Source organism: Prinia subflava, chromosome 5, assembly GCF_021018805.1.
Source record: "Prinia subflava isolate CZ2003 ecotype Zambia chromosome 5, Cam_Psub_1.2, whole genome shotgun sequence".
Taxonomy (NCBI): domain Eukaryota; kingdom Metazoa; phylum Chordata; class Aves; order Passeriformes; family Cisticolidae; genus Prinia; species Prinia subflava.
In genome coordinates, this window is record NC_086251.1 from 54,993,938 (window position 1) to 55,065,341 (window position 71,404).

The 71,404-nt window shown below is 44.6% G+C and overlaps 1 protein-coding gene across 5 annotated transcripts; it reads left to right on the forward strand.

Moving 5' to 3' along the window:
* The first annotated feature begins 7,153 nt into the window (after positions 1–7,153).
* On the forward strand, positions 7,154–47,377 carry INF2 (inverted formin 2). 5 transcript variants are annotated; one of them, XM_063399468.1, is made up of 23 exons: positions 7,154–7,238; positions 25,186–25,594; positions 26,942–27,057; positions 27,590–27,749; positions 28,763–28,796; positions 29,810–29,951; positions 30,054–30,195; positions 30,687–31,520; positions 32,646–32,791; positions 32,878–32,939; positions 33,547–33,649; positions 33,733–33,818; positions 34,338–34,438; positions 35,724–35,794; positions 35,902–36,009; positions 36,896–36,966; positions 37,609–37,729; positions 38,314–38,478; positions 39,155–39,257; positions 40,399–40,557; positions 41,546–42,232; positions 43,699–43,758; positions 46,795–47,377. In XM_063399468.1, exons 2-22 carry the CDS (start codon positions 25,201–25,203, stop codon positions 43,755–43,757), a joined length of 3,864 nt encoding a protein of 1,287 aa, XP_063255538.1. In that variant the 5' UTR covers positions 7,154–7,238; positions 25,186–25,200; the 3' UTR covers position 43,758; positions 46,795–47,377. The 5 variants fall into 5 exon arrangements, with proteins under 5 accessions (XP_063255538.1, XP_063255539.1, XP_063255540.1 ...); XM_063399469.1 differs by having other exon boundaries at positions 43,702–43,758; XM_063399470.1 differs by lacking the exon at positions 43,699–43,758.
* Positions 47,378–71,404: the final 24,027 nt, after the last annotated feature.

Here is a 71,404-nt window from a genome sequence, read left to right on the forward strand (position 1 = left end):
ATACGAGGAACAGAAGTGGAGAGTTAGTCAAAACATAATTTGCCATAGCGTGGGCCTCAAGTTACCTGTAAGATCCAAGTTCTTCTTGGCCTGCTTCTTTGTTGGTCATGAATTCAGCCAAGAAAAGGTCCTTTAAAAACCCAGAAGTTACAGGGATTAGAGAAAAAAGTGATGAACCAGTTTGGCACCAATAAAATGGTGGCAAAACCTTTTGTGTCTTTGTTACTGGGCTTTAAACTGCGACCCTGTGGCCTTGGTGGCAAGATGGACATCCCTCAGCCAAGAGAAGGCAGGGATACAAAATAAGCATTTCCTTGAAGCCAGAGTGGTGAGGGGAACAGGCTGACTTTATCCTCACAGTGGATCAAACCATGGCCCTATTTATTTACGGCCAGGCATGATGTATGCATGTACAATCACATCAGATATCCCAAGCCATTGTTGAGTAGAGATTACGGGGTCAGCCTTTGTTCTGCTGCATGCACCAGCCTTGAAAAAGAGTCTTTGTGGAGGAAAATGGCCTGCTGTTCATATCAGTTTCCCTCCCCAAAACGAATTCTGCATTTCTACCAAAGACATACACTAGGCCTAAGTCTTGCTGTCACAAAGGGGCTTTGTCTCAGTGCCTTTGCTTAGAACACAGATTTTATTTATCAAAACTGCGCATGAAACTTGGTGCCATGTTGATACTTAACATGCAGAACATGCTTCTTCTCTGGAAGCAAGGGCAGTGAAAATAGTGATCTTGGAGGAGAAGCAACCATGCCTTGTCCTGCCATGGTAATTCCATCCATCCACCATCTCAGTCTGAGCCACAGTTACCTTAGCACCAAGCTGTCTCTGGAAACAAAACCCCATGTCTTGCTCAAAACCAGAACAAAGACCTTCTGGGGAAGATATGACAGCTTTTTGCTGAGCTATCATATATTTTTAATCAGTCTATTTCTCAGTAACTCAGCCAAAACTTTCACAGGCATTGATCCAAAGAGTGGGCAGTGAACTGTGCTCTGCAGGTGGTAGAGGACCACCTCCACCTATGAGGAGCAGGCTGGAAGAAAGCCCAAAATATGAGACAAGCTGTACTGGGCCACACCACAGCTTCCGTCCAACTAGACCCACATTTATTCTCTGTAAGTGGCCAAACCAGATGCTTCATAGTTGCTAGTCCTGTCTAACAATAATATCAAGCTAATAATAAATAATTATGCTATAATTAGTTATAGCATATAGTCATATCCACCCATAACGCCTCCTCCGTCACCAACATTTTGCACCTTAGGAACTTCCAGAGCCACAAATATTATCTCCATAGCCCTCAGTCCATTTTTCTTCCATGAATTGGTCTCCACTGATTTTTACTGCTGATAACATCCCGCAGCAGGGAGTTTCACAACTTATGTCACCTGTTGTGAGGAATCATCTCTTGTTATTTGCCTTGAACTCATCTTCTGGTAATTGGCAGAGGTTGTTTTTTTTTCTGAAGTTCTAAATCTTTACTAGATAAAACATAAAATAGCTGGATTCTGTTTTGCTGAATCAAATCACAGGGCCCAAGTGCTTGCAAAAACCCTTCCCCAGAAATGTGGCGTTATTTTTGCCACATCTGCACATCCAATATTGTGGGAAGAGTTAAGAGGTAGGAGTTGTGCCATTAATTAAGTGAATTTTTTATAACCACTTACACCCATCTTAAACTGGTTGGTCCTTCTTTCTGTGGCAGTGGATTGGTTCATCCAAAAGCTGATGGAGGGAGTTTCCATTACAAGAGACAGGCAAATCTACAGAGAAACTCCTGCCTCAAAGTGCATAAAACACTCCAGGCATTCAGGATGCAAAAGGAGAAGGGAAGCCAACAGTGAACCACAAACAAGGCTGAGCCTGACACGAGTATTAGAGGAACAAGGAGAGAGCCAAAGGAGGGGTGACCTATCTGAATGCACCCCCATGTTGTGAGAGCAGCTGGCCTTGATAACTACCCAAAATGGGAGGGCAAACTATATATCACAGCCTTTCTTCATTCCTTCAAGATATAAATAAATGTTTAAGTAAAAGGAAAGGAGAATTTACGATCAAACGCCTTTGTGGTCACTCAAATTGGCACCAGCTATTGCAAGCAAATCCCTCTTCAATCACTTTTCATAAAGAAATGAAGCTCCCTTTTAACTCAGCCTAGAATTTTTGCCTTTCATCTCCTGACAGAGATAACAACACTTTTCTGACCATTAAAAACCTTTTTCTCTTCCCCAGTGTAAATGGGTTTATTTCTCATTAATACCCATTTGTTCTTCTGCCAGCACAGTTCACACACTTGAATAGCCAGGGGGTATTTTGCTCCTATGTTGCACCTTTCCTGAGATATTAAGAGCTGATCACATGCCCTCTCAACCCTCACTTTGTTATGCTTTATCAGCCAAAAGTCTTTTAATCTCATGCTGTAAAACCCTACTAGCATCCCCTTCCCAGCATCTGTCCCACTTCGAATTCACCATTCTGGGAATTATCGAGAATTATACAGAGGATTTCAAAGGATGCTCCTAGGTGTGTTATTAGCAATGGGAACCTGAAATCCATCAACTTGGGCATAAAAGTAGAAGGCTTTTCTGACAGAATTGGAAACCTTTCCAAGCTCTGGAAGACTTAGAAATCTTTACATCACCTGGATAAGCCACAGGGGTGGGGAACCACAAATCTCCTGTCTGCCCAGTCTGGCTGACAGATGTGTATCCCACCAGTGAAGGGGATACCTGGATAAATACTGTCTCCTGAGTTTGCAACCAGTTCCCTCATCCACAGCAAGTGACAGCAAGTGTGGGTATGCTGTGTACCTGGAAGAATACCAGGAAGAGCAAGGAGGAAGAGATTTATGAGAAAACCAGAGCACTGAATCAGTACAAAATTACATCCCGTTAGTCTGTGCTTTGAGTGTGCCTGGATAATCAGTGCCAAAACCACAGTGCTTTAAAAATCCATTACATGGGAAATACAGCCATTAATCCTAAATTGCTATGAAGGGAAGAAGACTTCAGTCTCTGCTGTTCTGAAAGCCCTTAATCTCTATGAAGTCATGTTTGAGATGCAGTTGCTGGGGAAGTAAACATGATGGCACACGAAGGAAAAAACGCTGTCAAGTGGGGAGGAGGCAAGAGAAGCAGATGAGCCCTGATGAAACAAAGGACTCACTCTCCAAGTGTAGCCTCTAACAAAACAAAACATGAGGCAGAGTGACTGAAAACATCTTAGAAAAATTGACTGTGCTTAGCTGCGTTATATAGTAGGACATCTGTGCGTCTTTATCTAAATTACACAATCCGAGGCATTTCACCCATTCAGTGTCTCTAGGCTTCTTAAATGAGAGGGGAGCTTTATCTTCCTCCCATTACAACTGCAAATGTGTGTCTAAATCCCCGTGTATGTATGCACCATTATTGACTTACAAATACCACATTGCTTCTCAGTGTTCTTACTCAGTCTCCTGTGGTTGGGGAACACTAAAACACAAAGATTATTTTGTGCTTGTTACTATAGATAAAATCTTTTTCTTTAAGGTTCTCAACTCTCTTAGGGCCTCTCCCTCAGGAAAATTCAACTCTTTGACAACTGCTTTGGGACTCAAACCAAAAAGCACTTTTCTTCTGTGCTGTGACCTTCACTGTAGGCACTGCAAAGCTTAAGTGAAGAAACAAAAGATCAGGAATCCTTCTGTGCAGTACATGCTCTTAACCTTCACCACGACTGGAAATGAGTCCCGTTTTAATCTGAACAGAGAGAAACACAAAACCAACTCTCGTCATCAGACCTTGGGACAACAATTCCTGCAGCTGTGCAGAAATGACATTCTCAGCATGGCAGGTCTCGGTGTAAAACTCTGCTACTTAGAAGGAAAAGGAATGTCTGCACAAACACTCACATCTCTACATTCCTGAGCTCTACTGTAGCCCTGCCTTCATGTCAAAAACACCAAATAAATACTTCAGCTCTCCTGAAGAGCAGGACACAAGCACAGGTAAAATTTCAGCAACCTGGCACAGGTCTGTGGACAGCAAGAAAAAAAAGAGAGATCAGAAGAAAAAAACTTTGATTCATATTTTTGGCATTTAGACTAGATGGTCATTCCAACTGAATTTTTTCTATTCTCTTCTATCCTATTCTATTTAGTATTAGTGTAGGAAGTGAGAACACAAAGTAATACAAGCCAAGAATGATTTAGAAGTAGCTTGCTCCACTGAAAAAGTTGCTTTTTGGGAAGAGCCGGGGCAGGGCAATCCAGCCAGGGCAACAATTTCCCTCAGCTTCAAAGCCCCATCTTCCAGCTGCTGTGGTATTTCCTTCCAGCCCTTTCACTGTGGAACCGAGCAGCCAAGCATGGGCATGCTGTTGAGTAAAATTGAATTTGCTAGCAGGTCTTTTTCCCAAACCAAAGAAAAAAAAAAAAAAAAAATGGCCAGCTGGAGGTTAGAAGAGCAAATAGCAGCTTGTGGTGTAACCATGAAGGACCAAAGAAGAATTTGGTCCATGTGGTGGAGTTCTGTGTACATATTTCTGACATAATTGGCAGTGATTACACCAAATAGAAATGACAATTCAGACCATCCAACAACAAATTCAGTGATCACAGCCCCTCTAGGCAGGCAGACAGAGAGGCCAGGGAGAGTTCAGGCTGAATTTTGTGGGTGCAAGGTTCCAAAGCACAGAGCACACTGCAGATACAAGTCTGGGGATGCAAACCAGCTCCTGCACGCCCCCAGCCACACCACGTGTGCACCCAGCTCTGGACATACGTGCACAGCGTGGCTTTATCCCCACAAAGGAGCACTTGTGTGTTCACTGTTCACCCCCGCAGTCATATCTGATCAGTCAAAAGGGATTTTTGGTGAAAATGTGGAGCATTTACACAGAGTTTCATTTCTGCTTTTTGCCTTGTCTTTTCTGAGCTTTGCCCCTCATTCCTACATGATGAAGAGAGCCCTTACAGCACAGCAGTTACAATTTCTCCTCCACAAGCAATTTTTACAGCCATGTGTATTGTCCTTCCACGTCCAAGCAGGACTGACAAGTATCAAGCATTAGAGTCAGAATGAATAAAGCAGTGAAACACAGAGGAAGAAGAACTCCCTTGCTCTTCTCCCTGTCTCTCATCTGCCCCAAGTGCAAGGTGAGCTGCAGGTCTCCTGTGTGTGACCCAGCTCCCCCATGGTCACTCCCTGCTACCCCATGCTCCTACAGACACAGCTGATAAATGGATTAAGGGATCTATTGCCCAAATGCCCCAGCACTCACAGTCACTGTGTGAAACAGAGGCCACAAACCTGATGCTGAAAGTGCCTGAAATGAGCATATGACTGAGGCAGGAGGAGGGGGAGCCACATGGGCCACATCAAGGTGTCCTACCTGTCTGACTTCCATATGGCAAACCCTGGCAGGGCTGCTCCAGAATACAAAGGCAGCAGACAAAGACAAAGAAGTAGAAAAAGCCTCTCAAGCAGGAAGGATTTAGGTTCCCTGTTCTTCTTCATACACCAAAGCAGAAAAAAACTTGCAGAGAATGGAAAAAGGCTAAAGCAAGAACAGCAGCAGCAGCCAAAGACAATTACTATTTCCTAAAAAACAAATAGTTCTTTCAAAAACAGTTTTATACCCTTCAGAGAAAGATTGGAGGGGACATATCCATTTTTCCCACTGTGTAGATTTGTAAAGCTAAGTATGTACCACCTGAGTATTGCATAAGATACCAATTAGAAACATTTGTTTTGGGCAAAAGAAGAAACGATGAGCCACTCTGGTTAACTGCCATCTCCTAGAGAGGCAGTCTTTTTCCATTTGTCTTCTCTTCCACTAAAAACAGAGGACTGTTTTACGAGCAAACAGTGAAAGCTCACGTCTCATTTTCCAATTTGAAGTCTCAGAAGTGCTCAGCCCTGTGTTCTCACCCTGTAACTACCCTCCAGTTGCTTGTAATCACACTCAGTGGTCTCAGCTCGGCTCTCAGTGGCTTGCAGCAGCCCTTTGCAAAACACTTTATCAGTTATTTCCCCCTTCCATGATTTTCCCTGACAGGTTTTCTCTGGATGGCAAAGCTGAGTGGTTCTGCCTGAAATCAGAACTGACTCATGCCCCTAATGCCTATAGGAGACAGCACTTCTGACCCACGAAAGGAAACACTTTTCCACCAAATTCTCTCCACTTGGCTGTTACTATTTAGCTCATATCCACTGTTTTGTTGCCCATCTCTAGAGCTGATGTGTTTTACTAATGGAAAAGGCATCCTTCCCTTCTGCTGGGTTGGGTTCCACTGTGCCCATCGAGCTGAAGTACCACGAGATGTTAAACTTGTACTGACTTTAGTTTTAGGCTGAATCTGACTAGATATTTACATGGCGATACACCCAAAATCTGTGCAAAATGCTCAAATATTAGCTTTACTAGCCCAGAGCAAAGTACAGCATTGGAACAGGCTGCCCCGGGAGCGGCTGAGTCACCACCCCGTGTCGATGTGGCGCTTGGGGATGTGGTTTAGTGGTGGGCTTGGCAATGATGGCTTAACACTTGGACTGGATGGTCTTAAAGGTATTTTCCAACCTAAAGGATGCCATGATTCTGTGTCAAAAGTGAAGCCCTTACAGTGCAGAGACCAGGCTGCCGTGTCCTTAGAGGAGGGCGCGGGATCCCTTGGGTCTCTGACCGCCTGGGCAGCCTGTCCCCAGCTTTCGTGATTCCCCCCTCAGCGGATCCAAACCCCGGGGCTGGACCGAGAGGGTCCCGCAGGGCAGGGGCCGGGGCCAGCTGTCAGCGCACACCGGGGCAGCTCAGGGGCTGCGCTCGCCCCCAGGATGCCCACGGGGCACAGGAGGAAGGGGCGCACTGGGGAGCCCTCCGGGGTGCTCAGGACCCCTCTGCAAGGATGCTGGCTCCGCGGAGAGCCCTTCCTCCGGGGATGATCTGCCAGGGCGAGCCCAGGACACAGCAGCCAAGGGGGTACACCGGGCAGAACGCCGCTTTGGGGCTGCGGGGAGGAACCCCCGCCCGGGAGGGGACAAACTTCCCCGGCGGGGCCGGTCCGGACCCCCCGCCCCGCCCGCGCCCCGCCCCGGAACCGGGCGCGGCTCCCGCGGGCGGGCAGAGCCCGGCGGCCGCGGGCAGAGCCCGGCGGAGGGTCCCCGGCAGCGAGGGTCCCGGCAGCGAGGGTCCCGGCAGCGAGGGTCCCCGGCAGCGAGGGTCCTCGCAGCAGGAAAGCCGCCTCGGTAAGGCCGAGCTCCGCCGGGGGCGATGGCGGGAGCGGGATCCCCTCGGTCGGGAGAAGTTGGGCTGAACCTCCGTGCCGGGGCTGCAGCCCCGCTGGGCATCCCCGCGGCCGGCCGTGCCCCGGGTGCCGCGGGGGAACGAGCTGGCCGGGCCGGGGCTCGGCTGGAAGCTGCAGGAGGGATGGCCGAGCGTGGGGGGATGATGGAGGCGCGGCAGCAGCAGGGAGGTGTAGGTGGGACCCGCTCTGGGCTGCAGATGTGGCAGCATCGCTGGGACGGTGCGCGGGAGAGGAGGGGGCCGGCCCGGGCTGCGGATGCAGCAGCCGGGGTGTAGGGGCGGGATGGAGCCCGGCGTGCAGGTGGCACAGCGGAGCGCACAGGTGGGAGCTGGTCCGCACACACGCCGTGCAGGGCTGCCTGTGGTTTCTGTGGGTTGGATGCGGCTGCGATGGCCCCGTGTACACGGGACGCGCTCCAGGCTGCACGGGGGCTGCAGCGTGGGGCAGGTCTCAGGTGCGATGTGCAGGCGGGATGGGGTCCTGGCAGAGCATCCCCCGGCATGGAGTGGATGCATGGTGTGCCCGCGTCTGGGCTGGGGCGCTTTCAGGCTTTTATTTTGACAGATGCGGTTATCCAGTGGTTTTCAGACAAGGTCTCCCAAGTCCTGCCCAGTTTTCCCACATAGTTCTCTCCTGCCTCATCCTCCCTTTTGCTCAATAAGTCTGCAGTGATTAAATGGCTTCTTGCAACATCAGTGTACAGAGCTGAATTCCAGAGCTCGTGGGTGGGGAAGGAGTGTTCAGACACACTGATTTTAGAAGAAATACCCCAAGACGGTGCTCGTGGTCGTCCCTCCCTGTACCAGATCAACACTGTGAACTGTATGTTCTTTTTTTGGATTCTTAAGATTGAAGAATTTCTCTGGGTAAACACAGCGCAAAACACTCAGGCTCCCGGGTAGACTGCGAGGAAACTTCTGGCTTAAGTTAGTTGAAAAGGAAAGTTGGAGTCAGCAGAGTTACAGTAAGGTTGCCATCGTCCTACTGAACTTGCTCAGAATTTGGGCTGTCTGGCCACTAATCTCATTTCTCGTCCATCGACTTAAGCTTATTTTTCCACTAAACAGAGGCTGCCAAAACTGGAGGGCAAGGGGGAGGGGATCGCAGGAATCTGTGAGGATATGAGATTTTTTTTTTTTGTCCTAAGTTAATAATCCTATTCTAGGCTGTCGTCCAAAAATATTGCTGAAAAAAATGCAAGCAGTGTGCAAGACCAATTGTTTAAAAGATAATCTAAATGTAGGACAGGAAGAGACCTGGCAGGTCAGCAAATCTAAACACAGAATGAAATTATTCCTTACTGCACACAACAAATGTAATTCATTTGTTGCCAGTTTTCTGGGAAGGGGAATTTTCACAACTTCATTGAACTCATATTGTAATTCTTTCTTTAATATACAGCTTTCTCTTTTTTATATTTGCACTATGACTGCTGAGTTCTCCCTGTCTGGTGCTTTTCTCTTATCAGCGTAGAAATAGGAGTTGCATGCTTTTCTCTTCACTGTGCAATGCCAAACAAGCTACAGCTTGCTGTCTGCTTTCATGAAGCAGGCTCCAGCTTCTGCTGATCCCTGGCAGTTGTGAGCTGGGCTTCTTAATCTCCATCTTCCCTGTGGATGAGCAGAGCTGCAAGGCTCAGAGGTCTGTCCTGTGCCTCTCATGCTTTGACACCTCACCTAGAAATAAATCCATCACCAGGTAGGTGCTGCAATTAACCTCCTCCTCAGGTCCTTCCTGTCCTGTGATGGGGTGTGGGAAGCTGGGATTTTCCTCTCCAGATGTCCATCTGACTTTTGTTTTCTGCTGTCAGCTCTCATCATATTCCAGTCATTTTATTAATCCCATTTTTATTGCATATCCCCATGTTCTGTGCTGGTTCAGTATTCCCTCAGCTTTCTCCCAGTTGCTCTGTCATGAAGGGAGAAGTTAAGTAGGATGGAGTCTCCCTCACTTGCAGTAGTGACCTGTGCTAGACTCAGACTGACCCCTTCCATTTCATTGTCTGTCTGATCTTTCTGGGTCTGTACCCTGTTCATTACGAATTTTTATCTTCTGTTAGCAAACTTCTGATTTCACTGGACTGCATAGCAAGTGGCTTCAAATGTGTTGTAAGCTGAACTTTATCCCTGTCTTGTGTGCCAGGTATGCTGGACAGTTTTCCCAGAGTAGCTGAGCAGAAAATTTTTCTTACCAAAGCAAGCTAAGTTGCATTTTGTCCCTCTTTCCACCTAATTTACTTCCATGGCATGGAGTATTAGGTGTGGGGTTTTTCTGCAGTGATTAATCTGTTGATGAGGGATGTTTAATCCCACCACTGTACTGTGGCCAGCTATGAGCAGAAGATGGGTGGAATTCAGCAGTGGGTAGCAACAGAATGCTGCAGATTGGGCAGTGAACAACATTCATGGAGCTGAAACAGCTGTAGGAACTTCAGGCAAACTCAGTGCTCATATCTGAGCTCAGGTTTAGCTCCCACTTTAATATCCTTGCTCTTAATATTTGCAGTAAGGTCTATCAATAATGATTCAGAGAAAATACCACCGAATCAACAAAGTCAGGTCATGGGGTCACACAGTGACACCGAACAAATCCAGCTCTGCTCAGTCCAAAATACTGCAATTGGTAGGTGCAGATAAACATAAGGAGTTATCCCTGCTCCATTCATTAACACTGTATGTTGCTTTTTATATAACTAGGTGAAAAATACCTAAATATTTGGCAGAAGGTAGACACAGCCCTGCAGCGTGATACCCCTCCTGTTCAGTGCATGACTACCTGCTTCTGACCTAATATATTATAATAATCCCTTTGGCATTATCCACCAAGCTCAAGTTTATTCCAGTGTTTTTCAGCATTGCCTGCAGCAGTTTATCATCAGTGCTCATGAGCCTGGTCTTGCAGAGGCTGCCTTCATCTCCCAATGGCCAGAAAAAGCACTGAGGGCACCAAGTGCTGCAACAGAGCGGGCAAACAATCTGTATTTTCATTTTATTGAGATTTCTCCAGTCCTGTGCTGTCAACCAAAATGATAAGAACAAATTCAGGGAAGGAAACAAGTCGCATCAAATTTTGAGCCTTGACTGTCTCCTTCTAATGAAGGGCAGCTTCATTATCACAGATCTGGTGTGGGGTTGTCACCCTATTCCAGTGGTTCCAGTTCTGCAGGCATGCTTTAAGGACTGGAGTGAAGCACAAATTGGGAATGCTTAAAAAAAAGCATTTGAGTGACTTTTCAGTACCTCTCAGATTCCCTGGCAAGGGCAAGTATCCTCTGGCTCCTTTTTCTTAGGAAAAAATAAGTAATGAGCAACAGCCAAGCTTTATGATTGCTACCAAATAATGTCACTGGTAGATGAGCTGATTTTATGAGACTCAATAAGGAAGAAAGTAGGGTGTGGGGTTCAAACATGAGCCCCTGAGTCATAGCCTGGCATCTACAGGAGTGCCCAAAATTAAAAGTAAGTGATTGTGTGATGTGGCAGATGAACATTTGTTGCTGCTTTGTCACCTAGCCTTTCACATTTGCAGGAAGCATCAGGAGAGCATCTAACAGCATGGTGGGTTTCTGTTTGATGTAATGAACACGTATTGTTCACGGATTCAGCTGTTTCTACAATTTTAATACCTGAGCTGACATTTCAAAGTGCTGGGAATGCTGGAACCACAGATCAATGAGAATCTTAAGCAAGCAATAGTGTTTGCAAAAAGCTCTGTAGCATTTGATGGTGTATTTCAAGGTCTCTGAAAAACCAGCTGAGCTTATAAAGGACACCAGACAAAGCCAGAAAGGACTGAGAGACAGTGAAGTCCTCATTCCAGCATTGGAGTCACTCCAAAATGTTTAACGACCCCAGAAGGAAGGGCTCACTTCAGAAGGGACATTGCTGCAGCCCTACACCCACTATCACAAGCACAGACAAACGAGGAGCTGCCCAGTGCTGCAGCTGGTGATGCCTGGTGTTGAACTTGGCATGGCTGTAGTCATTATCACCAGATGCTGCCACTTGGCACTGACTTCCCCCTTGCCATTTCCACCAGGACCATTATTCAGCTGAGGTATGCACAGTGTTAATTCTGTGGGATGTTTGAGGGCAGAGGAGGGATTGGCTCTCTGCATTGCTGCTCCATTAGAGTCTGAGCAGGTGTCCTCGGTCACTCCTTGGTGCTGAGAGGACTTCCCCACAAGCTACACAAGGGGAGTTTCAGCTGATGGTTTGCATTGCTGCTCACAGAGAACCTACAGGCTCTCTGACACTGATTTCACCCCAAACCTGACTTGCAAAGCCTGCTGTTGCCTCTGCTGCTCCCGAGCTGATGGCTGATGCTGACATAGGGCATCACTAGTGGCAGCTGGCCACCTCGGAACTGTGTGGGTCTCCACTTTTCCAGATGGGAAAGCTGAGTCACATTTTAACAAGCAAGGACATCAGAGGAATTTGGAGATCACTTCAGAAAAGTGTGGGAAAGGAGGCAGCCTGCAACCATAAAGCCTGTATATTTAGTTGTTGTTTAAAATGCAAAATGTTGGTGATTTTGCCATTGCAGAGGTCAAACGAGCTCTGCTCCCATCTGCTGTGCACGGGGAGCCATGGCCCCCTCTCCCACCCCTTCCCTCCCAGAGGGAGGGACATTCCAGCCCCACTGCTGTCCCAGGGACTGCAAAGCAAGGGAAGGGAGGCACAGCCTCTCCCCAGCACACCCTGGCCGGCAGAGGGGATGAAGGGAGGGAAGCAGCAGTAGCCCCCAGGGCAGCAGCAGCAGCAGAGAGCCCCTTTCCTCTCTCCAGATCAGTGAATGAGGTTGCCACACTCTTGACTTATTTATTTATTCATGTTGGTGAGCAGCTCTGCTTTTGTCAGTGCAGCCAAGGCATAACTGTGTTACGCTCCGCTCCGTGGGTTAAATTGCATTATTTTTAATGAGACAGCTATCTCCACACTGCTTCTGTTCTGGTTCCCCCTTTCTGGGAGCTGCCTGCTCTTCGCCTGTCCTGCTTTTCTGTTAAGTCATTGCTGAGCATTGGCTGGAAGCAGTGAGCTAAGCATTAGCTTTATTTTCTGACAGAGGCCCCAGTTGGAAACAGAAGTTCCCATAGCACACGGCAGCAGCTTTTTGTGAGCAGTGCTTTTCTTCCCACAGCTGAGAAGTCAAACTGTGACAAATCAGCTCATTCCACCGTCTGGCCCAGTTCAAGGGACTTCACCTAAATAAAAGGATGGCCCCTGCTGCCAAAGGATTTACTCCCAGGAGTGGGTGCAGCCCTCACGGGCTGGATGTGCCACCCAGGGGGCTGCAGGAGGAGAGCCGAAGCCACACACCCCTCCCTGCACCATTCCCTGTGCCCTGGCTCATCTCTTCCATCAGCACTGCAGTGCTGAGCCCGTTCCCTCTGTCCCAGGGGTCCCTTGGGGGCACAGGATGGCTCTGGGGGTTCTGGGGTGCAGCTCTGGGGGTTCCCCCTCGCTGCCCACATCTGAACACCCTGGGCTGCTGCCTCCCCGCATCAGCTGTGTGAGTAAGCCTCCCTCCTGCCCCAGAAACAGCCACAATCTCCTCTGTGTGTTTCTAGCTCAGAAAAGGCTGATTCATTCTGTGAAGCAGATTAATTACTTCTGCTATTTAGAAAAGAAAAAAAAAAAAGAGAGAAATCCTTTAGAATTGGTCGGCTTAGCTTGCGACTGCGTGCACAATGCAGTGAAGCAAATCTGCTCTGAGCCAGAGCAAAAAAGTTCACAGGGAGTAAGAAACTGGGGTTTGCAATATTTACCTCTCATGTCAGCAGTGGGCTCTGCAATTTAGGAAGTATTTGTGAATGCGTCTTCTTCTTGACTTACATGACAAACGGTGCAAATGTGAGCCTGCCATGAAGGTGAACTGGGGAACAAATGTTTTTATTCCCTGATACATTTTATAACTTATTTCCTTTCTGGTTTGCCTTGTGCCGGTGTGGCAGCCAGCTCCCTGAGTAGCTCTCATGTGAAACCTGGCTGAGCTGCTCCATTTCTCCCTTGGAAGGCTGCTTTCCAGCCTGCCTGGCTGTGCTCACTTGTTTATGCACTGATGGGCTGTAGTTCCACATTTCAGAACAAGCTGTCCAATATTCATGAGTTATTTTATATTTACCCAGTCCTGAGGCTTCTTTTATAAGCCTGGGGATAAATTTTGGGTTTTGTTGTTTCCATTACTGGAAATGGACTGAACCTCCACAAACATTACCAAGCCTTAAATAAGGCCTCTATTTATCTGGAAAGGGAGGGAAAGGACTAACACAAAGCTAAATTGATTTACAAGCCTGTAATTCCCAAACCCCTGTTCTGATAACACTTGTAAGAAAGCAAGCCATATGTGTAAAGATGACTCACTTATAAAATTACCTCCTAATATTCATTGTATATTAACTTATCAGACAAATATAGTGATTTTTCTCTTGAAGATTAATGACAGCCACATGTTCAGCTGGCATAAAGCACTGCAACTCTTTGGACTACACAAACCTGAGGATATGATTGAACAACTGAATTCTTTGCAAAGAACAAAACAGTATCTAAAGTGATAAGGAAAAACTGAAAAAGGTCAATATGATAATCATAAGATATCCTGCATGTGTAGTGAGGTCATTTTGACCAAACACGTGCCCTTTCCCATAATCCCCAGTTGGATGGGCTGTACTAAAATCTCTTCACATTAACACAAAGACTGAGTTAGAACTGGAAAGTTGCTGTCTAGGAGGACAATTTTAGGTCCTCTCAAAACAGTTGGAATGAGTACTGTAGCAAAATGAAAGGTCAAGCCCCTTAATGTTTTAGGATTACTGCGTTATAAAATAGGCTCTTCAAACTTTTTTACGCAGCAGTAGAGAAAATACTCTGAAGGCATCTTTGGAGTAGATTAATGTTGAAATCATGCTAAGCCAGCCTTCTTCAAGCATTTATTTTAAACAGCTCAAATGCTTAACTTCTTGAATTAGCAGCTGAGCAGGTTCTCTGATTACCCCTGGTAATGTTCATATTCGCACAAGCACGAAGTACCTGGCAGTATCTGGGGCTGTTCTCCTTAATGTGTGCAATACCTGCTTCGCCCATGCCATTAGGAATCCTGGCTATGGTCAGCCTTATCTGAACAAAAACACTCAGGGTGTTTGCCTTTGGGCTGTTCACCAGATTAGATACCAACCCCTGTGATTCAGCAGCGGCTGAATGGAAGAGCTGATCTGGAGAGCAGCTGGAAAAAGACTTCCCCTTCTGTACCATTCTGGTGTCTTGGTAGCTTTGTTCAGAGGGGATGGCTGTAAATATGGGTCTGGGTAGCTCTTTGGCTTAGTGATGCCCTCAACCCTTTCCCCTGTGGACCTCCAGCATCAAACTGGTTTCTAGGGAAGAGCTACTGCCTCCCTGAAGATCTTCACCCTTGTGCAGGTGAGGAGGGTTTGTGCTTGTGCTGGGAGGATACAGCTAAACCCTGGACAGGACCTGCCTGCCCCTCTCCATCTGGGGCAGGGCTCAGGGGGTTTCTTTCTGTAATTACATTTTCTTGCTTCTGCAGCACCAGCATGTGTACTAGGGAGCAGAGTTCAGCTGCCAAGGCACCCTTCATCCTGGCAATGCCTAAGCAGTTCCCCTGCAGCTTTAGCATGGGCGCAATATATGTGTGCAGGATAAATAAACAATAAATATTGGGCTTCTTACCTATGCTTAGGAGCACATACTTTAGAAACCTGAATGTGGGTCTGTGCTCTGGGCAGAACTGCTGGTGCAGTCTGGGGGTTTGGCAGAGAATTTTGTCAACACCTTTCCAAATTAAGCTCCAGGTTCCTCACAGTTCATGGTTTAATCTCCTCAGGTGGAGGCACCCTCCCCAAAACAGGGTGTTTCCTTCTTGCAGAAGCAAAAGAACTGCAGAGCAAATGTTATGGATGTTTTAAGCAGATCAACCCCATTAGATACAAAGTTCCTGGAAATATGCTACTGGCAGCATCAGAGTGCTTTATTTTTGTTATCTGAAGTATTCATCAGATAAAGACTACTTCAGAAAGCTTTTTTTTTTCTCCTTTTAACATCCTCTAAAGTGAATGCATTCAGCTGCAAAGCAATCGGAGAGCTGGTGTGTGACAAGAGAGCTGGAGGGATGTCAGTCTTCAAGGAGAGTAGAGAAATTCAGTAAGAGCCAGCAGCAGTCAGCTCTGCAGCTCCTGTCTTGCTCCTGTGGTTTCCTGAGGATGCTCAGATGTCTCTGCTCCCCCCAAGGGAGCAAAGTGGCTGCTGTCACTGTTCTCTCCCAATTCCTGGGAAGGTCATCATGAGTTCACCCCTTTTACATCCCAGTAGCTCTTCTGGCATCTCCAGTTGCCCCCAGTGCATAAGGTCGTGATGCAAAGGCCACATGCCTTGTGGGCATGGGGAGGATTTGACTGTCCCCCTAAATTTTACTTTGCTCTCCCCCTACATTTGTACATCTTCACCCATACCTAATTCCCCTTCAGTTTGTTTGACACTGGTCCTTCTGCTTCCTTAACTCAGACCTCAGTTCTCAGATGAACAGAGAAATTGAATTATCCAAGTTTATTTCCCTAATTTTTCCCCTGTAGACATGTACTCGTTATCACTCTAGCACCCCATAGGTGCTAGAGTACCCAACAAAACCCATCAGGGAGATTCAGAGGCGAATATCACACCTGAAATTCTTGAATACTCTCTGTGCTGATGTTTAGTGATTTAGAAGGGAGTGATACCAGGCATTTTAGCCAGGATCACCTAGAAAGAGCCATTGCAGCAACCTCTGGCTGGCACAAGTCTCCCTGCCAGCCTGAAATGAGCTGGGTGTCCCCTTTCCAAAACCCTTGACTTCCTTGAAAAGACACCAGCATGGGAATAAATTTGTCACAGAAATGTAGAGCAGTGAGAAGACACTGATTGCTGTAATTAGGAATAATCTAATTCCTAAAGGCAAATGGGTTGTATTTATGTTTGTTTAATTGGATTCCTGAATTTTGTAGACTGGCCATGTGGGCAGTGAAGCCATTGCACTGTGATTCAGAGGCAGCAGAGTGGTACTCAAAAAGTAGAGGGTCTCAACTATACTTTGCCTAACATGGAACTAAATTCTTAGTTCTTGATGTAGTCAATTTGATTTTGGAGTAGTTACTATTCAGAGGACCACCAAATCAAGTGCTAGAAAATTGGAGTAAATTTGGGCTGATTTGCTGGGGAAAACTATTTAGCCCTCTCTCGGAGCAGCTTGAAAGTTTGTATCCATGAGGACATGAACTGCAGAGGAACGGTGCAGCCTGAGAGCTGGTTTTCCTGCTTTTCAGCCGAATTTCTGTGCTTCTGCTTTTTTGCTTTTGGGGTTTTTGGGGGATTTTTTGTGGGGTTTTGATGGGTGGGTTTTTTTTTCATGTCGGAAATGATGGAACCCTTTTAGAAGGAGAAGCATTTCTGGAATTTCTCAGATCCAGGCTTCAGATGAGACTTGATGGATCTGATTGATAACCTTTTACATTGCTTCCATGGTTTTCAAGAACAGAATTTTACACCATTACAATCCTTTCTTTGCAGGTGTTGTTTTTTTTTTTTTCTCTTAAATTTTATTTTTTCCCTAAAACCTCCTGTGGGCCTGGTCCTGCTCCCAAGAACCAGATTAGTGACTAATCTTTTGAGGACTTGGGGATTACACTTCAGGAGTGCATGCAATGTAAAGGGACATTCATTTGCTGTTGTAAAACCCATGCTGAATTAACAATAGTCTTGGACTGTATGGACACACCCCCGGAGTGTTTCCTATGGCAGGATGGGGAATTATGCAGAGTCATTTCCCTGGACTTTGCATTGTTAGGGTGAAACTGTTTTAATTAGAAAGCACGTGGGCAATTTGGCCTCTTAAAGGCCAGCTGAATTTGGACCAAAGGGCAGACAGATCAGTGTATTTCTAATACTGGTGGAGTCGTGCTCATGTACACAAGGGTTGAGTTTCCCACCTCAGGCAGGAAGACTTTTGATGTGGGTTCCAACTTTTGATCTGGGGGGTTCAGTTCGGGGTAGAACCTCACAGAATAAGAAATAAACATTTGAAGCCTAACTGCTGCCCCTGAGCCAGGCAGGAGGCCTATGCTTAAATGGGCCATGTTGAAATATTCACAATTTAATAATGACTGGGTTTCAGTTAACACCTCCCAAGAGGCTGAGTGGATGCATTTTGCAGCTGTGGCTCACAAACTAGTTTTCACATGAAATGTCAACCAAAAAAGCACAGAGATGTGGTCTGTTTAAAAGAGCTTTTGATGTCTTCACAGCTTGCTCAGCCCATAAAAGCTGGGCTGGACTGAAGCTCAGCAGGACCTTAGTGGTGCCCAGTGAGAGCAGAATTCTTGTCAATGAGCCTCTGCCCAGGGGACACTGCCTGAGCTCCCAGCCTTTGCTATGTGGCTTCTCTCTCAGGACAGGCAGCCTTGGGTTACAAATCCTCAATATTTTAAGCTGTCCTTGTTCTTCCAGCATTGCAAAGACCCCTGAGATCTTGCACTGTTTAAAGCTCTGGTGCCACAAAGCTGGAAAACCCAGCACAGTTTATGCAAGATGCAAGGGGCTGTCCCCACCCACACCCGTGCTCTCCATCCCACCACCCTGACCACCCTGCATCCTCCTTTTCCCTTCTCATTGTTTTCCCTTTCCTTTGCCAGATCATTACCCTGCTTTGGTCGTTTCCCTGCTTTGAGTCACCCCATGCCAGGAGTGCTTTTTCATACTGACAGACAGACAGACAGACATGGAGTGGGGGCAAGGCTCCCAGCCACCAGCACAGGGTGAATGATGACAAATGGCATGCAAATACCTTCCCTGGAGGCTACAGAAAAGTCACTTCCTTGCACCTTTCTGAAGAGTGGTATTTGCATACTATCAGACACTGACATCCTGTTGGACTTTCTTAGAGTTGGAGAGACACTCGTTTGGGGATTTACAGTGCTGGCTGAAGGTTGCTTGGTGGAGAGAAGGAGAAGAGGAGCTGGCTGGGAAAGGGAGGGCTCACACAACTGGTTGAGAAGCATCCTTCCATGTGGGAGAGACAAGGGAATAATTTGGCTTCAGCTCTGAGGTAGGAATTCTTCCCTCTGACAGTTTTCTCTGTCCTCTTGGCATCCTGGGGAGGATTTAAAAAACATCATCAACAACAAAAAAAGGCAATAAAAGGGTTTTGGCTCTCTTATCTGCTTGTGTGACAGCTTCCCACAGAGCAGAAGCCAGGACTTTTAGAAAGTTACCACTGCACTGTCCATGTTGCTGGGTAACAGTTTCTGCTCCTCAAATGACTTTAAATGATAATATTAAATTGCATCCCAAAATGCTGAATGGTGCTGGAATTGCTGGCAGATGGAGCTGCTGCCTCTCCCGTAGTGTGTGGGCACTGGAGCAGGGGAGCCTGCAGACCCATTTTACTCCCAGTCAGAGTTTCCATGGGGTCTGGCCCTCAGTCCCATTCCCTTCTGGCTGGTATCAGGGTGGCCCTCTGGCTCCTATGGGCCTGCTGGCAGCAGCAATGGGGAAGGATTGAAGGATTGGGGTGAAGCTCTGGTGGCCCCATTTGGGGCAGCACAGCTGGGGGCTGGCACCCTCTGCATGGGTTCACACCCACCACAGAAAGCTTCTGATACTGGTTTGTCTGGAACTGGTGAGGAAGTTTCCCCCCCAGTGGCAGTGGCCATTACAGAAACAAAATCTGACAGCTGCACCAGTGGTTTAAACCTGGCTCACCACATTAGGTGATTTTGGAGTGTCTTCACACTTATAGGAACAAAGAGTTGTTTCAAACCTATTTGAAGCTAAGCTCGTGGAACCTCTCATATAAATAAGAGTTTAGAGGCCACTGAAGATCCTGACATAAACATCCTTGAGCATCTCACTTGAGCTTGATTTGTTTGTGGTCCTGTAGCAGCCCAATGAGAATTTTGTTAATTTACTGAGGAAAAAGGCACTGGTGAGTGATTGATTTTTTTGATTTTTTTTTTTTTTTTTTACTGGCTGGTGTAACTCCACTGCTGCCAATACATATTGAATGGACACATTTTCCCATTTTGTGAGACATCATACAATACTGTAGCTTGTATTTGCCCAGGAGAGAAAAGCTGTGCTGGCACACAGCATCCTGATACTGGTGAATGGGGCTGAATCAGAACATGTTTTTCCTTTATTTGTGAAAGAATAAGCTATACTGGCAAATACATACAAATTTATACCAATGTGGCCACTCTTAGTCTGTGCACTGAAGTCCTTTTCTGAGAATTTGCTCTCAGGAGAAGCCACTGGCAGCCCTGTGCCAGGCCAGTCAGAGTGTGGATGGCACAGTTCCTGCCCACCAGCTGCAGCAGCCTGTGTGTCCATGGTCCCTCCTGTCCTAAAGACAAAATATTCCCCAGTTTGCAGCACTGCTGAGGCCACAGCCGACCTGGGCTGCGTTGTGAGAGCTCCTATAGGCTGTGCCAAAGCAAAGCACAGTGTGCCAGAGACCTCATGAACTTCTTCAGTACTGAAGAGCAGGAGTCGGCACTCATTCCAAAACCTTTTCATTTTTTGATCATAAATCACACATTCTGGCCTCTGATACAGGTGATCTACAGAATATGTAGGTCTAAAAGCTGCTGAGGCTACTGGCCATGGGAGCAGAAGGATGGAGCAGCACTTGGTTTGCATGCTGGGGCAAGGTTTGTGGTGCAAACTGTGCCTTTGCTTTTCTTGCCTGAATTTCCCACCATGCCCTTATCCTCTGCTGCCCTGGGAGACTGGGAATGCTGCTGATTCCTACAGACACTGATGGGCTTGCACCAAGGGGTCAGGGTGGTGTCTAAAATAGAGATTTGTGGTTTCCCCCAGCTCCTCTTGGTTCATGGGAGGATGGTTTGTTGGCCTTTGTGTAGGAGAGCTCTTCTGACACTGCACAGGAAAACAACAGCGCAAATGAAAGCAAAAGGAGAGGTGAAGGAAACACATCACGCTTCCAGAAGTGATTTTGGAAAGCACAAAGCCAGGATGTTGTTTCTTTTTGGGACTGAGTAGTCTGACATGTTGCAAAATACAAAGGCTTGGCACGTTCCCAGCAGCAGAGGGAAAACTGGAACTACCCAGAAGCGAAACCTGTCATTAGCAGCCAGCCAGGCAGAACAGGCTCCTGAGTGCCAGGAGCAGGCATGGAAGGGAGGGGGGACTGAGCAGCATAAAGGAGCTTTTCTCACCCTGGCTGCCTTGTGGAGGGGAGCAGAGGGCTGTGAGGGCAGCATGTGGGATGGGGATGCTCCCACAAATCTTCAAAGGGCAGCAAGGAGCTGCTGCTCCCCCTCACACACACCAGCCCCAAAGTCCCGTCCTTCTGCATAGGCAGTGGGGCTGCTCCCCAAAAAATCAGAATAGTTTTGACCTGCAGTCTTTCTCCCTTCCATTTTCACTCAATTATACTTTGCTGCTCTGAGAAATCTCTTTCTACATGTCCTCCCCAGTCCTTGCTGTGATCCGTGTCATCCTGGAGGCATGTAATAATTTAGACTGAAAGCTGTGCTGTGCAGCTCTGTTCTCCACAGCTTCACAGGATGCAGGAAGTATTGATGTGCCCTGATTTATCTCCCACAGATGTCATCTCCCTAGGAGTGGACTTGAAGGACAGAGAGGCACAGAAAACTGAATCTGGGAAAGACCTGATTTAGAAAGAAAGCAGGAGGAAATTTTACAGGCCGGGTTGGATGGATGCAGGGAACATTAAAACTTTGCAAACGCAGTGATCCAAGGAGTTTGCACCATGAGTTGTGATGTTGTGTTGCCACGTGCAAGAACACAAACCCTCAGGATGCCTTTGTGTTTCCAAAGGAATCTCCTAAAATTAAGAGTATTTTCACATTGATGCTGCTTCAGACCATACAGCAACTTCCAGGATCTGAAGGGACCCTACAGGGAAGGCAGAGAGAGACTCCACATCAGGAACTGTAGTGACAGGACAAGGAGTAATGGGTACAGACTGAAGGAGGGGGAATTTTTTTACTCTGAGGGTAGCTAGACACTGTCACAAGTTGCCCAGGGAGGTTTTGGATGCCACAGCCCTGGTATCCAGGCCAGGCTGGATGGGGCTTTGAGCAACCTGGTGTGGTGGGAATGTCCCTGCCCATGGTAGCAGGGAGAGGACTAGATGATCTTTAGGGTCTTTTCTAACCCCATAATGTCCTGTGATTCCCCATCAGGGCTATCCAGCCTCTCAGGGTGAGAAGATGAGGAGACGATTGCATTTAAGACATGTAGATGTGGCACTTGGGGACATGGTTTAGTGGTGGGCTTGGCAGTGCTGGGTTAATGGTTGGACTCAACAATCTTAAAGGTCTTTAATCCAACCTAAACTATTCTATGATTCTTTGTGGTGGCTGTGAGTGTCCCCACAGCAGCAAGCACAGACACACTGTCAGGTTGTGCCCAAGGGAGCAGCACCCAGCCCCAGTGCTGAGCAGGCATCTGGGGAGGCAGAGCGTGGGTGCTGCAGGCATGGTCAGACACAGGGTCTGGGGACACTGCTTCCACCATCACAGCCCCCTCTCTGCCCTGGCAAACAAAGAGCAAAGCTCCCCGGGGCCTTCTGCTGGCAAGAGGTGAGGTGTATTCAGCTGTCCTGTCTGGTTTTGTCAGGGCACTTTCCTCCCCTCAGCCAGCATAGTCTAAATATCCTCTGTGAGCCAGCCAGATAGATGTGTTCCATTTCAGTCCTTGTCTGTCTCACTCTGCTGAGATCGTTTACCTGCTTACAAGCTCCTGTGGTCAGAGATAAAAGGCAAAACCAGCAGCCCTTTAAGGATGTATGCGAATGTCTTTGCAACACTTTGCTTCATGGAAAATATGGGAAGATGTTGCATTCACAATATATCACTCATGTCTGTGTTTGTAAACAGATTTATCACACCATCTGCAGAGTCGTATTGCCATCTCCTCCATATTCATTTCCTTTCCATTTATATAGTACAGCTCCTGTTTATTTTATTCCCTTTTTACAATTAGCTGCCTTTATCCTTACCTACAAAAAGGGTGCACTCTCTGTGGGGAAGAGTATTTAATCAATCCAGGTTGTTAATTTTAGTGCATAAAAACAGAAGCCAGGACTGTTTGGAGAGGTGCTGCCTGGTTCTGTTTCTCATCTCTTCACATCTGTGCAAAGCAGGTGGGAGGGAAGGATAATTCAGAACAAATCTGCTGGTAAACAGGATGCTCTCTCAGTATTTCCTGTCTCCTGTTGCACTGGTGAAGCTTAATTTTAGGAATCAGCTAAGCCTGAGGTCAATAATGCTGTTGTAGTTTCTCTGACTTGCTGTAGCTGGTAGGATATAATGCAAATACAATATAAGGAGGCATTCATACATCTGGGAGCAAAAAGTCAGCCTGTTTTGTTATCTGGCTGGATAAGAAGTGTTTAGTCATGTTCAAATTAAAAAAGTGATTTGCTGAGCATAAAAAGGAGTCACACAAGAGAAGGGGAGCTTGCAGTTGGCAGCCACTTCTGCAGCCCCAGGGGCTGACCAACACCCAGGTCCTCAGTACTGCCCTGCACTGGAGAGGGGTGGTTGGGCTCCATGCACAATGTGCAGGAGAATCTGAGTGCAGGTGGATCTCTCCAGCCCCATGACTGTGGATTTGCAGTCACCATGACTGGTGAGAGGTGTAGGATGCTGCCCCACCCCCAGGACTGTGAACCTGGGGCAGGAAATTTTTGCTTCTCTCCCTCCAGTGAGGAAGGATTTCTCTTCACCTTTGCATTAAGGCTAACCCAAATTCCTGGGCTTGAATACAGGGGAAGAACTGGGGTTGACTAATTCCAAAAAGAATTTTACCAAGAGTGAGTAAGGGCTCTGGGCTGCAGGGAGTGATGACAAATCTTGGAAACTCTAGCCTGTGCTTTGGCAGGGAGGTTTGTTTGGGGATTGGTTGGGTTGGTCTTTATGTGGTTTTTTTATCACTTTTCAGCTGTACAGTGTGTTCTCAGATGGTATACTTGCCACTTCATGTTTTTGGATCGTGACCATCATCTTTTCAGCTAAGAGAACAGGGAGCAACTGGGTGCTTGGCCAGCTTCTTTCCCACTGAAGCAAAAGAAAACTCTGCTAAAGGGTTTCTCCAGAGCTCTCTAAATGGATTTTCTGTCACCATATCCTGTTAACTCTTCCACCCTTCTGACCTCTCAGTGCAGCCTTTGATGCTGTGAGCTGCCAGAAAGTCCCACCATCACATTTTCTCAGGGAAACTTTTCAAGTGTCCTACCCCATCACACTCTGCATCTTTCCAAGAGGCGTGTATAAGCCTATAATATCGTGCCTATCACTAATCAGTGAGCAAATCTTTTGGCTGTATATTTGCCAAGGGGAGATTGCCAGAATGACTCTTTGGGTAAAACAGAAGCCGTGCAGCTCTGCTGCAGGGAAGGAGCCAGGACCTTTCTCAATGGCACAGTCCCCAGGAAAAATCACAAGGGAGGCTTTAAAATGAGATTTTTTTTCCAACAAGTGTAAAGAGTCCATCCTTTATCTTGGCTTTCTGGGAAAAAAACCTTCCAGAGATTACTGAGTTTAGATTTTTCAAGCATTTTCTCAAGTCACTGCTGGGCTAAAAAGCCTTGTGCTGGAGCTGGGAAGGGAAAATAAGAGTCTCCCATAATCCCTTCCATCCCTTAAGTGCTGAGTTTTGGGGCCAACTGGCCCCAGGTTATTCTGAGCTCTTTGCAGGCTCAGCAGCCCAGGGGTGCAGAGGTACTGGTGGTGTGGCAGGACGAGGAGGTGGCATCAATTTTTGTGGCCCAAACTGTCATCTATGGGAGCAATTCAGCTTTAAAACAGAATCACAGTCACAGAATATTCTGAGTTTGAAGGAACTGCCAAGGATCATCAAATCCAGTTCTTAAGAGCCCATATAGGGATCAGATCCACAACCTTGGCATTATTAGCACCGTCCTCTGACCAACTGAGCTAATCTCAGTGGCCAAAACAATTGCATGCAGCTTTGAAAAGGACCTGCATTGTATGACTTGATCCCTGTAAGTCTGAAAAATAATAATCCTGCCTAAACCCATAAGATCTGGCACTAAGAGTTACACTTGGCTTTGCAGTTTCTCTGTGCTGAAGCAGTTCCTGGCCTTCCTTGCAGCTGATGGCCTGGCTGGACAGGCCACGTCCTGCAGGGAGACGGGCCATTGCTCCAAAACCTCCAAAAAGGTGCTCTGCTGTTTTCCTAGCAAGCCTGCTGCTGCTGTACCTGCACTCACAGCCTGTCAGGCTCTCACATTATCAGACATAAACACCATGTGTACAAACATATTTGCTATTACAGCAGACAGGAAGGGATTAAGTGAGTGCTATAAAATTAACCTCAACATCAGTCAAAAGAAACAAAAACGGAAAAGGAACAGGGTAATCAGATGCTCTTATGAGCAGGATATGCTCAAAATTATTTCTCCATCCCATTACAAATGCTTAGAAACTGCACAGCCTCTCCAGCACAGTGAGATTTTGAAGTGGTTTAATGGGCATTAGGAGTTCAGTGCTGATAATGCTGTTTCCAACCTTATCCTTTTGCTGCATGAAAACAGGTAGTGGCAATTGACTGGTGTAAATTGGCTACTTTTAAAGCCCTATTTGCTGGCTTGGATGTGCTGAAAGTCTCTCCACAGAGTCTTCAGAGCCTGAATGTAATGTGTGTGCTTAAGGTGGGGATATACTGAGTTTCTTCAACAGAGGACTGGTTGCAGTGTGTGCCCTATGTGCTGGAGAGCTGGGACCTGCTGTAGTTGGGCTTTACATCCTAATTCCTGGAGAAAAAGCAGGGCTGCTGGATAGTTTTTGGTCAGTCCAGACAAACTTCTCACTTCGTCTTTTCTTTTTCTGTCAGAACAAACTGTTCACGATGTCAATCAAAAAGGAAAGTGCCCACAAGAAGTGGGCTGCCTTGAAGGAGAAGCTCGGACCCCAGGAGACCGACCAGTCAGAGGCCAACCTGGAAAATGCAGAGCCGGAGCTGTGCATCCGTCTGCTGCAAATGCCCTCCGTGGTGAACTACTCCGGGCTGAAGAAGAGGCTGGAGAACAGCGACGATGCCTGGATGGTGCAGTTCCTGGAGCTGTCCGGGCTGGACCTGCTGCTGGAGGCCCTGGACAGGCTGTCTGGGCGAGGGGTGGCCCGGATATCCGATGCCCTGCTCCAGCTCACCTGCATTAGCTGTGTGCGAGCAGTCATGAACTCCCACAAGGGCATCGAGTACATTGTCAGCAACGAGGGCTACGTCAGGAAACTCTTCCAAGGTGAGAAGGCATCTTCCTGCTTCATCCATTACATGTGGCATCAAGGGGGGGCACTTTCCTCTTGCTTATCCTCCTGCCCTGGGCACTTTCCTCTTGCTTATCCTCCTGCCCTGCACCAGGGTAGTTGGAAATGGTTGGTCACAACTGATTAAGGAGATTGTTTTCTTCTTTAAAATAAAACTGTTATGAAATCACCCTGCCTCTGCCACCCAGTGCTATTTCCACACAAATATTGTCATATTTGTGGGGGTAAACCCAGCCTTATCTGAATACAGGCATGAGAAATCCTCAACCCTTTGGTTGTCAGCAGACATTTGCTGTTCAGTCTTTGAGAGCTCCAAGGGCAGAGGAGAGGAACTGAAATGGCTTGGAGTCTTGTAGCCTGTAAAGAGGAAGGAAAGTGGCATGCTTGGACTCAACAGAGCCTGCTCTCTGTGCTGCTCACTCTGCTCCTTCTGGAAGATGGTGGGTAACACCACTCACATTCTTCTGCCATTCACTTGGCTCATCATTAGCTTTGAGATTCATCAGGGCATCTCACAGAACTTATTGTACAGCATCCCATGGTGCTGGAAGGACAACTTCTGTGCTGCTCCACAGAGATCACAGCTGTACCCAGAAACCTTATTGATAGCTTTTTAAAATGCATTTACTCTGAAAGCTGACTTGCCTCCCTCTTCAGTTTTGAAGTCCCCTTCCTTCCTCTTCACCCTGTGTTTTCTTAGCCTATATAAAATATGGATATGGCATTTTTGTACTGTGAAAATGGGGGTATCCTGGACTTTTCAGTGTTGGAGCTTCTTTGAGCTCTAATATAGGAAAAATAAGACAGCCTAATGCACTCCCTCCCAGCTCACAGAGAAGGAGTAGTGCAAAAGGGGAATATATGGGGACCCACTGGAACAAGTGCTCTAACTCATATGCATATTGAGATTTTCTGCACTAAAATACGAGTCATTAATCAAAGAAAATTGTTCAACTGCTGTTCTAGAAAATACTTATATGTGAAAATGAGAAATAAATTTTGTATGTGCTGAAAAATCCTGGCTGCTGTTGCAGCATGTCACTGGGACATGGAAAAGTTGAATAACTACAAGCTGCACCAAAATGCCAGTGGGATACCTGTAGCATTTACTGTTCCCACTAAAAGTTACCACCACATAATGCTATTGGAATGGGATATCTGTACATTAAGATATTTCTCTTCCCATCTTCCACTGTAATGGGTCTCCTCCTTCAGTCTCTTTTCTACTGCTGTTCATAATCCATGTTGCAGAAGACACTGAGATTCGGAACATTAATTAAATTAATTAAATTCTGCCTTGTTTTGTTCTGTTTTTCCTACAGCACTTGACACGACTAATGTCATGGTCAAAAAGCAAATATTTGAGCTCCTGGCTGCACTTTGCATTTACTCATCAGATGGCCACTCTTTGGCTCTGGATGCCTTGGACCATTACAAGGCAAGTGTTTGGTTGGAGCAGGAGGAATGGCTCAGCTTTGATCCATGCAGACAGATCTATGTACTGCAGAAAAGGGTGGGAGTAAAGTTTATTTTGCATTGTTTGGTAAGAGAAGTAAGGGTTTATAAAGTGAAAGCTGTAGGAAGTTTCTTGTGCTCGGCGGAGGTCTGTGGTGCTGCTCTGTGACTTGTGTGGACAGATGACTGCCAGCCACAAGGTGCTGCCTGGCCCCAAATGCACCACCAGCACAATAAATGTTGCCACATCCACAGGTTTCACTGCCCATGAGCTCAGGTTCATGCATCAGAAAGCACAAAGGGATCCAAGAGGTGTTTTCAATGGCTTTCTCTGCCAACCAGCCCCTGCTCCACAATGGAGGAGTGCTGCTCTTACTGTGTCATCCTGTCCTGTGCACAGTGGGATGAACTGAGGATTTCAGGTGCTAATTCCATCTGAGAGCCTGCACCACAGTCACGGGCATTTATGTCTAATTAGACCAGTCTTGTTATAATATCAGTTGTGTTACCAACAGAGTGTGAAGAACCAGCAGTATCGATTCAGCATCATAATGAACGAGCTGTCCAACACAGACAACGTGCCATACATGGTGACACTGCTGAGTGCTATCAATGCCATCATCCTGGGCAAAGAAGAGCTCAGAACAAGGACACAAATCAGAAACGAGTTCATAGGTAAGGATGGTTGTTACACCTTTCCCTGGAGAGAGTTAGTTACCAAATGGTTTTTTTCAGATGTATCCATATTAGATATTGGATATTAGGAAAAGGTTTTTTACAGAAAGGGTGATAAAGTACTGGAATGTTTGCCCAGAGAGGTGGTGGAGTCACCATCCATGGATGTGTTTAAAAAAAGACTGGATTTGGCACTCAGTGCCATGGGTTAGTTGAGGTGTTAGGGCTGAGTTGGACTCGATGATCTTGAAGGTCTCATCCAACTTGGTGATTCTGTGAATTCTGTGATAAGGTGCCTGAGGAGTCTGGGGAGCAAAACTGCAAATATTAATTTTCTTCTTTCTTTTGACCTTTTTTCTCAGCAGCCTTTCTGTCAACAGATTTTTTTAACTGGGCTGCTTTCCCAACTTGGCTGCTTTGATCTTTTCTGGAATCCCAGCAGCACCGTATCACTTGAGCTTCTTCAGAACATTTCTATAACCAACCATCTTATGGTGTTGCCATAAGTGTGGCCACATTTCCAGATACTATAACTATGTGTAAGAGCTGATAAAGTTTCTTCACTCTGTGTCTACTCAGCTGAGCCACAGAGCTGTCCCATGGTTCAGAAGTTCTTTCCCACTGCTGGAAGCCCAGGCTCCTAAGTTCCATGGTTGGGATTCACCTGAGCTGGTGAGCCTGGGCTCCATTTCTCTCCATGGACACCAAGGAACATTTGACCATATCAGACTGATTTTAGGTATCTGATTTGGACTGAGGTCACTCATGCCCCAGAACTGCCTGTGTCTCTCTGTCCCAGGGGGATTGTGCAGTGGTTCACACAGGTGCTGCAGATGTGTGCCGTGGTGTCTCATCATTTGCCAGATTGACTCTGCTTTGATAGATCCATCTGAAGATATTTTCACTTTTTCTCTCTGCAAAAAGTGTTTGTGAGCATAACATATGTAAAGTTCATAACAAATAAGTACCAAGTGGGTCATAATGCAACTGTATCTATTTTTTTCACCTGCCAGGGCTTCAGCTGTTGGATGTTTTAGACAAGCTAAGGTAAGGATCTCTACTTATTTTTTTTTTAAATGAGATTGACAGTGAAGTAGCTGTGGAAACCTAATACTTATCCAACCTTCTGTTGTGTGCAGTGTGCCTGGGTGGAGTGGACCGTGCTTGCATGCACCCATTCCAGGGGAGCTGGAGGCATTTGGCCAGTGTTAAGATGCTCTTGCCAACCACAGTGTCACAGGGACAGCTGTTGGCACAGATGGCATGCACAGAGGCTCTGGACACAGATGGAGTAGCAATGTCCTCATTGAGGCTGTTTCAGACTGAATCTGAAGCAATGCTGTGGGCTCACTGAGCAGCTCACTGTGTTCAAAACTGCTGCTGTTGGTCCCAGAAGCATCCAGCTAAAACAATTTACTAATGCATATCTGAATGTAATTTAAAAATTATGTTCTATCAGAAGCATCTGTGATAAATTCTAGAATGCAGTTTATGTGAGTTGCAATTATCCATGTAACTGGAATTGCTCCATCCAACACCATAAAAATTAGGGAAGAGAAGATCTTTTAATAGAGTAGCAACTGTAAAATTCTAACACTGAGTGGTCTTGAGAATGCTGAAAAAGTCAGCTTTAGGAGTGTTGGTGCTTTTTGAAATCCAGTTCTGAGTAACAGAGAAGGAGATTTTTTTCAAATAGAAACATTGCTGGAATATTTTCAATTAGTCTTGACTTTAAAAAAATAAAGGTGGCAGCCTGGTTTCAGAAAGATCAGAATGCCACTCTGTTGTTACAGCTCCAAGGAGAATTCCATAGCAAGCCTTTACTGGGCCAGGTTATGCCATGAGAAGTCCCATTCCTTTGTATGTGTTGATGGCAGGAAAAGGTACATTCAATTCAAGAAAGGATGCATCTCATCCTTTATAAATAGAGCAGGGTTGGGTACTTTCAACACCAACTGGCTGAGTGTGAGAGGCAAGGAGATAAAAGCCATTTAACAAAAACAATCAGCTGAAAATTAGTGAAGGGCTCTCCAATGAAAACTAATGCTGTAATATTGCAGAGACATCGAGGAGGAGGATCTGCTTATCCAGTGTGACACATTTGAGGAGTTCAAAATAGAGGATGATGAGGAATTATTAAGGATATGTGATGGGATAAACATGAATGATCATCATGAGGTCTTTTCATCTCTCTTCAATAAAGTAAGTTGCCCCTCGCATGGGGTGCGAGGTCACACAATGGCAAAGTTAATCCACTTTGCTGGGATCCAGCCTTGCTGTGACAGAAGCTGCTCTGTCTTCCAGGTGAGCCGTTCTCCAGTCTCTGTCCAGCTCCTGTCCATCCTTCAGAGCTTGCTGCACTTGGAACCATCTCACCACTCCAGCCTCCTGCTGTGGGAGTCCTTGGATGCCGTAGTGAACAGAGCCCTTTTACTCGCCAATGACAGTAAGAATGAAGTGACATGTCCATCCAGCCTTGCACACTCCTCCTGTTTTCCCTTGTCCCATAAAAGTCTTTCCCCAGTCTGTAGGTCTTGGTAAGAGCTGAACAGAAGCTGGGACAAAGCTAGACCTTCTGTATAAGGTCAAGTGAAGCTTCATCCATGTGGGTGGCCACAGTTAGCAGTGGGCTTGGGATTCCCAGTCTTGTTTTAATGGTTAATCCCTGAGCTTTGGCTCACAGGAGTCAGTGGGAATCTGTCCTCACTGGCATCCTGCCACTGGTGATGGCCTGTCTTGCTGGCAGGCATGCTCAAAAGTGTTTGTGGGCTGGGCACGTGGGAAGGAAATTGCCTAGAAGCCAAAGATGTAATTGTGTAAAGTGGCACCAGGAAACGGGCTCTCCATGGCTCCAGAGCTGCTGCTTGGTGAGGGTTGAATAGCATGAACCAGCCTGTGGGCCTCGTTCCCTTCCCTGACCCTGACTCGTTTCTCTAGTCCAGGGGAACACAGTTGAAGAAGTCATTGAGAGGCTGCTGTCTATCAAAAAACACCCAAACAAGCAAAAGCGAGCTGAAAACCGCCTGTCTGGGAGCACGGCCGGGGGCACCCAGGGTGAACCAGAACCTTGTGCACGTGCAGCTCGGTGTCCAGTGGGGTCCTCAAACCCCACCAGGGCACCAGTGACATCCTCAGGACCACTGGCCAACGAGAAGAAGATCTCATCCTGCCAGTTCACAGCCTGCTGTGCTCTGCCAGAGAAATCTAACCCTCCCTCCAACACTGCTCCCAACCCGGCACCTCCAGCCCCACCACCTCCACCCCCTGGCACAGCAGCCATGAACCCCACATCCCCCATGACAAATACACCTCCAGCCCCTCCACTCCCTGGCATCCCTCCACCTCCACCCCCATTGCCTGGCATGGGGGGTATTACCTCTCCTCCTCCTCCTCCTCCTCCTCCACCCCCATTGCCTGGCATGGGGGGTATTACCCCTCCTCCTCCTCCTCCACCTCCATTACCTGGTATGGGTGGTATCCCTCCACCTCCACCTCCATTACCTGGAATGGGGGGCATCCCTCCCCCTCCACCTCCATTGCCTGGCATGGGTGGTATCCCTCCCCCTCCACCCCCATTGCCTGGCATGGGGGGCATCCCACCCCCTCCACCCCTCCTTCCTGGCATGGCAGGAGATCACATAGAAGCTGTGGTGGCCTCCCAGTACAGCTGCTCCCTTGGCTTGGGCAGGCCTCCCCGCAAGGCGGTGAAGACACCAACGCTGAGAATGAAGAAGCTGAACTGGCAGAAGCTGCCCTCCAACGTGGTGAGAGGTGGGTGCTTCTGGCGTAAAGTCACTGCTGCTTTTGCTTCCCAGAGGAAGAAATACTATCATAAAGTTTGTCAGATGTGGTTGATTCAGAACTTCCCTGATTACTTTTGACTTACAGAGCTGATATAAAAGTAACATGAAACTACTAATGTAATAGTACATATTCCAACTGAATTAGCACTTTGGAATAGCTTGTTTGTAGCTAAAATACTTTGAACTTAAAAGAAGAGAAAGAGATGGGAATATTTTCCTGATTCACTACGACGCGCCTTAGATCAGGTTCTGATCTGAGTTCTTCAAACTTTTATTACCCAGCTCATCTGTGCCTGCATCTGAGTGTATTAAAGTCATGAGTAAGAGTGCATGTGAGGATCACATCACATATCTCTTGATTTTGGGTTACATTTCCCTCTACTAGTGGATTCAAAGTGGAGCATGAAATGTGAGAAGAAGCTGGTACAAGCTGTGTCAGCTTTGTCCTAGACAAATAAGGCATCCACTGCATGAAAGTAGGCAGAGGTGAAATCTAAATAAGGCATGTCTTCAATCACAAGAGCAGTAAAATGTTGGAATTATTTCAGTAGAAGCTTCTACAGGCATGTTAGGGTGATGACTTTTGTTTAAGATACAAAAAAAAATTCATTCAGTAGAAATGAATTCAAACAATTTTGTAGCCAGCATTATACAAGGAGACTTGAGTATAAAATACAAAATGGAGAAGGACACAGTCAGAAAATGTCCAAGTTTTGCCCAGTCCCTCTGTTAGGATGCAAGGAAGCAAAAATTATATCAACCGGGGTCTAGAAATGAAAAGTTTTCATGTCCTTGTCATGCTGGTGTAGTTTGCCCACCATGGAGGAAAATGCAGTTTTACAGGGAGGGATGGGGCTGTACAGCCTCTCTCTGCCCAGTGCTGCCTCCCCTTACCAGGATTAATTGCCCTTCAGGCCCTTTGGATCCCGCCTGTGGCACTTGCCCCTCCTCAATAATGACCATTTATCCAGCCCTAATATACCTATTCTCATTTCATTCATGTTCTGAAGAGCGTCCCTGCTAGCAGCTCACCTTGCCACAGGAGCTTTCAGCTGTCCCTGCAGCCAGTCTGAACACTTTGTCTTTCTTTCAGAGAGCCACTCAATGTGGGCTTCTGTGAGCAGCAGCAGTGAGGAAACCATCGAGCCCAACTACAGCAGCATTGAGCAGCTCTTCTGCTTCCCACAGCCAACCCCCAAGGAGAAGACAGCAGCACCGGTGAAGGCAGAGCCCAAGGAGGTGAGGAGGCCCCCCCTGTTTTTTCAAGTAAAGATCCCTGCAGACAGCTCATCTAATATGAGTTATCTTCTTTTTCTTTAATGAAGATCACATTTTTGGACTCCAAGAAAAGTCTCAATTTGAACATATTTTTGAAGCAATTTAAATGGTAAGATATGGCCAGTTTTTGTAACAGTTGACAAAACTTTGAGCAGGTTCTGCAGTATCTGGAAGGTCCTCACAAAATCTGTTCTAGCCAATGTGCTTTGGTGTCCATGCTACTAAATCATTTGAACATTCCCTATTTTGTCCTATACTGTCTTTAAAATACTGAGTTTAGGGTTTTAATTATGTTTTTACATACAACTTCCCCATATTTTGGCAAAGGGGATTTTACAGATAAAGTTGTGGCACAGACTCTTAGGGTGACATAGACTGTGAGACACCTGGAGGTCAAATCCCTCTTCAAATCAGGGCCAATGGACAAATGAAGAGTTCAGTTTTTTTCTAGGATGAAAAAAGAGACAGGGTCTCAGTAGCAGGATTCATCTCTGGCCTTGAGTCATTTGATCAGGGCCAGAAATAAGATTTGGGTCATAGCAGGGATCCAGGTCCTCATTCTAAGTTAATTGTGGGGAGATACCTTTCCTTTTGGATTATTGTGACTCTTTACTAGGGAAAGCACAGAGTGCTTGCACAGATAACTCTCTTGGTAGTGTGTGATAGTTGAAAAGTGGTCTTTGGTTGATGTCTGGCTCTGCTCCTCCTTCCTGCAGCTCCAATGAAGAGGTGACTGCCATGATCCAGAATGGGGACCGGACCAAGTTTGATGTTGAGGTTCTGAAGCAGTTGCTGAAGCTGCTGCCAGAAAAGCATGAGGTCAGGAGGAAAACAGTACCCTTGGTTCACAGAGCTGAACATGTAGTGCAGCCCTGCAGTCTTGATTCTTTATTTCTCACTAGATAGAAAACCTGAAGGCCTTCAAAGAAGAGAAATCAAAGCTAGCAAATGCAGATCAATTCTATCTTCTCCTCCTTCAGATTCCTAGGTAAGGTTATTGGTCATGATCTTCAGCCCAATCTTTTTCTTGATTTACCCCTGGGAAGTTTAAGGTTTTTTTACAGGAGCCTCACAGACCAACACTGATGGATATAACTGGTGGATTCCCCTTTCCCCCTTGGAGCTATCCCTTTCCCTGTTACCCTTAGATGAAGGGCTCTTCCTGATCCAGCACCTCCTCTCCCTCTGAAGCAGCAGAAGCTGGCCCAGACTCAGGGTCAGATCTGCCCAAAGATGCTCCATAACTTAATGAAAGGCAGTGCCAAGTGCAGTGCCAAGAAGGGGAAACTCTCCTCTTTGCTGACCACAATGCACCATCAGAACCTGCATCCCTGCTGGTGCTCAGGGCCCCTCTCCTCCCTCCACAGGCCACACCAGTAGGTTGGTGTGGATGTGGTTGACAGCAGTGTTGTGGGGTGGTGTGGGCTTGCTGGTGCTGTGGGAAGGGAGCTGCTGTGCTGGCTGAGATCCCAGGGCCTTCATGGTGTGAATCCATCTCCACCCTCAGCTACCAGCTGCGCATCGAGTGTATGCTGATCTGTGAGGAGACCACCGTCGTGCTCGACATGATTCAGCCCAAAGCTGAAGCCATCCGGAGAGCCTGTGAAGGTATAGATGGCCTGAGCTTATTTCTTCATCTGATTTAAGATAGGAAATTTTAACCTCCACAAAACGTCCCTGGAACTCTGCAGTGTTACCCCCAAAACTCCCCCGGAGCTCTGCAATATTACTAGCCAAAACCCAAAGGACTCCTGTGTGGTCCATTCACTGGTTTGCTGCAATTGGGATGTAACTTTAGGTGTCTCCACTGATGGTCAAAGCCCTTAATGGCACCAAAGATCATTTTCTCTCACCCTCATCCCCTTTTTTCTGCAGCAGATGTATTCCTCTGAAACACTTTGAATGGAGAAGTGCTGGAAGTTCATCAGCCCTGTTTCAAAGGAGCTGAATTTAGACAGCATAGCTGGCCGTGCTGCAGCTAATTCATCCATCCAAGCATTATTTCCCAAATTAAGAGCTTCATACAGCAATTTTCTCTGCTGTCAGAAAAGCCTACCCCAAACTTCCCCTGAAAGTAGCGATGCTTTAGTATTTTCCTGCCTAGAAATGGAACCAGAAGAAAAAGGTTGTTATTTTGGGTTATAAACTGCTGATGCTCCAATATGGTGGGTACACAGAAAGTTTATGCAATAGATTTTGGCTTCCTGTGGCAGAACCCTTTGGTCCCACTCCTCTGAGAGCAGTATGCTCTTCTTGGCACTGTCAAGTGTCATCTGTCCTATAAAGCCAGTTTCCCCAACCCCTGCTAAGGGTTTCTCCAGCAGGCATTACAGCTGTCTGCTGGGATAAGTTGAAGAATCCCCCAAAATTACTTTCAGCAGCCCAGTTATCCTTTTGGAGCTGTTCTTGCCTCAAAGCTAAGTGCTTCAGAAAGCACAGCACTGCAGCACCCTGTTGTAAGAGCAAGGACAGGGACTGTACTCTTCATGCCTGGTCAGTAATGACCTCTGCTATGAGAGACCAGGAACAGGGTGAGCGTGTCTGGTTTTAGCAGCTGGCAGGTGATCATAGGGCAGTCAGAACTGGCTTCACAGCACAGCTAAATCAAATTGGCAAGATAAAATTTGCAGCCCAGTTACCCTTGCCTGCACTGGGAAACTTGCAAGGAAGGCAGGACTTTAATTGCTGTTAGTGAGGAGAGTCCAACTCCAGGTTATTTGCCATTAGGAAATGAGAGATGAGATGTAAAGAAAGAAACATAAGTGAACAAAGACTTTTACAACCCATGGAACTGAATCTACATAGAATCAGTTTCTCTGCTAGTTTCAGTGCAGTTTAGGACATGTTCTGGTGTAGCAGAGGCTTTTGCTTTGAAGTCCCTTATGTTTTTCAGATCTTCTGACCAGTCATCGCCTGCCAGTCTTTTGTCAACTGATTCTCAAAGTTGGAAACTTCCTGAACTATGTAAGGACTTTTTTTGTCTTCCCCAATTACTGCCTATGAATGATCTCCTTTAGGGTTGTAGTTTGGATGGACACAGGAGTTACACCTGCTTTCTTTCTCTCTTGTAGGGAAGTCACACAGGCGATGCCGATGGGTTTAAAATCAGCACTTTACTCAAGCTAACAGAAACCAAAGCAAACCAAACCCGCATTACACTGCTCCACCATATTCTGGAGGTACCACTGCCAAGTCCTGCACATAGGGAAGAGGGAGGGTTTTATCACAGATGAAACATTTCTCCTACTCTGCTGTTGGCTAATGCCACATGCTCATACTCGCATCCTCCCTGGCAAGCCCCAGAGTGTCACAAGTCAGGAGCATTTGAATCACTTTGGTGACTCTGGTGGAGGCTGCTTGTGGGCACTACTCCTTATTTTAAGACTTGCTCTGCTTCCCTCCAGCATCTTTTCCCACAATGTCTGCAACTTCCTTTCATATTTGTGCAATCTGCACATCAGCAGCTGCAAACCACAGAGCACAAAGCTGTCCTGGCTCATCTGTACCCATTCAGCCTTTCTGCCTTTCCGTGGACTTTCCCTTTTCCTCCAGACTATGCTCAGGCTTTTCATGCTTCTCTCCAAGCCACCATGGTTTTCCTATTCCCTGCAATGCTGTTTTTATCTTTTTTCTCCATGCTCTGCTCTGCCACCTTCATTCATCAATGTCCCTCTGTTTCAATTATGCTTGCTCAAGCCCTGCTTTAGCTGGCAGTAGTTTCAGCAAGGACAGCTGTGAAAGTAAAGAATGCAATTAAGATTCAAGGCCTTTTAGTACCCTTCTGGGACCGTAGGAAGTGTCAGATTGCATCAAACCACAGTCCTGCCTCCCTTCATGCTCAAGAAGAGCCCTGCTTTGCTTTGAACTATGAGCATTTGTCAGGGTTCAGCACTCTGCTATGTTTTTATAGCCAGGGAAAATGCCTTTCCTCTCTGAATGTGCAAACTACAGACAGGGGGGCAATAGCAGAACAGAGCACACTCATCCTTCCTGGACATTTCTGTCCAGCTTCCCCTCAGCTCCTGCCACACACCAAATAACACTTCTTTCTCTCTTCCTCTTCAGGAAGTAGAAAACAGCCACAAGGACCTACTGGAACTGCCAAAGGATCTTGAATATGTTTCAAAAGCAGCAGGGTAAAATTGTGTGTCACTTCCTTTGAATTAAAAACAAAAATAAATCCCATGCGCATCAACAATGTACCAGAAATTAGGACACACACAGCTGGTATAGAGATTAACAAGATGGCATCTTACATAGTTTTAACTGAAAGATTTGGTTGATGAATGTTGAAAGCCCTTTAATATATAATAATTCTACTACAGCTGGCAACACTTAGGACTGAAATTTGCAGAGCAGTCAGTTAGAACTGCCTCCCAGACCCTTCTGAAATGTGCACTGCCTTTGTGGTGGCAGGAGCTGGTGAAGGCCAGCTACCCAGAAGCATTTCTGAAGTACCTCCAGGCAGGGAAAGTGAGCTAATGCTGAGCATGGCAGGTGGAGAACAGCCTCTCGAATGGGTGGACATTTTTTGGCATTCATCTACCCTACACACAATACTGTAGGTAGGCCTGGCAGCTTTTCCATAAGTACTGTGGAGGGAGGGAAGCTGTTTTCCATGAGCTTGGACTGTATGGAGAATTCAGAGCACAGGGTTCAGTTCAGTGAAGTGGTGGGAAGCAGTGGGGTGACCAAACCATGAGCTCAGATTTGTCCACTCCTTTGTCAGCTCAAGATGCTGGAGTGTAAACTAATGGCAGGGTTCTGTGTGATTTCAGAATTAATCTTGATATTATACGCACGGAGTCCGGCACCAATTTAAAGAAGTTGCTGGAGCTTCAGCGGAAAGTCTTGTCATCAAATGAGGATGTGAAACAGCAGTATGAGAAACCCATCCAGGTCAGTAATGGAGCTGCCTTAGATCTCCCCCATTTCACTCAGAGGGGTGGTGCATGGTACATCTGCAGCTGAGGAGCCTCATGAGAGGGCAGGAGATATTGCCACAAGGCAGGCTCTCAGATTGGGAAATAGGCTGCAATGCCACACAACACAAATAAATGTGTGTTTGCCAGCTGCAACCTAAACCTAGATACCTTTGGGGAGGCCAGTTCTGGCCTCTGCTTGGGGAGCAGTTGGGTGTGTGCCCAACTGCTCTGTCCATGCTTTTGTGTGACTCCCCTCTTTAAGGGAAGATGGTCACCTTCTGGGTGGGTCACCAGAGTGAGCCCTTTGCTTGGGATTGAGCTTTGCATGAAGCTTTCCACGTCTTGGTCAAGCCACCCCTGTAAACTGCACAGCACAGTTGCCAAGAGTAAAGATCATCTGCAAATCTTAATTTCTTCCGACTTGTTTCCCTAAAGCTCCGCTGCAGTTAAAAGCCAGGACCCAGAGTCCTGCTCTAAGCTCTAATCCTTCCTCTGTGAGTGCACCTCACTTGTTATCCTCTGCATGGTGTTTTACTGTGTACATTTAATGTGTTCCAGGACAGCATTGATGCCTCCAGAAAACTGGAAGAAGAATTTGAAACCATTGAAAAGAAGAGAGAAGAGCTTGCAAATTATCTCTGTGAAGACCCAAGCAAGTTGTCCTTAGAGGACATATTTAGCGTCATGAAGACCTTCAGAGATCTCTTCATCCGAGCCCTGAAGGTTGGCATCTGCACACGGGATGCTGAGCATCCCTAGTGCTGGCAGCTGCCTCCACTCCAGTGGACAGGGGTGGGATGGGCCCCCAGATCCAGGGGGGAACCTGGTTACAGCCTCCTGCTTTTGGCACTTGGCATGAGGTCCCCCAATGAGGCTGTGTCTGATCCATCCTCCACTGCCTCCTGCTGCTGGGCCTGGCCCAAACACCAGGGGTTTGTGATTTAGCTGCAGAGCCACAAAGATTTTGTGACTTTTGGGCCAAGTGTGCAAGTTTTAGTGAAAGGGGCTTACAAAACTTCGCCCTTTGCTCCAACCTGAGCAAACAGGCTCGGAAGGGGGATATGTAGTAAAAAAGCCACCTGTTTGGAAAAAAACTGTGGCTTCAGTATCTCCCACTTTCACCTCAGCTAGAGGTCAGGCAGGTGAGCACACTGCAGGGAGCTGTGTGAGGCACATCACCACTGCCACCTCCGAGTGGCACATTGCAGAGTCCTGGCCAAGTCAGCAGTCCCCTCTCACCACTCTGGTAAGACAGCCCTTATTCCCAATGCCCATTTAATTTATTGCACAGGATGTGGCCAGAATTTCTCTTCCTTCATCTATAGATCTCCTTTCTCTTCATCAGCTTCTCTAGCAGACATTTACCCAACCTTCTCGTACCACTGTTACTTCATTGCAGGAAAACAAGGACAGGAAGGAGCAAGCTGCCAAAGCAGAGAAGAGGAAAAAACAGCTAGAAGAGGAAGAGGGGAAGAGACAGAAGGGAGAAAATGGAAAAGTCAGTGAGTATCTGAAATGGCTTCAAAAAATAGAGATGGAGCCATAGGAGCTCTTTGGTGGTCCTGCTTTAATGGACCAGTACAGGTAATTTATTTTGTAGGTTTCCAGGTGCTGGCTGACTAAAGGCTTTTAGGATATCTTACAGCCAAAGCTAAGAATTGACTTTCCAGAGTTGCAGCTGGGCAGAGAAGTTAATTTTAGGTTTGCTGACGGAGCAGCAAAGAAGAAAACCACCACAAATTAAATATTTCAGTTAACTTTTTCAGTTTCTAAACATAACTTTTGAATCTGAAATCTAAAAAGAAACATTTGACTTTTCCACCTCCTTGTATACACTTGAATAGTCTCTCCACTGCAGTTGTCCCAAAAATCTTGTGTGTCACTTAAATATGCCTTCTTCTGGATGAAAATGAAAGGCTGAAAAATATAATTGGAAGAATCTGAGAGGTAAGAAAAAGTTATTTTTCCCACAAAAAGAAAAGAGTTCCCACCAACATGGATAACAAACAGGGAATCTTACAAGGTCATGGTACAACCAGGAACATGTCCAGGCAGAGCTGGTGCCACTGGTGCCAGGCTGTAGCACCAAGGCTTGGGAGCAAATCCCTTTGTCTTCAGCCAGGATATGCTGCTATGGGATCACGGGGCACAGGCTGCTCCCAGGCCTGGGGGAGCTGCTTTGCTCCTGCCCAGTGGTTGCTTGTACTGGGCAGCAGTAGCCACTTCCAGCAGTGGCATCACTGCAGTTCTCTCCTGCTGTCTCATGGGCAGGTTTAACACCTCTCTCTCTCTCTCCCCCAGTCAAGAAGGGGTTGATGAAGCAGGAGGAGGTGTGTGTCATGCAGTGGCATCACTGCAGTCCTCTCTTGCCCTGTCTCATGGGCAGGTTTAACACCCCTCTCTCTCTCTCCCCCCCAGTCAAGAAGGGGTTGATGAACCAGGAGGTGTGTGCCATGCAGTGGCATCACTGCAGTCCTCTCCTGCCCTGTCTCACGGGCAGATTTAACACCCCTCTCTCTCCCCAGTCAAGAAGGGGTTGATGAAGCAGGAGGAGGTGTGTGTCATGCAGTGGCATCACTGCAGTCCTCTCCTGCCCTGTCTCACGGGCAGATTTAACACCCCTTTCTCTCTCTCTCTCCCCAGTCAAGAAGGGGTTGATGAAGCAGGAGGAGGTGTGTGTCATCGACGCCCTGCTCGCCGACATAAGGAAAGGCTTCACGCTGAGAAAGACAAAGAACAGGCACGAGTCAGATGCAGTTCCCAAACCCTTGTCTGCAGAGGGCCCAGAGGAAAGCCAGTCTGGTAAGGACACAGACCTGACTGTACCTGCAGTTATTCATTCCCATCTGCCTCTGAGCCTGAGCCAGGCATGCACCAGCAAGAAGCTTTTGTGTTTGTATTTGGGGCATTTTGTTTAAGAAAGCTTTGCAGCCAGTGCCAAGGAGAAGAGGAGCAGAGAGCCTTGAGCTGTTGCTAGCCAGATCTGTCACAAAATTAGCAGGAATTTGGAGCAGCATGGCCCTGCATGAGTGTTGATAAACCCTCTGAAGTGCTTGACCCACATGTCAGCCGTGGCACCATGGCACTGCTGTCATCCCCACACAAGTCCTCTCCATGCTCTCAAGTCTCAGTAGCACAGCGTGGTTCTGCCTTGGAGACTGCTGCATCCCATCTTAGTCTACACTTGCGAGACTGAAGAAACCCTCTAAAAAATATAAGAAACCCCATTTGCAGAAGTACCCAAGTCCTTTAGGTGCTTGTGAGGAGACAGCCCATGGGTTTAGCTTTTCTTTGGTCTCTTGACCTCAGTGTCAGTGCAGTTAGGCAAGTCCAAGGACACTGATCTATCCATGGCTCTCCTAGCCCTGCTCTGCAAGGGCAGGTTAAGGCTGGCTCATGGGCAGCCTGGAATTCCTCACACAGCCAAGCCAGCAGTCCAGCCTGGTCCAGAACCTCACAGCAGGTTCTCTCTTCCTGACAGAGACTTCCAGGCTTCCTTGCAGGTCCTGGAGCCTCCATGGAAAGCAGCCTTTGCAGCAAAGACACATTAACACCTGCTGAAAACAAATCAGGGGCTTTGCTGAGCCTGGGAGACCAGCCGGGGTGACCACCTGGGTATAAGGAGGGGAGGTGCAGGGAGGATAAACTGGTGCTGCCTCTGCATAGCTTCTGTAGGGTCAGTGCCCCCTCCACAGGCAGCTGCTGACCTGTGACCTCTGCAGGGAGCTGCATCTTGGTTGATTCCTGGTGAAACTGCAGCTATGGCTGATTGAGTGTTTTCTGTTTAAAGGAGAGAGCGTTAAGGATCTGCAGGCAGCAGGGAAGCAGATTGATGACAAGATCAAACAACACAAGGATGATCATCCCTCAGAAAGCACTCCTCCCTCAACCACTGCCCCGATGGAGACAGGTGGAGGTGCTACAAATGGTTCAGCATCAGGCCAGGTATTGTCTAAAAACAGTGCTGGAGGAGGTTTGCCACTGGAGTCCCAGACCAAGAGCCCCTCAGTGAGCACGGTGGAAGCTGATGGAGCCAGTCAGATGGAGCAGGCAAACAACGTGGAAAGCCTCCAGCCCAGCACAGAGAGCGGCTCCTTTGCCTTCTCTGTGGCTGACATAGGCACAAGGATAAGCTTTGTAAGCAGCAGTTCAGCCTCTGCTGGGAGAGACCAGCTCAGCTGGACTAACGGGTCCATGTCAGGAGGCCAGGACAAGGAATGCCCCGCTGAGGGTGCTCAGTCTGCTCCCTGCAGTGAGGCTCAGCAGGCAGAGTCTAAAGAAATGGCCAAGGAAAATGAAGACCCTGGTACAGACTCGCTGCTGGACACCTCTCAAGACAAGTCCTTCTCAGAGGAGCCAGCCACCGACTCCTCTTGTTCAGCAACTCTTCCCCCAGAGCAACCTCACAGTGACAGGGAAAAGCAGAGGCCATCAGGGAAAAGGAAGAAGAAGAAGAGGCACAGCAAAAGCTACTCAGGTAACCTATTTACAAACAGCCCTTGGGGACTGACTTAAATGTGGACCATTCCTGATATATTTGTATACACCCGTTTCTTTCCCCTTCAAGGCCCCATGCCCCCTGCCCCTAGAGTCTGTTTCATTCAGCAGTTCTATTTTATAAACCTGAAAGAGCTTTAAGAAGAAAACCACAAGCATAGTTCATTCTGGTGACATGTATAAGTAGTTTATAAAGGAGTAATGATGAATCAATAATTAAAAAGCCCATTACACATAGGCAGTAAAGATTGCAATAAGCACATCTGTCAAGTGTGCTAAAGACAGCTACAAGGCACGGTTATGTGCAAACAAGAGCTCCATTAGGCTCCAGAGCAGTGATTAAGAGCAGTTAATACTGGGTACTTAATCAGCAATCACCCCCTCTGAACTACTTATAAACACATAAAAGCAGCAACATCAATGCTGCCTTGGGGTTGTTTGGTTTTTCCCCTCATTGCAGCAGCACTTTGCCTGACAACCTGCCCCAGGGGTACTTTAGGTGGCTTCTAAACATTAGACCCTCAAAGCATTGCTGCAGAGGAGGGGGGAAGGTCTGAAAAAGAGCACCTTGCTGATGCTTCCACCAAGGATGGATCCTCCAGCTGGGCTGCCCTGCTGGGGCTGGGAGGGAGCTCAGCTGCTGGAGCCACACAGGCTCCCTCTCCAGACCAAAAGTCCTCAGCCAGTCCCAAACCTGGGAAGAGTGTCCAAGTCCTTTAGGTCCTTTTACCCTTGGGTGGGCACCTTAATCCCAAACTGGAGATGCCTCGTAGGGAAGACAGATGGGTCTGTCAACCTTTAGAACTTAAAATACACTTTGCAAAGCCTGTTTCCTGCAAGATCCTGAGGTCAAACAAATGGGCAGGCAAATGGGAAAGTCTCTTTTTAACAATGCTTGATGGTTTTCCTTTCAAGTAGGGTGGAGGAGAAAAGAGAGTTTGAATAACCATTGCTGCGAAAGACAACACAAGTTGAGCAGCTACCACAGAGGGCCTTACCTTAATGCAGCATCCCCCAGGGTTGTATTATTTATATTTCTAAACATGCCACCTTCCCCTAGTTAAAAACAAGCCAGGAATGAAAAGTGATTTCCTGTAACAGTGGTTCCCAAACTTGCTTCTCAGGAGGAGCAGAAGCTGCAGCAATGGGAGCATCCCATGCTCACAGCCCCTGCAATTGTTTCCTGACACCTGAATTAGGAGTTCTGGCTTAAAAACTGACCCCAGCCTGAGAAAGCCACAGGGTTCCCTCAGCATCCAGGGATGGCATCAAGGGGATTGGAACTCGATGATCTTTAAGGTCCCTTCCAACCCAAACCATTCAAAGATTATATGTTCTTAGGAACCTCTCTGCTACTAGACAGTATTTTCATCTTAAAAAGTTCCCTGTTGCTACCTTGGCCTTGCCATAATCAGATATATTTAGTGTCTCTCTTTTGTTCAAAAGCAGAGGTTGAGAATGATACTGGATATAATAAAACAAAAAGAGATTGTGTGGCACAATGAGGTATGTAAACTCACAAAGGTGGATTTTTTTTGTGAACTAACCACAGCACTGGGACTTCACAGACCTAATCAGTATTCAGCATGTCACCTAAGCTTTTTGTCTTTGTGTCTAATCACAAACACGAGAAATAAATTTGTTACTCTGATTTTTACTCTCCAGGGTGTTGATCTTGTGTTGAGTGGAGTCAGTGCTGATCTCCATTCGACACAGGGTCACAGCCCACATGTTTGTCCTCTGTGTCAGCAGCAGCCAAACTGCTTCTCCCTGCAGATAATTAAAAGCCATTATTCTAACCAAACAATCAAACTTCATGTGATGAACAAAGTCCTTGCTTTGATCACATTATTTTCTCAAAAACTGTAACCATGCAATTTCAGTACCTACCTCCAGCACAGAACATTTGGTTTGCTTGTGGGTAGACACTTTCTATAGCACTGTTTAAATATGGGTATCAGGAAAAGGGAATAAAACACTGGACCCGGGGACAAATACTAGTTGGGGCAAGATACCAGCTCCCACTCAAAGCTAAATTCAACTCCAGAGCTGCACACAAGTTCCCTGCATCCTTCACTGATGCTGGCAACATATGGGTGCCCCTCAAAAGGAGTTCCAGGTTGAGACTTTCATTTGCAAGACTTCCCATTTTTACAGCAACTGGAAAGAAAAGCAAGAAAAATAAACAACGAAACACCCACTGTACTGAAATTGCATAGTTATGCATTGTCCTTTCCATGCTGATGAGCATCTCTTATGAACTAAATCAATATTATCAAATCACTCTTTGTCTTGTTTCCTGAAAGGAATGTATTTATTCTCCAGTATCCCCAGTTCCCTGGGGCTAGGAGCCCAGCTGGGAGTCCTGTTCTTGCACAGAGACAGGAGGAATCTGTGCAGGATTTCCCCACAGGACTGCTTTTGTTCCTGCACCTGGAGCATCACTGCCAGCAAGAAAAAATGGGATATACATTGGGTAGTTACAGTCCTGACTACTTCCTGCAGGAACAGAAAATAGTAGCAAGGAAGCATAGATGAGAAGTATGCCAGGACCAGTGGACACACTGCATTGGAAGGACAGCTGGAACCATGAGCAAAGCTTAACTCAATTTTTTTTTTCCATGCAGGCTTAAAAAAAGTCATATTTGAAAAAAATATATATGAAACACAGTTTTGCTTTGTCTTAGGAAGTCACAGAAATGCAAAACAGAGGAATGGATGGGCAGACAGTACCTTTATGAAGTGACCAAGTGAGGCATGAGTTTCACTGCATCCTTGGAATGCAGTGCCTGGCATTGCACCAGCAGAGCCTGCCTGGGATCTGATGCCAGGAAGGCAGAGATGAGCTGCACCTTGAAACCTGCACTTCTCTTTTTCCTGTTCTTCTGTATGTCACAGAGCAAGGGCAGCAGAAGCAAAAACCCATTTGCTTGTCTTAGTCTCCTGCCAGAGAGCTTCCTCTCCCAAATGCAGCTCCTGTCTTGATGAGACAGATAAGACAGAACTTCTTGATAAGACAAATTCAGCAAGCCTAGTGTTACCAATCAATATTTTTTTCCTGGGATGTTCCACCTGATTTATTTATTTATTTTTTATGTTTTGTCACAAGCATACATGGTCTGTTCAGGTCCCCACTAGTTCTCTTTTGATACAGGATATTTCTTTCTCTGGTGGATTTGCTGATTTGGAAGTTAATGGGTCTCAGTGAAGACTCAGGAATCTTCTTCCTTCTTGTGCAGATCCAGCTGCAGGGATCAAGACTCAAACCTCTTATGAGTTTTTAGAGCTTTCCTAACAGCAGCAGATGGCAGGAGCAGCCTGTGCCTCTGTGATATTTCAGAGCAGTAAAAGACTGTTATCAGCTACCGAGTTCTTGCTTCACCTTGACCACATCTTGTTATGCAGCAATTTCTGTAATAATGTCTTTAAATGTCAGCTTTTACACCTAAAGAGTGGTATCCCACATTATATTCATGTTCTTCAAAGAAATAGTTCAGCTGTTTTTCCTCTGGAATCAGGGCCCTGGTGGTCACACTATTTGTGTGCACCCTGGTAACTTCTCAACTCATTTCCATCCAAATCCAGAAAAAGCTTGAAGAATCATCTTATAAAGGTGACAGTAAAAGAGAGAAGAGACTGTACAAACACATGAACTCAAGAGAGCTGATCTTTGGGTTTGCATGCCTTAGACCCTAGAGAATTCCTACAGACAAATGTTCATGTCTGTTTGTGCAGCTCCCCTTTTCCTTCCTTTATCCTCTGTATGTCCCTTGGAATGGTTGAGGGGAAAGAAAAGCCTTGAAAGCACAAGTCCAGAAGCAACTGGGTGGCAACAACTGGGCTTTAGCAATTTCCCTGCTCTCAAATCTACTTGATTTATTCCCTAGACAGTAAAAGAAAAACCAAACTGCAAGTACAGACCAGCTCAGGGATCACAGCCTCATGAGGAGGGAGAGAAAGGGCAGAAGGGCAGCTGTGACATGCACATGGCACAGTGGCACATCAACCTTCCCCTGCAAAGACACAGAAGGGATTGAGAGTCCAGGTTTTCCTTTCATTTTGAGGGACAGGTGCTTTATCTCTCCTTCTGCAGATCCAGTATTGTCTGTGGGTAGTTTTTAAATGGACTGTGAGAATGTCATCAATCTAATGCTCATTTCCTGCTAGGCCTTTGCCTTCATGTCTGCCTTGAGAAATGGTATTTGATTCAGTTATGGAGTGAGACAAGCTACAGTGTGCTGCCCCATCCTTCTGACAGTCCTGCTAAATCCTCTAGATTTAGTTAGTTCAACAATTTAATACCTAGAAGGATGTATGGTTTTGGATTAAACTTAAAGACAGAGTTGCCCAAACTCTGGAACATCAGGATTGGTTCTGGAAACATGAGGTTTTTATTAAATACATCAAACTACCTGTTTTTAGGTTATCTGCGGAACAGATGAAACTGATTTCCCTAGCAGCACCTCAACCTTTAGATGCATGCAAAAACACACCACTTTTGTTAATAGTTGCAAATAATTTGCATTTCCCCCCTTCCTGCAGGTGTCATGGCAAGGCAGAAGGTATGAGAGAACCTCTCACGTGTCCCTGGAGTGCTGCCAGCTTCTGAGACTCCAGGTTCTGCATCAATGAAATGCCACCATGGACAGCTTCTGCCCCATGAAGACCCATGAAGCCTCTCCTCAAGCAGCCTTTCACTCCCCTCCCCAGGACCTAAAGAGCCTCCCCAGAAACTTTGGAGCCCTCAGCCTGTGCCTTGCACTGGGCACCTGTAGGGGCAGGGGATGGTTCTGTGCATAGTGGCGGTGAAAGGGTCAGACCTGTCCTGGAAGCCAAGACTTCCAACCTGCTCTTAGGCCAAACTCCTCTTGAAATGACAGCTGAGTGTGGCCCAAGAACAGACTGCAGTGTTTAGCCCTTGAAGAAGTGTTAAAAACAGCAGTGCCTCAACTAAATTAAGGGTATAGATGAAGCAGTGGCTGTACCATCACAGGTGAAAGTGGGTTAAGTCCCTCTTCTCATTGCCCACTGACAACTTATATTGGGCCAGGCCCAAAACCCAGATTAGACAAATGTATTTTTACTCTCAATCACTGAAAGGAAGGAAAATTGGTTACGGGGGGGGGGGGAAAAGTAAAAGTAAAAGTATGTATTTTATTAAGCATATGGCCATATAAACAGTGTCTGGTTCTTACATGATGCTTATGTGCAATTCTGTTGAAGTGCATCAGTAGTCTTAAATAGTCTTGTAATACATGCTGATGCATCCATCAACTTTTGAAGAACCAGGGCCCTGGTTTCCCTTACTAAAGCAAAAGGAAGAGGTTTTCCAGAGTGCTCTACTGGACACGTTTTCAGCTTACCCTGTAGTAAATCTCTGGGCTTGACTTCCATTGTCAGCTGCTTGTACTCCAGAGTCTATGTCCAAGCTGCAGAACATGTGGAATCATGTTACTTTGGCTTTAAAACTGGGACTGTGCAGTATCGTGTTTTCAAAATTCAGAGCTTTATTTCTCAAGTTTTGTAATAACACTGTATAATAATTTTGTACATAGCTGTCCATTTAAAATGATCTATGTTTGTTGAATGGTGTGATATGTGCTGAAACATAAATCCAGTGGAAGAGCTGGGTACGTTTCAGAACTGTTCATTTATATGGTAACTCGCTGTGGCTAAACTAATGTGCAGGGTAAAGCTTATTTTGCTTTGCTTAATAGGACTTTTCAAGGCTACTCCTTGTAATACTGAAAACTTAGAAGTGAAACCAAGAATTAAATCACTGGTTTGCTTTAACCAAGGCATCGCTATGAGCATATTGAGAACTGATCAGCAGAAGCAGAGATGAGCTGAGAACAGACACATGGGCAGATTCAGTGCAGGAGGCACTGCAGAGTAGCACAGCCCTGTTGCAACACAAAACCCATTCCTGTGGGCAGAAGCAGGCATACCCTCAGCATTCCCTGCAGAACCATGTCACCCAGGGCTGATTTGCATGCCTGTCTCTGTCACATCTACAGGTTTCCCCTTTTTTTCCCTCGTTTCCAGTCTCAAAGCATATCACCCAAGCACCATCCTTTTGCTCTTCAATCTCTGCTGCTCTCAGATTAGACTCCAAGCTGCAAAAACCTGAGTATTAAACACATTCTCCCAGCTCTGTGTTTCCAGAAGAGCCTGCAGCCCAGGCTAGCAGTGCACAGCCAGCCTCCTCCTCACCACCCCCCGTTTGATCAATAGGAACAACATCATTTGGAGATGCAGCACTGGGGAACAAACAGCTTTTCTGAGTGTTACCTAGGGAACCTTTCCTGCTGATGCCCCACCAGCTGCTCACTTCAGATGCTACAGCATGTGTCCATTTCTCCATCTGGGTCTTTCAGCTTCCCTCATTTCCACCCAGAGAGAGCAGCTCATTTCCACAGCCAGAGTTTTTATTACTCTGTGTACTTACCTTGGCATTTAAAGAGAGGGGTTTTGGCATTATCTTTCCCCTGCTTTCAAGAGTTTACAAAGAAATGGGTTATTTTGAGCCACCAGGGGCTCTTTGTTCAATAGTCATCTGTAAATTATCTATTCAATCACATCCCAATCAGCAGATTCAAGCACAACATTTATAATTTATTGCTCCAGAGCAGCTCTGCTTCCATTACAGTGATTATTTAAGAAAAACAGAAGAAAAGAATTAGAGTAGGTCAAAGACTGATATTCAGCTGGGATGTGCAGTTTTGTTCCATTTATGAGCTTGAAATAAAGCTTATGATCCCGAAGATTTTTCAGTGGTTGCAAGACCAAATTAATTGTTGGTAAAAAGAACATCAAGGAAAATTCAACAGAGCTGTGGTCATTTAAGTCAACCATGAGTACAGACCTCAAAATAGAATTCTTGTGGTGCATTACAGCAACTGCACATGGAGTCTGGTTTGTAAACCAGGCTGTGACCACCACAAACTTCTTGCTGCCAAATAAATCCATATTCTGTAATTAAGCATTGGCTATATGATAAAATGAAAGTACACAAGAAATCAACAGAAGCCTTTTCCAAATATTTCATATCAAAAATCAGCTGTGTTTACTGAAATGGATTTTCCAGGTTAGTTTTTGGGGAGTTTTGATTGGGGTTTTTTTTATTTCAATACTGAAAATATTTCAAAGTTTAGAATAAAAATAAATATTTGGTGAGTTTCCTTTCTCTGGTGAGGATGGGGAAGACCTATGATTCATGAGAATTCAGCCATCACAATCCAATGTTTTCCACATATGATGTAAAGCACCTAAGCACAATTGTCATATATGTAAGTAATTGTCACATATGTTAGTAATAATTACCAATGGTTTTGGTTTTCTGCCAGTTCCCTCAGCACCCTTGGGAGGATCCCATCCAGCCCCATGGATTTGTGAGTGCCTAAGTGGCACAGGGGGTCACTGACCATTTCCTCCTGGATTGTGGGGGGCCTTTTCTGCTCTTTCCCTGACTGCCACCTCAGCGGGCTGGTTGCCTGAGGATAACCAGTCTTACTGTTAAAGACTGAGGCAAAGAAGGCAGCCTTTTCCTCATCTGCAGTGATAATGTTCCCCTCCACATCCCTTAAAGAATGGGGTTTTCATTGTCCCTCTTTTGTTGGCAGTATATTTATAAAAACACTTTCTATCATCCTTCACAGCAGTGGCCAGATTGGCTTCTAGATGAACTTTTACCTTCCTAATTTTTTTCTATACATGACATCTCACCATCCCTGTAAGTGTTCAAGAAACCACTTGATGTGACACTGAGTTCTGTGGTTTAGTTGGCACAGCAGTGTTTGGTTAAAGGTTGGACCTAATGATCTTGGAGGCCCTTCTCCAACATTAATGATTCTATGAAAAAAACAGAGATATGTAAATGGAGCTATATCCAGTTCATGAGAACCACCACAGCTTTGCACTGTACTTGGAGCATGGCTGAAATCTCAAAGCTACACCAGTATCTTTTGGGCTGAGGGTGCCATTTGGTTCTCTCCTACATTCCATACAGCCAAGGAGGCTAAGAAACACCTTCTGTTCCAGTCAGAAAGAGGATAAATAGAAATAAAAGAAAATGCATAAGCCTATTTCAGCAAAATTAACCAGTTTCCATTTGTCCAAACATAAAGCCTGGATCTACAGCTTCATATTTCTGGTAAACAATGATCAACCAAGTACAACATGCAAGCTTACCAATGCTAAACATCAGCACTGTAGGAGCCCTGGCTCATTCTGTCTGTGTGGCCATGAAACATGGGTGAACATGTTAGTCATGAGGTTATGTCCACGTAACATGTCTGAAAGCACATACAGTCATGAACCAACTCCATCAGAAACCATCTTTTGTTGGGTCACCTCACAACCAAAACTGGGCAGGATATGATAAACAGATTTCCCATTACTAGAAGTGTGATTACAGAGGGTTAAAGATGGGGCACTGATAGTGACAGGACCTCTGTAGATGTTTGCAATTACTGCATGGTGTCAATCTTGCAAAATAACCACATGATCTGCAGCATTTGCAATGGAAATGAGGTCCACAGTAAAGAAAAATGTTTCCAATTCCTTAGTTCAGAGCAGGTACTAGACCTTAAATACCAGGGGAGAATTTGATCACTGCAAGTTAATCAACATATTCAGTCAACTCCGTAAGTAACTCACCCCTTCGTCCGTGCTGTGCTGGCACTTAATTCACATTAGGAACTCTCTAATGCTCTCTTTGCTGCAGCATAAACAACTCCTGCAAGGGCTGTGTGTGACAATTCACACAGAGCCAGGTGTCAGTGGGAATTAGCAGGAGCCCTTTGCTTCCCTAATGGAGACTTTAGGCAGGCTCAGCTTGCATTACTCAGAGGACAAGAATCACTCTGTGGCAGTCAGCTCCTATCAAGTCAGTTTAGATACACTCCCAGCCTGTCAAAGTAGGCTTTTTCTGAGATCAGCAGTCTTTGCTGATGACACCTACATCATTACAGTTATGGTTGGTTTGCCCTGCTCAGGGCCTGCAGAACCTGATGTGTTTGTCTGGTACTTATCTGGTAATTATGGTTCATACAGCATAATCTGCTGTAAGTTTAGTCACGAATTAGTGACAATTAATGACCAAATCCATCAGTCAGAACAGATGAAGAAAGAGGAGAAGCAGAGGCAGCATATGTAAAAAGGGTAACAGGTCTGTGAAATCTGGTCCTGTAATCCTTTGAAACCCACAGCTTGATTTTACAATTCAGATGAAACCCTCAGGAGCACAGAGTTTCCAGGACTCATCCTTTGAGACCGGCAGGTTTTTCTATACGCTTTGCCTTGTTTTGTACCTCCATTTATTCAGATCTTCACAGCTCACTTAGACAAAACCAGAGCAGTGATGATGATCCTCTGAAAGGGATCTTGGGTAAAACCATTTCCAGAGTCCTTTCCAACCAATGTTTTTGTGATTCTCTGTTCAACAAGAAGCAGATACAAGAGAAGTAGAAAAGATAGGAGTAATAAGAGTCCAGAAACCCTTTCAGTGTGTGTGTTAATCCTCTTTGGTGAGCCAGTGTCATGCACAGAAGAATATGCCCCAGGGCATGTGCATTCACCATACCAGCAGTCTACAAACCCATCCTGAACCACAGACAAATGGTTTGTTTTGCTAAAATACCTCCTCAACTGGAGAGACCCCAGGGAGAACAACCCCAGGTTGTCTCCCTCCAAGGATTTTCCACTGCTCTATCTTGCTAGAGGTCTAGAGGACAAGGAGACCCTGATCTCCTGATGTTCTGTGACACGCACAGCTGCCTGCAGAGGTCTGGGCAGAAACTGTAGCACAGCTGCATGTAGATCAAATGAGAGCTAACACAGCAATCTCTTCAAACCATGAGCTATCTCAAACCTAGCAAATATCCAAAGATTAAAGCTATTATGTCCTGTCTTTAATCCCTTCAGCTATACAAGGCCCAACTGGAATAACAGTTGAAATTTCTTTCAATGTTGAAGAGTTCATCCCTTAAATTTACAACATATTTTCTCCCAGCCTCCTGCTTTTCACAGTCCATCCCCACACTCTACAAACACCTTTCTATGGTTCATTGAACTGCCTCATCTCTCTGCTGCAGGGCCCAGAGACCATCAAAGTGGTTTTAGCAGCAATGCCTCCTAACATCTGCCACCCACAGCTGCTGCTGCTGGCCCAGACCCCTTCTGCAGCAGATCCCAAGGCTCCTGCCTTACCACCAGCTGCCAAAAAGTGGAGCCAGTTCCCTTAGAGGACTTTTTCCTTAACTCCATCCCTAGGACAGAGTCCACGGGCATTAAGCACACACATTTCACAGCCACGTTCCTGCCAGCAGCAGGGGCAGTTACAGAGTGAAAAGTGAGTGCTTGCACTTTGTTTCCAACTTTTTCCAACTGCTCCCAGTTTCCAGCAGCTTCCCGCTTTTTGATATGAGGAAATGAAGGCACAGCAGCAGCTGGATCTTAATGAGAGGTGGACTGCAAAGACTAAAGAGGGTTTTGATAGATAGAGCTGAAATGAAATATCAGCAACTTGGGCTACTGAGTTTATTCATTTTCTGCCACTGGCTTCCTTAAGAGTCTATGGGCATTCACAGTGCCTCAGTTTCCCCATCCTTAAAATGAAGGTAATGGGTTCCTTTGAAACACTTTGACAAACATTGATGAAAAATACAATAACAGAAATATTGTTAGCAATATGAAAGAAAAAAATTCTCATTTTCTCTTTACTGTTTGCAGCCATACCAGAGTCAAAACAAAAGGAAGAGGGGAATGAGCAAGAAATTACTGTTCCCCAAAGGTCTGTCTTACCCCAGGCTGCAGAAAAACCTTGAAAACCTTTAGGAATGTATCTGAAAGGAAAAAAAGTCAATCTTATAGTGAGAAGATTGCTTGTGCAAGAAAATGATTAAGATTTCTATTTTCTCCTACTTATTATTTGTATCCTTGTAAGAATCATAATCATCAAGAATAAACTATAAGAATTGCAAAGTCAACAGTGAGGAATATTACACCAGGAGCATCTTAATGCAAGTCAGTGCCTGAATCCAAAGCAAAGCAAGTGGAGCCCATTGGGAGCTAATGAACAACAGCTTTGTTCTAGTTAGGGAGCAGCTGTCTGCATAAACAAGTGACTAACCCTCTCCCCAGTTGGATTATAGATCTGCTGCTCAACTCCAGCCATTAGGTAAGAAGAACATTTTTATGTCTTCAGAACTATCCTACGCTGCAGATATTGACTCTGTGCTTACACTTCTGGTGGTTACCTTGAATGTGTGTGGGGCACAGCTTTTAAACAACCTCCTCCTCAAGATATACCTTTTAGGTATTTATAGCACACAAGGGAAAATATCAGGTCTTCTGAAGTATTCCTTGAAATCCCTGTTTACAGTATAATAATGACCAAAAAATGAAATTCCCATTACAAAGAAAATCAAATTTTACCAAATATGATAGCCCCATATCAGTCCATTAGCAACACAAGCAGTGAAAAATGGAGTGTTTACATGATCCAACTCACAGAGGTAAGATTTCTTTTTTTTTTTTTAATCTGACTTAAAATTCTAAACCCTCTGCTGCCAAATTACAGCTTGTCTTTCAAGGCTAATGAGAAGTGTGCCTATTTTTAGGATGTCAGTAGTCAGATAAAAAAGTGGAAATGAAAGCCTGTATTGTGGTGGTCCTCAAGCATCATCAGCTTTCCCCATGAAACAAAAGGTGGAGTAGTAGAGCACTGAAAACAGCTTCAAAATGAATTGCAAGTTAACTGACTCAAGAGGATGATCAGAATTGGGCTGATGTATTGAGTCAGTCTCTGTTCCCTGCCCTGCCTAAGTGGTGCCAGTGCTTGTCTGGCTGCATTGAGGTGTGTGTATATTTATGTATGGAGTCACCAGGGAGGGGAGGCTGCACTTTCTAAGGAGAAATTTTACATAGAGATTTCTTTTTAAAATATACCCACAAGGTCATTTGAACATTATCAGCGATGTAAGTTACAGCTGTCCTGAAGTTATACCAAGGCTTTAATCTTTTTAAAAGCATGGATTACTCTACATAGTCTACAAAGTATAATCTTTGGAGATACATTATTATAAGCCTATTTATCATTCAAAGCATATTAGCTGTTTCTTGTACAGTACTACTTGTTAGTAGGATTTTTAAAAACAAGACTTTTCTGTACACAAACCCTGTAGCAATTTAGATGAGCACTCTGATTAAAACAAAAAGAGCTTCCTAATTAATAGCCTTACTGATTCTCCCTATAGCTTAATTAAAATAAACAAGCAGCAGAATTTTAACATGAGCATTTCTAATAAGATTTTAAAGCAGCTCATTTTACTCCTAATACTTCTAGTAGAAAATGGCTTATTTCTCATTAGGCTTTTTCATTTCTCATTAGGCTTTTTCATAGGGCTGAATCCTTCACTTGTCCTGTTAGGGTAATTACAGGCATATGTACAAATTTACCACAAAAATTCTGAAGTCCTAAAGGGGATATATTAAGTTCTTTGCTTAAATTAAATCTAAGCCTGCTTTACCTTTGGGGAAACTGCTTATTATGCAAAAAATAAAAATATGGAAACTAACAACAAATTAATTCAAGTAAATTTCAAATGTGGTTAATATTAATTTTCTATTATAGGCTTTTGACTTAGTTATTTTAACTGGTACCATTTAGTATGTAAATCAAACGTCATTTACTGGCTGATTTAACACTTAATGCTTTTAATGTAAGCCATTCTTACTAAATTAAGACTGGAAAAACCCCAAAATTTATTGCTTTCTTTTGCCTTAGGTGCATTGGTTCACAATTTTACTGGGGCTGTAAGAGCTGGAGACTATCATCATTATGAACTGTTAGGTTTCAAAGACAACCTGTTCCAAATTATAGGAGATGCTTTACAAGTGTACTATGGACTAGAGATGCATCAATTGCAGGTTTTAATGCAGCTCCCTTAAGGAGTTTTTCCTGTGTTAGTAATTGCCCATAATTGCTGTGTCAGGAGGAAAATGGTCACTCATAAGTATTAACCTAGCTCTCTGAGAACATAAATGTGGTGTATGTGCCAAAAAAAATCTCTCATGCTGCACTGGAAAGGAAAGCCCCCACCTAGTTAAAACTGCTGATGCTATTAATGTGTGTTTTGTTCAAGAGAGGGATGACAGGGGGCTTTGTTTCTGCATACATATAGTCCCTAAAATGCTGCACCTACCTCCTATCAGGAGCATTGATAGTTTGCTCACTGCTCCCCTTTTAGCATGTGCTGCTTCTGCCATTTTTGATGGTCATTGCTGTAGAGCTTATAAACAGAGAAATCACACAGCAGCTCCAGCTATTAAGTGTCTCAAGACAGTGCTCGTCCACAAGAAATGCAATTGTTTGCAAAAGAAATGTTTTTTTCAGTCCAGCAAACAAAACCAAGAATTGAGCCAGTAAATGCTCTACTAACTTTGGTAGGACTGTCTCCATGTTTAAAACTGGGCACACATACAAGATAGGGACTCCTGCAGTCTTTTGCAAGAAGCTCTGAGAGAAACTGTATAATCTCAAGACAAATATAAAGATTTTCCCTAGATTACAATTTGGTTTGAGGGCACAATAGGAAAGATAATCTTGCTCATTTAAATGCTTACCTGTCATTTCCATGTGTAGTCACAAATACATAAGCAGCTCTCCCTGAATCCTCCTCAGCTGTAGCTTGTTTACTTTATTGGGCTATTTTGAGAGTTTTTCTTTAAATCCCCTGCACCCTTCTGCACTCCAGGTAAATTGTGGCAACAAGGATTTTCAGGGTTAAGGGACTGTGTCCCTGCTGTTGGAGATATCCCCTCTATAGAGCAACTGTAGTAAGTTCTGTAGGAGGCATCCCTTTACCCCTTCATTCATCCCACTGAATGGCTGATCAACAGGGGGGAAAAGACAACCAGGTAGGGGCTTACTATGCTGATAGCATTTGCTCTGTCTTCTTTTATGTATTATAATAAGAATGTAGAAGGATCAAGAGAAGTCAAAAATTAGCCTTATGGACAGGACTGCCTTGCTTCTGACTTGCCAAGGTGAAATTGCTACCCACTGTCACTTATAAAGCAGTTAGAAATATTCCTGTTGCTTACCTTAATATGAAGGTCACTTTTATTTCTGTGTCTTTGTAGGAATTACAAGTAGATAGCAGTCATGAGGGACTTTGGTAATCCATTCATCTCCTTGTTGTCTTGTAGAGCAGGAAAATGGAACCGGGGCAAGCCATGGAGAGCCTGCTATCAAGCATGCACTGCCCAAATCACCACAAAACAGTGTCTAGAAGGTCTCTTCCAAAGGTGAACAAATGCATTCAAGTTAATATGGACTTGGAAGAGGAGAACCCCAGTGCAGACCAGAGCCTTTCTCCAACAACTGGATTTTCTGGCAAGTCAGAGCATTGTCCAGGGAACACATCACCTTCCCAGAAAGGTGTTTCCTCTTCCTCCCAAGAACAGTCTGTCATGCCAGCTCTGCTACCACAGCTGCCTGCACCTCCACCCCTGCCTCCTGGGTGCAAGGTGCCTCTTCCCCCTGTTCCCATGCCTGGCATGAATGCCCCACCGCTCCCATCTCCTCAGCCATGCAGCAATCCTGAGTGCAGCCATCCCACCTGTGGATGTGGGGAGCAGCTCCACAGGAAGAAGACTCCGATGCTGAGGATGAAGCTGCTTCACTGGCAGAAGCTCCCCTCTGACGTGGTGAGAGGTACGTGCTTGTTTGTAACACTGGGCTGATGGGTTCGTGCACTTTGCAGCCAAAGGAAAGCACTGATCTTGGGGGACTAAACCTTCACTTGTAAGTCAGGTCACACATGTAGTCCCATTGCCTGCTCTCAATCACAAAATAAATATGGAAAGGCAGTTCTCTGCCAACTAGTGGAGAAAAGAGTCGCTTGGGAGAAGCTTGGAGCTGAGGCTCTGTGGCTGCTGAAGTTACCTTCTGTTAACCTCTCAGTCTCTGTTTGTTACTTGTTAAAGGGGTGTTGTGAGTCTGCACTGGTTAAGATTTGCAAAACACTCTGGGTGTGTGGAGTGGAAAGATGCTTTGAATGGTCATGGTCTGTAGTTCTTCTTAGTGAACTGCTGGCACATTATCATTGAGTGAAGTATCAGCTGAAGCTTTTTATGTTCTTGCACAGCCAGAAGATTCATCAGCCACGATCGGAGGCTGAAAACTCTTGTCAGTAGGGCTGGGGAATGTGTACCCTCAGGGTAGCCCCCAACTTCATTTCATACTGCCCGCAGGCACGTGATTTGTGTGGTGTTTCACACACAAAACAACCTGAAGAGTCTGTGGTTACCATGTGCCAAAGGGCCTTGAAAGTCATGTTCAACTTCCAGCAAAGAGGTTGGAAATATATCTCCAGTTTTGCTGCAGTTTTTAATATTCAGTTCACACAACACAGATCTCAGTTGTTCTTCCTTGCTTATCTCCAAGACAAGGGGACAGCAGGGGCGAGAACTTGCTGCTATGATATAATATATAAACACAGATGTAAAAAAACTGAGCCATGGACTGCTTTTTTGTGCAGGGACACAAACTGAGATTCATCCCCAAAGCATTCAGTGTCACTGTTGCAATCTCTCTTAAAGCAAAAGGAGGTGAGATCCTGCCTTAAAGGTTCCTGTGTTGTACAGAATCATGTTTTGAAGCTCTATTTGTCATTTGGATAGGTCCCGGTGATTCTGGTAATAATGTTGACCTTGGGAGTCTTTATCTCTTGCAAAAAGAGATGTTTAGCTAATTGCATGCAGCAACCCCTGTTTCAGTACCACAATCCTCCAACGTGTAGCTGGTCAGCAATAGCAAAACCAATTTGGAGCAGCCCATTAAGTTCATCTGCTGCCTTCAGCTCAGTGAACTGAATGTGGCAGTAGTCTTCCAAGTTTAATTAGGCTTCAAACCTTTGGGATGCTCTCTGTGGGAGCTGTCACTCTTAAATAATTCACATTTGTCCAGGGCTAATGAGCATCATATTTCATTCATCCTCAGAAGTGTTTTCCCTTTTACAAATCACACTGCCTTGGAGGTGCTCCTCAACCTCTGTGGTCCATCTTGAGCTTTTATTTCTTCCAGAAAGCCGCTCCATATGGGCTGTGAATCCGAGCAGCAGCAAGGAGCTTGTGGAACCTGACTACACAAGCTTGGAGCTTCTTTTCTCTGTCCCACCAACACCTACAGAGAAAACAGGGCCAAAAATAAAGAAAACAAAAGAGGTACTTGGACTGTCCACTTTTTGTAGAAAATGGAAAAGTTGTTGGAAGTGAAAAGCTTATTAATTCTTTATTGTTAATCATTTATAATAAGAAAGTTTGAAATATTTTGAGATCCACTGCCTGAGGCTGCCTTAAAAACAACAAAAAAAACCACACAGGGGAGGTTTAGAATGAAACAAGTTGAAGTAACTCTGCTGAGGCATAGGTCTTCCTCTGAGACAGGGAGGACATGGGAATTTCGATATTCATTCTTATAAACTGGAATAAACAAATCAATTTCCTTCTCTATGCCTCTCTCCCCTTCTAAAATAGATCTAATAGCCTGTACTGTTATCAATTACTTGGGGTTTGATCAATGAAGGTTATTGATAATATTATTAACAAAAAAGAATGAATCTCACCCAATAAACAAACAAAAGCTCTAGAAAATCTGTTAAAACCAAGGTAAATGTATATCTAGCTGACTGATTTTTTTGTTTTCCTTTTTACAGATCACATTCATAAGTCCAAAGAAAAGCCTCCTTCTGAGTATATTTCTGAAGCAATTTAAGTGGTAAGATTTGGAGAATAACATCTGATTTACTGATTTGATGTGTCTATGTGTTTATTCAGGTATTAATTTAATTTAATTTAGCAGAAATATTTTGCAAGTCCTCTCTTTCTTTAACAAGAAGTCTTTTTTTTTTTCATGATGGCAGTGAAAGTCTCCTTCCAGACAATTAATATAATTTTTCAAACTGGTATTAAATCTAGAATGGACTACTAATTCCTAAAGAGACAATATTCATAAATAACAGCACAATTATGCAGAAAAGTGTTTTTCTTTGGTATTATTGTCATAAATATCAAATTCTGGTAGGAACTGTTAGAGGAGATTGTTGAACGGAAGTTTCAAGTCACTTCATGGCTTTTAAAGAGGCATCTCCAGAGGTTCAGATCCAAAATCATACATAGTTTTTATGTGCAGTTTTTCTATAAATAGGAAGCAGTTTGAATAATTAAACAAATGGAAATTTACCAAGTCACAGCCCTCATGGGAGGGCGGGGGAGGAAAGGAATTTATACTAGTTTTTGGGAAAATATCTTTATTCTTAGATTCCCTGAAGCTATGGCAGGATGATGATTATGGATGTTCTGCTCTCTGCCCTTTGTGTCATGGCCCATGTTAAAAAGGTTTCAAGAAGAAACTCAGCCAAGAAGTCCCTTTTCATTAAGAATAAATCAGCATCAGTCAGAGGGATGTTTTCAATAATTATTATAATTTTTCCATGACAAACTGCTTCTCAGTGGAGGAGAATGGTGCATAGCCTAATGCAGATGCTATTTCCTCTCCCTGCATGATTCCCTGGGCAGTGGTTGAGCTCTCCTGGGAGCAGCTGGTGACTGTGGGATCAAAGAGCAGAACCCCACTGCATTTGTGAGGGGTGAGGCTGCTCTGGAGCCTCTGCCTCTGTTAGAGCTGGTGGCCAAGGGAGCCCAGCTCTCCAGAGCCCAAACCACAGCAACCTGGAATCATTTCAAACACATGTTGCCTGCCAAAGTTTCAGGCAAGTTAAAACCTTCTGGGTGCCATTGATTTGATCCTTGTCTTTGCTGCAAATGGTGAAGGAATTCAAATGTAAATACCTTCTCAGTGGCACTGGACAGCCAAAGTAAAAGCAGAGCTTTGAGGTTTGTTGTGTAGATATGAACAAAGGCCAAAAAGCACACCTAAATTATAAGGAATACTGCTTTAGGCTTAAAAGCAAAACCTTTGCATTTTCATATCTCCACTTTTGAGGACTAAGATCCACACTGTAATAGAAGGCAAGTATAGTATGAATTATTTCAGTTGCTCCTGGAGTGCCAGCAGAAAGATTGAGGTCTTTTTTGCCATGTTACTCCCCCAGGGCTCCACAGCATTTCTCTCCTTCTTTCAGTTCCAATGAAGAGATTGCTGCCATGATTCAGAAAGGGGATAGATCCAAACTGGATGCTGAGTTACTGAAACAGCTACTTCAACTGCTGCCTGAAGACCAGGAGGTATCTATTAACATGTCATTCTGGTGAACTTCAGTGCTTTGTGTGCTCAGCTCAAAACACTTGCACTGCTAAAGCAAGAAGCTATGACTGGATCCCACATCCTTCTGCTGCATCTAGGTCTATGATATTTCAAGGCAGCGTGGTGGGAAAGTCCATCCCAGCAACAATCTGGCCTCTTCACACAGGGGTTCAACAAGAGCACATTGGGAGACTCGACACAGGTGTACACAAACTCTGCTCTAATATCCTGTAATTGTAATTATGTGGATGAAGCACGTTAGGATTTATGAACTTAGGTGAATAGAGAGCCTTTCAGAGCAAGTTTCAAAAAGGAGAAAGGGAAAGGACTCATCTTTTTAAAGGGGTTTCTGGGTGTCTGTGCATTACACCTTTCTGAATTCCTGCCTACAGAGCAGAAATTTATCCTAGGAGATGCTGTACAAAGGCAAAAGACCTTCCAGTCAAAATAAAACCTACATGTTTGCCCTTGCAAACCAGTTCATACATAGAATTTATTGTTCATTGGCTTTACTCCCATTGCCTGTGCACACAGCAGGTTCAGAAAAGTCAGTTTCATGCCTGTAAGAAGAAAACCAGAAATGTTTGTATGGTTATTTTCCCTGTTATTTTCCCACACAATTAAATTGTGTGGTTGTTTTGCTCTTTTATCCCATTAGATAAATTGCCTGAAATCTTGCAAAGAAGAAAAATCACAGCTGGCAAACACAGATCAGTTTTATCTCCATCTTTTGGAAGTTCCCAGGTAAGCAAAATCTTCCTTGTCTCTTTCCATGAGTGTGGTTCTTACAAGACTTGTCCATAAAAATTAAGGCCTCCGCTTCTTGCGCTAGAGGGATGTTCCTGACATCCAGTCTTCAGGATAAATCATCTGACTGCTATTTGTAGAGCTCATATGAGAAATTTTTCCTTCCCAAAGGCCAGAGAGACTTTCAGACACCTTTGGCAAACTACAGTTCAAATAACCTTGGTATGAAAAAACCCTTGAGTGTTGAACAGCTATTCCTGTGTGGCAAGAAGCTGCAGACTGAATCCTGTCACCAGGCTGCTGATTCACTCCACCCCTGGGCTGCAGATTCCAGTTCACCCACTGGAGAGCCCAGAAATCCATGAGTGAATCACAGCAGTGCCTGTGCTTTCACCACCTCCCCAGTTTTTACCAAGTCAAATGAGGTGCACACAGAGAACTCTTTCTGCTGTTCACAAAAACATGGTGATATGTTATAATTAACAGCAATAGCCCTTCATAAATCTGGTCAGTTGCCATGCCACAACCAGAGACACTTTGTTGAAAATGTGGCTTTTCATTTTCTCAAACTTCTATCTAGATTTAAAAGTACTTTAGAAAATGTTTTCCTTACACAATATTAATCTGTGATAAAGCATAAATGTCATTAGAGGACATCACTGCCAAAATAGTTCAAATTTCTGTTTGTGAAGCTAAAAAGAACTAAAATCCTGGCTAGTGTTGCCCAGGAATTGTAAAAAATTATGGCATCATTATGTAAGGTAGTCACTGCCAGATGTCAGTCCAGCATTGCTTTGTGAAAGAGGAGATAATAATTGTTTCTAGGACATCTTTGGAAATATCTGTATTTGATTTATTTATAATCCAGTTCTCATGTCAGAGCACTAAAGAGACCATAAGAATGTTGGTACTGCTGTTTGCCTAAAATGGATGATGCTCTTGCTGAACACAAGTCAATTAATCAGGCCTGTGGGGTTTGTTTTTGGTGGTTTTGTTTTGCTGTGTTTTTTTCCACTGATCTCTTTTTTAGCTACCAGTTACGGATTGAATGTATGCTGATTTGTGAGGAAACAAAAATTCTGCTGGAGTGTCTGTGGCCAAAAGCACAAGCCATCAGGACAGCCTGTGAAAGTAAGTACATCAGTGTGGCACCAGTGCCCGGGCTCAGCCACTTTCTTCTACTTTATTGGCATTAGTGGTAGCCTATGCTATAATCTAATCAAAATTAACCTTTTAATTGCTGAATGTGTAAAGAACATCAAAATGATTCTGCAAATTCTTGCTCCTAGAATACATTCTGAAGACTTGCAGTTTGTGCTGTTCTGCTCTGAAGTAGTAGTTCTGCAGAGAAAGAAGGAAATTTCCTTTATCAGAGAACCACAGAATGGTCTGGGTTGGAAAAGGTCTTAAAGATGATCTTGTTCCAGCCTCCCTGCCATGGACAGGAACACCTTGCACTAGACCAGGTTGCTCAGAGCCCTACTCAACCTGGCCTTGAACTCTTTAAGGGTTCACAGAATCATTTAGGTTGGAAAAGGTCTCTAAGATCACTGGGCCCGAACTTTGACCCATTAACACCTTATCAACTAGACCTTAGCACTAATTGCCAAGTTGTTTCTTGAACACCTCCAGGAATGGTGGCTCCACCTCCCTGGGCAGTTCATTCCAGTGCTTAACAACCCTTTCTGTGAATAAATTCCTCTGATGTCCAACCTGAACCACCCCTGGTGCCCTCTCATCCTGTCACTGGGAGAAGAGGCCAAACTCCCACTGACTACAGCCTTTCAGGGACTTGTAGACAGCAGTAAGGTCTCTCCTGAGATGGAGATGTCAGTGCCAGATCCTGTATGAATATAGGTTACATTTTTGTGTGCAGCAGAGATTTTTGTCCATAACAATGAATCAATTCCAGTTTTTCTTTTAGTGTGCACTGATGCAGTCCAGCTTAGCTCTGTGGTGGACAGGACACTGTGGCATAACAGAATCTGATTTGGCTGCCAGAAAAGGGTATCCCTTTTCTGATAATGTTCACCAGTGTTTCAGGAGACACCTCCACCCAAAATTAGCCCTTGTTTTAGTTTTAAGTTGTCTCTTTATTGAAGGTGCTCTTGCATTCAGCTTCAGTTCAATGGTTTTAGAGTCATTGATCTCCTGTTAAACATTTAAATGGCAAACTTTAATGTTTACACACAAAACAGGGCTATACCTGGATGTCTGATGTCAGTGCTATGGTTACTCTTTATTGGGGTGCAATCAACAACTCTCTGCAGTGCCACCCTGACATCCCTGTTCCCCCTCCATCCCATTGTGAGGGTCAGTGTTTGTGCTCCAATTCTGCCAAAAAATTTATTCTTATCCCAGATTCCCCTTCTAAAATGTGCATCTTTTGATTATCACCCTTACTAACAATGATAACGAGGCACAAAGCCCTTTGCTTTTCTTAACTAGAATAATATATGCTGGGAACAAGGGCTATAGACTTTCACAAGTTTATACACTTTCTTGTATGTGGTTCTCCTTCATAAGGCAGCTGCAGGGTTGACACATCTATACTCCAAACTTAATAGGAAAACTAGTTTTCCATCTACTTGTTAAGAAGAGATCACAATAGAAAGTTGCTCATTCCACTTCCATTCAGCCGATTTATTTCTGTACTGGTATTTTTCCAAATCTCTAACAATGGCTTGACATAATCTTGGATGAAAATTTTGTTACCATCACTGTCAAACCAAAGGAAAAACCTATTTCAGATAATTTAATTCAATTTTTTGAAAGTGTCTCTCTTCTTATTCTTTAGCAATTCTTACCAGTCACCGACTGGCAGTTTTCTGCCAATTGATTCTTAAAGTTGGAAACTTTCTGAACTATGTAAGTAAAATGATTTCTTTGCTTGTTGTATTTTAAAGATAACAGAAAATAACGCAAGACCTGAAAACTGAAGGCAGGAATTTTTTTCTGTATCTTCTAGGGACGACACACTGGAGACGCTGGAGGTTTTAAAATTAGTGCCTTGGTCAGACTAACAGAAACAAAAGCAAACCAAAACAACATTACTCTGCTTCACCATATTTTGGAGGTACAACAAAACTGAGAAATTAATTCAGTGTGCATTATTCTCAAATATTAATTCCCCAGAAGCTAAGGGGCTTTTAGCTCAGTAATACCCCATTAGAGGTCTCTGGAGGGTACAGGAGCCTCTGTGCTGGAAATACCATGAAAACTCTTCCACAGCTCTCAGTGCAGATGAGATCACATCCATATACAGTAATATTTAGAGAGGTAACACTAGGTTTCCTCCCTCAAGTTCACTTGACATGTCTGCTTGCTGTTTTCTTTCTCTTCTTCAACTGCTCTCTTGTGTTGACACATATCCCAAATGCATCTGTCAAATGAAATTTATTTTTGTGGTATGAAGACAAAATCTCAGGTCAGCCTGCGCACTGTGGGAGCCCATGGGATGTCAGCCTGAGCACTTAAAATGAATCTTTTCCTTTCTTTTTAACTCCCTGTGGATGCCAACATGAGAAAAAATAATGAACAAGATGAAATTTATCTTATACTTATAAGAACGAAACTGAAATGTTACTTTTTCAGTCCTGATGTTGTCCAGCTGAAAAACTTCTGTACTCTTTGACAGCCTGTATAAGATAACTATTTTTTCTCTTCAATTTTAGGAGGTTGAAAAAAACCACACAGATCTCCTGCAGCTTCCCAGAGATCTTGACTTTGTTTCCAAGGCAGCAGGGTAGGACATTATTGTTTGTTTTTGTCATGTATGAATTGCCAACCTCTTTAAAGCTAACAAGGAGCTGAGTCATTTTATAGTGGTGTAAAAAGGTCACAGGATTTCTCTGCTGTGGGAGAGAGTGGTTCCCTTCAACACCAAACAGTGTTGAGATTTATATGCCAACCTGGTTAAGACTTTTAGGTGAGGCTCAGAGTCATTTTTCTTCCTGTGGATCCAGTACTACTTTAGAAGGAAACTGTAGATAGTGAATTTCCCTCATTTCCAAGGACCAGATTCTTTTTCCACATATTGCAGTAGAAGTATCTTCCCTTAAGTTTCTCAGTCAGTTCAAGAAGTGTTTAGACAATATTTTTGGGGCACACAATGTGACTCTTGGGGATGGTCCTGTGCAGGGCCAGGAGTTGGACTTGATCCTGGTAGGTCCCTTCCAATTCAGCATATTCTGTGATTTTTAGGTGAAAGTCCATCTGTAGGTACACAGATTATATAAGGAGGGAATGATGGGGGTGATTTACTGGCAATTGGGGAACCTCAGGAACCCCAGAGCTGACCATCAGCATGTGTTTGTGATACATGTGGGCAGAAAGAAAAAACCTGTTTCTGGAGACTTCTGATTTTCTCCCATGTGTCTGAAATCCTCATGAGTCTATTGCCAGCTCTTCCTCTTTAGCTCAAAGGAATCACATGGAGATATGTTCAATTACACAAATCAGAATCCACGTTTGTAGCACCAGGATTAACATTTTTAATCCAGTTATGGATTCAGAGGATTCACAGGAACCTTGCAGTGATTTAGATTTCCTTGTAACTCAAAGAAGGAGTAACTTTTAAATCTTTAGATGGATTGACATTTATCACACAAATAATTTTTTGAAAGTATTTCAATTCAGTAATTAAACAGAAAAATGCTATGGCTTTTGTGAGTTATCTTTGCAGAAGATAAACTGAATGTTGTTTTCAACCATTAATTTCTTTTTGGAATATGTCATTATAGAAATACTTTTCTTGACTGAAACTAGATCTTGCTGGCCAATGACATAAACGCAGTCTTTGTGTGAAGTCATTGCCCTCTACTTTAGTCAAACTCCCAAACTTACAAAATTGATTTGCTAACCTGTGGAGAACTGTGCAAGGTGCAAACCCTGCAAGGGACTCTCCTAATGCTGCTCATATCTGGATGCATTGTGGAACACCAAGCCAGGTTTTGCTGATTCAGTAAATTTTGTCTGGCCCAGAGAGTGGTTCAGAACTACAGAAGATGTTGGTTTGGCAGGGGTTGTGTTTGGGTCCCCATGCAAGCTAAAGTAACACAGAGAGGAGATACAATTTTGGACTATAAATAGACTGGGGAGAAAAGGCAAGGAGGGAAAAGCACCAGCTAAATAAGGACAGTATTGGCACAGGGGAGACGAGATTGTGTTGCCCATGAATAAAAATAGGCTGGAATTTTTTTGGACTTTTTTGAATACTAGGACAATGAGGTTCTTCCACAGTCCATCCAGGGGGATAGTGAGGACAAAAGCACAGTGCCTTTCTTAGATGAGGGTTTGCACACCTGAAAAAGCATTTATACAGAAAAGAAATACCTGCAAAACCAGGGTCTGGGCTGGACAATTAATTAATTCCATGTTAAGTTGCAGAGATGGTAATGTTTATAATAACCTTTTAAGTTAATGCAAACAAAAGACTGACCCCTTGAATGTACTTTCCCTCCTGTGGGCCTTTCAGAATCCACATTGACATCATGCAGGCTGAGGCAGGTGCCAATTTGAAGAAACTGTTGGAAATAGAGAAACGTTTATTTTTGTCAACAGATGATTTAAAAATACAGCATGGAAAATCTGTGCAAGTAGGTAATGTGAGTGTGACACATTTCCCATCTTTCTTCCTAGACATCCTCTTCTTAAAGTCACTGTAATTCAGGTTACAATTGGATGTAAAGTCCTACAGCAAAGGGGTCATTACTACACTCCCACTGTGCCCTGATGGAAGGAGTATCCCAGATTTTCCTCCATTTCTATGGTGTGGTACTGGGATATGGAAACAGCTGAGGACCAGACAGATTTTTCTGCGGGTAAAAGAAAGGAATGCCCTAAAAATGAAATGTAGGCTGCAACTATAAATTTGTACAGTGCAGCACAGAAACATGCTTTGTCTCACTGTGCTTTGTGGGGAAAAAGGTGGATAGATTTGCAATATGCTTTCCCCTTCCCCCTCCCCCACACATATTTCCTAACATCCTAGCTTTTCATATTCTCAGAACAGGTCACTTAATTAAAGCATTAAGGTAGAAATCCTGGTGCTGCATGTCCCTTGATCAGTCATCCCAGGTTGTGCCACATTTCCATGTGGCTGTATGATGAGATGAGGGGAAAATGCAGATGATTCAATTCAGAAATAAATATCACATGTTGTGAAACAATCTTAGTTGTTAGTTTTTTTAAAACTGACTGCTCTCTGCTAAGTGGCTGAAGTCTGGGTAGCTCAGAATATGCTACTTTTCCATATGTATAAATTCTGTTTCAAAATGTGTCTCAGGGCAGCCTCAATGCTTCAAAGGACCTGCAGAAGGAATTTGCCACCATTGAAAAGAAGAAGGAAGAACTTGCTGATTATCTTTGTGAAGACCGAAAAAAATTTTCTTTGGAAGATGTATTCAGCACAATGAAAACCTTCAGAGAGATCTTCCTCAAGACCTTACAGGTGGTTTGCTCTTGTGACTGTTTAGAAATAGATTGATAACTTTTTTTTTCTTTAAATCAAGAAATAATTTCTATTTTCTTCTACCTAACCCTGGTTGCAGAAGTGAATGAGAGTAAATTTATGTGCTTGCAAACTACAGCAGAAAATTAGTACGTGGGCAAATATAAAATTTGGGCCTTTTTTTGTTTGTTTGTGGGGTTTGGTTTTGTTGGTTGGTTGGGATTTTTTGGGGGGATGGGGGTTCTTTGCTCTGGAGAATGGTTCAAGTCATTTTTCCCACTGAAAATTAATAACCAGACCTCAGTATAATAGGACCTTTGTGGGATGTGAAAGAATGAGCAACCTGACATGCTTTATAGACTTTGCTGATAGACAAAAGGTAAATTTTCCAATAGGCAAAGCCTAATTGGAAGATGTGTTTATGTGTTGGCATTTCATTTTACTAGTTAGCTCCAAAGAGTGTGTTTTGTGTTCGAAAAAAACCTTCAGAATCTCCCAGTGGATTATATTTCTTATTTTATAGGACTTTACTCCTTGCAATAAGGAGTAAGAGAACAGCAACTTTACCATAAAAGTTGTGTAGAGATTCCTCCAATTAGTGAACCTCCATTTCACTGCCCTTACTACACACTTCACACCTGGACTAATGTACTTCCTTCAGGGTTTTCTTAATGCCAGGTGATTGTGGCTTCACACTCATACATATTGTAACAGCAAGAATCACCTGTTCCTGTGCTGACTCCAGGAAATCCCAGCCTGGGCAGTCTGTAAAGAGAACATCTGTATTACAAGAACTGCAGGAATACAGACAGCCCTGCTGCCAAGAGAGACTGGAGGAGTGCTTCAGGGCAGATCAGAGATTCAGATGAAAACAGTGAAGTTTCTGAGGAAGTTATAGAGATGAAAGATAAAAAATACATCCTCTACTGTTCCCACTACCTGCTTCTCTAGGGAAGCACTGAGCTGAAATTTTCCAATGCAGCCACCCAGGGTCTGAAATGATGTGATACTGCCACAGACAGTCTGGAAAATTAACCCTCTAAACCACAGATATTTTGGCAATATGCTTGATCCTTAAAGTTCCTAAAACTCTAAGCATGAAGGAAAGAATTAAGAGAGTCAAGAACATAATGGTTCAGCATCTGTGGAGAGCTGTACTGGAAATTTACTGTGAAAGGTAATTCCAGCAACTGCAGTTCTTTCCAGAAACAGTCTCAGTAAAGCTTATGTAGTGTCCTAGTACAGCTGCAGGAGATTCAAACTACATTTCTGGGTGCTTCTTGCTCACAGCCATGTCAGAGCAACTAGAAAGAAGCTCTTTTTTATATCCCAAAATGTAAACTCCTTTTCATCTTATTCTGAGTTCCATTTCTCAGCAGCACCTCACATCAAAGGTACCACAGCTGTTGGCCCTGTTGTCTGCACCTCTCTCCTTCACTGCAGACCTAGAATTAATCTCCTCTTCCTCTTGCCTTGCTTTCTTACTATTGCTGCAGAAAAGATACTATTTGTATTTGAAACAGCAACATGCTGAAAAGCTGAAGGTTTTAATTTTTAAAGCTTTTTTTTTGTTCTGTGATTTTGATTTTTACATTAGAATTAGCCACAGGCATCATCTCTTCTCAGTGCCATTTATTTTAAATTTTAAAGCTAAGGTGTAACTTTTATTTTGATAGGAGTCTTCTGTGTAAAGCAGGTCTCTCAGCACTGCCAAAATTGTTAGTGCTATCTTTCCATTCCCACATCAAATAAGAAGGGAAATAGTTTTGATAAATAGGGATCCTTCATGTCTCCTAAGCATATCTAAAGAGATTTGGGGTTTGTTACTTTGTTCAAACAAATCTTTCTCCCTTCCCTGAGGGTTCTTTCTCATCTCTTATCCTTCAGGTAACAAAAATTGAGTTACACAGATGGAATTACTTTAATAAGACTCTGCCATCTTTTTCTTCATCTACCTGGAGGAAAAAACCCAAATCAACAAAGCCTTTCCAAATACCCAAATGTTATCTAAAACTGACACAGTGAAAGGAAGCAAGGGAGCTGGTTTGTCACCCAGGGCTGATGACTGTTTCACCAGTTCTCAGAAAATAAAAGAACCAGATGGCAGGAGGAAGGAGACAGGGAGAAAATAGCTTCTCAGCTCAAAGACAAAAAATCAGAATTGGAGTTTTATTGAGAACTGAGAGGCAAAATTGTGGTGGAAAGAATCACTGTATGATTATAGGGAATTTGATTTCGCTTAGCATTTGCAGCTGTTCATAGTAGGGAGTTCCCAGCAAAGAGATGGTCTTATCTCAGGAAAAGGAGAAAATAATGTTCCACAGAATCTGCTCTAGGAAGTATTCAGTTGATGACAGAGGTTATACAGACAGCTCTGCACAGGGATAAGTTCCTCTGTGTAGTTCTCTAGGACAACCAAGCTGGAGCAGCTGCTTGGTAGGGTGCACATGGTGCTGGAACAGGATGTGCTTTAGAGAGTGTGGGGACAAACAGTTGTCCTGGAGCATCTTTTAATTCAAAAATCAAACAAGTATCTAACATCCCACAAAGTGCAAATCCAAAGTGATGCCCTCTTTCACTGAATCTCGTCCCTGCAGCTGCTTTCACTAATCCAGGAAGGTAGAGAAGGGATTGTGAATATTCATTCCTCTGTCCTACTGTACTTTTTTGGGCTTTCTTGTGTTGAAGAAACTCTGTTAAGTGTGCTTACATTTAATTTTTATGTTCCTTGGGGTTTTTTACAATTTTTCTGAAGAAAAATTTAATTTAGGCTTGCTCAGTTGATAAATGTATTCCTAATGCATTTTAGTTTGTTCTCACTACTGTGTGTGCTGTTCAATTAGCAGAACAACACATCCCTGAATTCTCCTCCTTTATTTCCTATGGTATATTACATAGAGACAGTCTTCCAGGGCCCACAGATCTGCAAGTCTCCCAACAGCCACAGCAGCTCAAAGATGTTATGCTAAGACACAACAGTTTACCATGCAAGCACATAGGAGGCCTATACTGATGGAAGGCTTCTAGCCTCTCCATTAAGACTTCACCACCAGTACCCCATTCTTTCAGAAGCACCCTCTATTTGGGGCAAATGGACAAATTTTCTTTCTCTGTCAAGAGATTTTTTTTTCAAGGCACCCAGTGACAGTTTCCATAACCTTGAGCCTCTAATGCTCCTATATTTCAAACAGACTAACTCTGTTAATGCTCGCAAGTTTTCTTTATTTGTTTGAAAGTTCCTTTGGATCAAAGGATCCTTGACTTTTACTTTCTATAAAGGCTGGTTCTATAAACATTTTCTGGGACTTGTTCAGCTCATCTTATGGAAATAGTGGCAAATGATCCATAGCAATCAAACAGATTTATCACTATCATGGGAAATTGTATTTTCTGCTTCAAACTCTGCAAAGGAGACCACACATGTCTCATCAAAAATCTTATCTGCACCAAATCATCAGCATCTTCCTGGATGTTATTAGGTTTTGTCCTCTGACACTGCAGCCTATTAAGTAGTGATCTCCCTGCAATGTGTAGATTAACTACTCACTGGTTGCAATCAAAAGCAGCAAGATTCAAGGTGAGATGGCAATGTTCTGGTGACAAATGCAGCTCTGGAACAAGAACTGCCGAAGCATTTAAGGAAATGTTTTTTATTATCTTTATGTTATACTACAGTTATCTCA

Coding starts and splice junctions, on each gene's coding strand:
- INF2 (XM_063399468.1), top strand. CDS start 25,201: ATGTCAATCAAAAAGGAAAGTGCCCACAAGAAGTGGGCTGCCTTGAAG. Junction 30,196..30,686: donor CCTTTTACTCGCCAATGACA/GTAAGAATGAAG, acceptor TCGTTTCTCTAG/TCCAGGGGAACACAGTTGAA. Junction 36,967..37,608: donor TATGTTTCAAAAGCAGCAGG/GTAAAATTGTGT, acceptor GTGTGATTTCAG/AATTAATCTTGATATTATAC.